Here is a 72,089-nt window from a genome sequence, read left to right on the forward strand (position 1 = left end):
GATGATGTAGTCATAGTGTTCATCTTGGTGTTTTTGCCACAATGTAAAACAATATCTGTGAGTATCTTGTCCCAACTTGACAGCCTCTCAGTGAGTTATCCAGCTGTCGGCAGCACCATGGAAAATCGGCACAAGTGATTTTCTCTCAACACCCCCTCGCATGTGCTACTGCACTGGGGGTTGAGCGCTTGTACGTTATGTGTTTACATTTATGTGAGGCAGTAGGAACCTTCCCCCTGGCCACAATGCCTCTTAGATTATCTGTGTTTGTGTGTGTGTTGGTATGCACACACATACACACACGAGCGCATGTGTGAAGCCGCCCCTCTTGGCAGCTCTATCCTGCTTGACACAGGCCCATAAAAATCCTATTAGCCGCCAACAAGGGGATCGCAAGGGGGCTGTGCACACCAAGACGGCAGCGACACACACAGATATGCACACACACAGAGCTCCAATTGGTCGATACCACAGCGAGCACCTGCAGAACTCAATGAAACCCAGAACTGCTAAAGAAGAGAGAAGAGGCTTACTGATGTATGGCTGTTCTTCAGTGCCTGATAGCAGCACGCCGTTGTTAACACCTTCTTTTCAAGTTCATCGAATTCTCAAATCTTTCGCTGACTTCCCTTTTTTTTTTACTCCCTCTCTCTCTTCCTCCAGATGGTTTCAGGGCCTCTCTGAATGGCCCTCGCTCTCTCCCTGCCTGCGTCTCCTTCCTCTTCGCCTCTCTTCTTCCAGATAACTTCGGGCACGGCCTCCTTCGCCTTCTCTACACACTTTCCTCCGTTCTCCCCGTCACCTCTCTTCTCCTGGAAGTCCTCTCTCTTCCTCCACACAATGTACTCCGCCAACCTCTGTCTCTCTAACGCCTCTGCCCTCTCCCGTGCCACCACTTCCTCTCTCCTCTTCCAGATGATCTCTCTCTCCCCCTCACCCCCTCCCTCGTGGGCTCGCCCGTTCTCCAGGCTGTCCCCTTTTACTGTCCCTCTGTCTAATATATTAATTGTGACCCCTGGCTTTGCGCCTCTCTAACTTTAAGATTACGGATGGCTAGAGGCTAGACATGGTCACCTATTTAGACACGAGTAGAAAACCACAGGGGAAAAAAAAGGTCAGTGCTTAAGACTGGGCCAGCTGAGATGGGCCTGTTCCTTACTGTTGTTTCTGATATGGCTAAAACAAGTGAGGCTGCCTCGGTTCAGGTGTGTTCTCTTAAACCGGGCACCTCAGGATGTTTTTTCTTGGTAGCACCATTAGGTAGTGGTAGTTTTGTGTCTGAGATGTTGTCTGTGTCTGGTCTACTGACACACTTGCAGTAGCACGGTGGTGATGTAACACTAGAGAATGTAGGTCATTGGCTGACGACGACTACCGGTGGGCTTGTTGTGATGGTAATGAGACCCGATTGGTCTGGTTTGAACTCCCAACCCAGGATTCCCTGAATGGTGCTGGAGTTGTACGTGAACGAACTCACCCAGCCGGGAAATGTTCAAATAAATCAGCACTCTGTTGATGTTCTGACCTCTGCAGGCTCAGCTGCTCTTTACTGTGTAACTTTATCAAAGCCTAGTTCAAACCATAAACCCAGATTATAGTCTGTTACCTGAGAGAAGAGCATTGACACAGCCCAATATGATTCAATTAAGCCAAGATGTTTTACTCTAGAATTGTTTCCTTCCTTATCTAAGGCAGGGCCTGTCAAGCAGCAGGTTACCTCCCAGTTCTACAACAAACAGCACAGACACCACATAGCATCTCATATTCTGCATAGTCCAACCCAAAAGGCAAGAAACAGTCTGTTTACATTAACAGTCTCTTGCTACCCAAAGTCTGACAAACACAACAGTCTGCAGCAGTTTGACCTCAGCACGAGGCGAGGCTGCACCTACAGTCCTGCAGGTATCCTACACCCAAGTGCTGTCGAGGCACTAGTTATATTTACAATCCGTTGACCTTTACTCCCTGAACGGTGAGCAAGGTTTACACGCACCTTGCCTACACCTCTTACACAAGGTTGTAAATTTGGCACCAGTGTCTCAGCGATGCAAAGTGAAAACATAGATGTTTCCACAGACTATTTCATAACGCAATTCTGTTTGAAGCACAGCGCACCACCAGCTTGCCGTGGGCGCTGGGAGCACAGCAAAAGGAACAGTCGCCTACACCAGTCTAGCACCACAGAGGGATTGTCTAGCAATTCTAGCTAGTCATCCATCTGGTCATCTGGTCCGAAAAGCACCGTGGGAGATCCAGTCATACGCATGCACTGCCAGAAAGGCTGGGATGATCTCCAGAAAGCTGTGAAGAAGTATGGCTGGAAAAGTCACAAAAGACACCGGTAGTTGCATGCAGAACAAACAAAAAGTCTGTGACACCCCTTAATAAAAAGAAATAGTCTAGTAATTAGTTAGTAGAGAGACAATTAGCGCTTAAAAAGGGAAAAGGTCAAACATCAGGAAATTCCAGGTGTGTTCTCATACAAAGGGATGCTGAAGTACTGAAGCACAGTGCAAGTCAGTTGACTGCAGAGGAGATGACCCTCTACATGAGGACAAGTCCTGAGTCACCTACACACAGACAGTAAAAGGAGCAGACTGTCACAGACACAGCGCACCCAAATAATCTGTGATCAGTGGCCTTGAGACCAAGCAGCTGCACAGAGTGATGTGTGCAAGTGAACTCAGCAGGATAATCAATTTTAAACAGCCATTCCTGAAACTGGCACTGGCTTGACTGATGAAGATGTTGCCGTAGTTGCCGTAGATAAGAGGTGAGATCAGGACAAACAGGGCTGCGCGGATTCGCACAAGACCAACACACAGAATGGGGAGGGGGAGACAGGTGACCTGAAACAACCCTGATTCTCGGAGACTGCCGAGCTCCACATAGACAAAGAACGTCTAGCAAAGAAAAAAAGAATCCTGTCTAAAAGAGAAACTCTTAAACTAATCAGGTCCTTTGCTTCTTATCTACTAAATATACCGAGTTACCCAATGGAAAAGCACCATTTTTTTCAAAGATAAGACAAGAAAAACGAACTTTACATGTTGTTCCGTCTGCAGCTGCCGCCCGTTGCTATGGCAACAGACATTAAAAGAGATGCCTGCGGAGGATAGTCCCGACAACGGCAGAAATCTTCAGACAAAGAGATAACTGCTTTATCAAATCACACGGCAGCAATTAGTTGCTGCATCAAAGACCTTTTTTCCATCCAACAGGAGGAAAAACTACAGACTCTCAGAAAAATCAATAGGTTTCAGGAAATGATCAGAGTTTGACCAGCGTCGCGCCACCAATAAAACCCAATCAATGTTGACATCCCATGTCGGCTTCGTGCGCCAACTGCAGTTAGAGAAAGTAAATCCGTATGTCGGATATTATTTCAAAAAACAAAAATCACTTTTCTAATAACAGTATAAACAACAACTACATCAACACTGACTTTTAAAACACTTATGTTTAGAAAACTTGCATAAAAAACAACCTGAATAATCTGCGCAGCAGCTAACAAAGAAAACAATTGTATAAGATCCTGCCGAGTAGAAGTCACAGAGAGTCTATATATACACAAAAAAACCTACAAATTGTAAGTAAGTATCAAAGCATCAATTTCCTGAAAAGTTCTTTCTCTTTTTTTCATGAATGGAAAAACATAAACTCCTTTTTTGGTTCAAAGAGCATGTATTCACACGAGAACCACATCAATGTTTCAATACAGCAACAGACTGTCCGGTCATTCGTCCTCTCCTTCCTGTTTCTGTCGCTCTCCGTCCGTCCACTCCCTGAAAAACGTGCTTCTCCTCTGACACTCTTCCGCTCGATTAATTCACAAAGTCACTGCCGGCAGCTCCTCTCCATCTATCCGCTCATCCGTTTGGCTTCCTCTTCTTCACTTCCCTCCTCTGTCTCTCTCTCTCTCTCTCTCTTTTAGCTGATGGTGAAATATCAGTGTTGCCAGGATGGACAATGGCACTCCTTCATTGTGCTCTTCTTCTTCCCTCACGTCTGTCTCTCATTCCCACTTTCCTTCCACCTCTGCCTGTTAGAGGGACGAGCACGCTGTCTGTCCTCCCCTCCTCCCAGTCTGGGTGGGTGATGCTGCCTCCCATTCTCTCTCTCTCTCTCTCTCTCTCTCTCTCGCTCTCTCTCTCGCTCTCTCTCTCTCGCTCTCTCTCTCGCTCGCGCGCGCGCACACTCGGCTGCTGCCTCTGCCCTCCCCACCTCTTTTTCTCCCATCCTACCTCCTTCCTGTTTCCTCCCCTTCCCCCCAACCCCTTTCTGCATTTAGCAGTGTACATGTGTATGCACGGCAAGATTCTTTGCTCCTGTACATTAATGCTTCACACTCGGGGGAGTGTGTGTACTTGTGTGCATGTGTAGAGAGGAAGAGTTATCCATTTTGGCCATTCAAGGCTCCACCTCCCTCAATCATGTTTGGTAACCTGAGAAACAGAGTGAAAGGGGGAGAGAAAGAGAGAGAGATAGAGACATACAGCAGAAGACAGTTCACCATCCCCCTTGTGTGCTGCACACAGTGTAACATGAAGTCACTCAATATAATCTTAATGATGGTGGAAAAATTGCAAAAAGAAAGAAAAAAGACACTCATATAATAAATATCGCTATGGTAATACAAGACTGAGGGCGGGTTATTATTACCAGGCAAACACAATAACAGATGAGTGATTCTGTAGAAGCAGAGAGAAAGTGGAGATCCCAGAGATTGGTCAAGACATTCAAGCATATGAGATGAGCAGGCAATGTAGCGGAAATCAGAGGAAACCACCCGTAGAGCGCAACAGGAACCCAGCAGAGTGCAAAGCAAGGAGTCCTCAAATGACACCCACAAACACGAGACTCCCTGCAGTACCGTGTCTGACCACTACACCAGGCATCATGTAGTCAAGCAGTGCACTCAGGTTATGTGAGGGAACAAACCTGAGGAGAACATGAGTCAGTCGAGGTAACGTGTCCCTGTGAAACCACACAGGGATGTGACTGGTGAGGACAGACCCTTCCACCCGTAGAATGCACCCTACCTGTAACCCGTGACACACATGACACACTGTGGCTTAGAGTTGACAGAAAGATATTCTTGCTTTTCTCTAAGAGCTTTATTTATTTTAGTAGGTGAATAATTTATTTCGTTAAGGACGAGGGATCACACTCAGTTGCTGGTATATTAGGTGCATCTCCCATAAAACTAATGTGACAGCCCTGCAAATAATTCTACCTTTATGGAATATATAATTCTCAATTAATGGACATTACGCAACACAATTCAACAGGATCAAAACGTTTCAACCAAAACTGACCATTATAACGATCACAAAGACGGGATTCATTCATGTACGATTACACTGATTGCAGAATTTGTAACTATTTCTTTTAGACTGCTGCAGGGATACAATGTATCATACTGAATTGTTCCTCATAAGTCTTTAAAAATCTATTGAATAATTATCATGTTTTCATGTTGAATGGTGCTTTAAAAAAAACATGGAATGGGTCTGGAAAGACAAAACATTACATATATATATTCAAGTTCACATGTAATAATCATGATGAAGAGAAAATGTAGGCCACACTTGGGACACACATTTTAGGAATTGTTACACCCCTACTAAAAACTGCAGTTCCCAGAAAACATTTTGGCATGGAGACGTTTTTGAAACATAGATGTCTTCAGGTGCTGAAATATGTGGGCCAAACTGAAAATTGAACCAGCGTCAGGTTGTAATATAGTAGTCCTCTGTAGAAATGTTCGGGTATGAATCTATACTCAATAACATTTAAATTTAGGAGGGTTGTGTTCACAATATCTAAGCAACTGATGTAGAGCTTTTTTTTCTAAAATCATGAAGCCCCAAATTAATATTTCAAGGAGGTTTTACCAACTAACTCTCTTTAAACCTCTCATTAATGTCTAAATATCATTATAATAATTGACTTTACACTGTAATGAGGGGAAACAACCCTTTTGCCACTGTGTCATGGTGTGTTTCTGATGAGCTGGTTAGATCATTTAAATGTCTTACCATATATTCCATTGGCCAACTCAAGGCTGCCTGTGAGTCTGTTACCCTAAAAACACCAAAGTGCACGTCATAACACGATGAACACATATACATCACACACAATTCAAGGAGCCAATCACATCTCACTCCAATGCCGCCCATGGCAGCTATACTGGACTCCCAGCATGCTTTGCTCCTGGGAAATCAGCTGTGGAGATGGTCACAGGACCTCCTTGTATATTAATGGCCCAGTTGATCAAGCACACAGAGACGCAGCACGGACGTGGATATAAAACAGAGATGAAGCTAAATCTGAGTGGGAGAAAGTAACAGAAAGTGAGAGAGAGGGAGAAAGATCAGGAGTGATAGGAGAATAGCAATAATCCAGTGTGCATGTTGAAACACACTGTGGAATGAAAGGAAGGGCCGCATGTGTAGGATGTTTGTGTCTCAGCTTGCCCAGTGCGAGTGAGCAAGTGTGCGTTTTGTTTGTGTGAAGGCATGGATGGAATAACCCTGTGTGGAAGCTCCAGCTAGTCTGTAGTGAGAGGATGAAACAGTAAGAGACGTGCTGAGATAGAGCTCCGGATCTAATGCACATGCTGCAGGGCCACATGTTCTGTCTGCTCTTATATTGAATACGGTGTGATTGTCTGTGTGTATGCGTGTCTGTGGGTGTTTGTTATCTGATTTGCACTCACCCTCCTATGTTCACAAGAACAAAAAATAAGCGTAGATGAGTAAACGGGCCAATGGACCGACCCCTTCCCCCCAATGGACTATTGCGAGCCTGAGACGCTTTGGAACATCAGTTCACGTTCGTGGAGACAATATGAAGTCAACGATGAAGACGGTGAGAGCAGAGGGAGCAGTGGGACAGAGCATAACTCAAAAGGGAAAAACTTTTTTTTAAATTTGAAGAGACACGCAAACACACATGCGCATGCAGACAGCAAAATGGCAATCAAATTTTCAAAGATTAGGGGTGGGAGTGAACATTAGATTACCCAGGCATTCAGCAGGAGGCCTTTCTGCTGGTTTCATAGCTCACCACGCACACAGCAAACATGTGAGCTGGCTATTTTGGGTTGTGCCAATCCGCCCCCCCCCCCCCCCCCCCCCCCCCTCCAATCAGCCCCTCTAACCACACTACCACATCTCTATGTCCTTCCATCATTCCCTTCCTGCTGCCACCCACTGCCTCTGTCCACATACAACTTCCCCCTGCTATAACGGTTTATTTGACGTAGACAGTGTTACTTCACTTCTTTACTTTGTGAGTAAAACACAACTCAGATGAGTCACTCTGTAGCATCGACTATCAAAAGTGTTAAATGCAAAAGGTTCTCTGATCAGATATCTCTCGATTTAAGACCTCACTTTTCCGATTTTATGCTAAGTTGCCTGAAATGTTACAAGCTGGAGTGTGTTGGACGTAGGGCTGGGCAATATGGCTGAAAACTGTATCACGATATAAGTGTTTCATATCGGTCAATATCGCTAATTATTGATAATTTTTATGACCTAAGAAACACAAACACGAGCCAACGAGATGGCGCAACCAAACGTGATACTGTTACATGATTGGCTATTAGGCGTGTCACTCCATACGTTGCTAGGTACCAGAGGACGGCTGCCGGCGTAGCTAGCGGCCAGCGTAGCTAGACTCTTTGCTCCGGTTTATTCCAACGAGGAAAAAAAAATTATTGAAACGTTCTATCGAACGCATTTCCTATTGATATTCATTACGTGTCGATCGCGATACATGTCATTATCATTTTATCGCCCAGCCCTAGTTGGAAGATTACTTTGATTTTTGTTCGTGGGTTGGCGTTAACATGAGGTTTTAATTTTATTGGCGAGTTTCTATCCTATTCAATCGATAAGAGGGAACAATAGAGCATAACACAGTGACGACAGCTCTAAGAGGGACAGGCCACGAATGAGAAGAATTGGCCTGGTCCAGATCTGACAATAACCTTTAAAGTGACCTTGTGCAAAACAATTTCAATCTCACACCCAACACAGGAAGGGTGTAGGAAGATATGCAAAAAGAGGTGACTTCTGAAAGATGATGAAGACATAAAGAGATATCTCAGCTCAAAGTGCATGACACAGCAGATTTGTACCGTATATGTCGAAGCCAAGGTAACAAACAGGGCCAGCTAGTACAAAATCCAAATATACCACTGACAGTAATTATATTGTAACTTAAGTTTAGTTTTTTGGGAAATTACACCCTAGCACAGGATTTCGATCAAACTGTGGTTTACAATGAGTACTAAACACTGAGTGTGTTGCACTTGACCCGAGTAGCACAGGAGGAAACAGATCAGAGACCCGCTACCATTGTGTAGAGGTAGAGACGGACAACCACATGCTACGACCTCAAAAACAAACTCCTACGGTTCGTTTCCAGAAAACACGCACACACACAGACACGCACACACGCACGCACACCAGACACAAACACATACAAACATAGCCCCTCACCGGCAAACAGACAGACGGACACAGTAGCAAAAACACAGGAGAAAAAAACACAGACAAACACATTCTCACATGGACAGACAATGACAGCAGCTTAGTACCTCACCACTGTGTTTTATCATTACAACAGTTTCAAGTAGACAAGAAGACTAATTCAAGGCGAATATCACCAACATTCACTGCCCACAAAGTGTCAAAGTGAAGCTGTAACAATCACAGAGTGACATGCACTGCTCTCAGTCAGGAGGACTAGGGCCTTCATCGGTCGCTGATATGGCCTGAGCAGAAATGGAAAGATCCAATTTTAATCGAGTGGATGTTGGATTGTGCCAATGCTGTGATGGAGTGAAGGAGATGTTCCGCTTTGACTGGCAGGTCATGTCAGCGCCTGTCCCTCCGTTTGCGTTGTGTGTTTTTTTCCTCGTGTATCTGTGTGTAGGGGAAAACATTTCCTGTTTGTCTCGCTCGTGATTGATCTAAAATGTTTCGGATCGGCTGTTGATCGGAGCCTCTCTTCCCCTCCGTTTCATTAGCAGAGATAACTTCAGCCATATACCATCGCGTCGGGGACTGACGGCCGGGACAGTGTGGCTGACCCTGATAAGAACGAGTGAGCCCACTGCTTTGAGTCACCTCAATCATCCCACATAGCCTTGGAGTCTGTTTCCATAATAGACTGCCTGTCCTTGGTTGGTGGTGACTCTAACTCCGTCACCGTGACCCTGTTTCAACACATCGGAGGCGTGTTTTGCCGATCGACCTCCGTGGATACAGGAAGAAATTGTTTGACCGTAGGTTTGCTGTAGGATTGTGTACAGATTTATGGCCAGCTGTATCTCACAGATACAGATTAACTATTTACTATAACCCACAGAGATTCAGCTTGACCCCGACACGACCAGGATTCTCGCTTTTTTTGGTTTTAAAAACTCAGTTTATGGCTGCAACTAATAATTATTTGATTGCCAATTATTTTCTCAATTTATAATTAAGTCTATAAAATCTATCGAAATGGCAACAAACTGATTTGCCTATTATATATCCGGCAAATGTTTGACATTTCGACATGAAAAGAGCTACTCCTTTCAGCTCTGATTTCATCACATTGCCAGTTGTCAACTGTTGTCAATGACAACCGTAAAGGTGTCGTTTGGTGACACATTCTCTGTTGATTTGCTGGAGGGGCCACAGGCTTGGGGCCACTCAGGTGACTCCTCGTCTACTGTTAACTCATTGCAGCACATTGACACACTTTACTTTGACAAGGTTGCTCGACTGGCAGCGACCATAAGACGTGAGGCTCATTCACCAAACACGTCTGACAACACGAGACATGAGTCCGGCGTGTGCACGGCCCTGTGTGATCGTGAGCAACATGTGTTTGTTTTTTGTTTTTTTACAGTAAACCGACAGGCTCCACTACACCGAGGCGTCTCGACAGCGACAGAAACACACACACACACACACACACACACACACACACGACTGTACACGGGAAGAACAATGGTTCCCTGAAGGCACCACCAAAGATAATAAGTTGAAATGTTTCCTTCCCCAAACTTTTGGGGATATTTTGTAAAATAACTGCGACGAATTGACGCATGGCACGCACACACCATGCCCCCCCCCCCCCCCCCGACAAAAAAAGTGTGGCCAACTTTATCGGGCAACTTACCAGCTCTCTTCCTCCCTTTCCCTCGACTCGTCCCTCCTGCCCAGCGCACGGTCACCGCTCAGACTTCAGCTGAAGTTCATCCAACGGGACGAAGGCTCGATGGTTTCATCCGCGTCCCACTTTTCATTAACGTCATACGATTTGAGTCTCAACTTCTTCTTCTTCTTCTTCTTTACTCTCCCTTTCCTTCCCTTCCTCCGCCTCCTCCTCCCCCCCTCCACGGTCACGACAGAAGCCACTTCCGCGAACAAATGGCAACGTCATCTGGCCGCAGATCCTGTGTGAGCGCGCGCGCGCGCGTGTGTGTTTGTGTGTGTGTGTGTTTGTGTGTGTGTGTTTGTGTGTGTGTGTGTGTGTGTGTTTGTGTGTGTGTGTGTGTGTGTGTGTGTTTGTGTGTGTGTGTGTGTGTGTGTTGTGTGGTTTGGCCCTGTTTAGCACCTGGCCTATTCGATGCAGATTGCGCAAAAGTAGAAGTTCCATTTCCTAGGGGCCAAAAGCGGAACGCGGCTCACACCCCACCTGAAATGAATAACCGTTGTAACGTTTCGATGTTTTCGACCTCTTTTGTTGCCCATAACAAAAAACAAATCCATTCTGTGTTATCATCACCTTATTATAGACTTCATTATGACAAAAAAACAAAACGTCCTGTCGTGTTTTTACAGGGTGTGTGAAGTACATTGATTTATTATGTTAATACCGATACAATATACGTTTTTCAAATAACGTTGCCTACAGCATTATAAATATTCAGAGACTAGTCCTTCCCTGAACATTCATTACATTACATTACATTACATTCATTTAGCTGAAATCTTCTGTCCAAAGCGACTCACAATAAATGCATTCAACCATGAAGATATTATCCAAAGAGTGCAAGAATCATGCGAGTACAAACATTAATCAAATAGGCAAAAGTGCTCCATTATTATTATTATTATTTTAATGATTCATTGTTTCAGACAACATTCCTTTCTTGTGACAGTCACTAGTTCACTATAGTTTTTGGGCATCATGGTCTAAAAACATTGCTCCGCACCTTTTCAAACATAGCCAGTAAATTATACCAACAGCAACAACAGACAAGGCCTTTAATGAGACACTTGATGTAATTAGTGACACTTATGCTTAAGCTTTTCAGTTGAGCTTTTATGAAATAAACTCATCTCAGTACTATGGAAGCCTGATGAGAAGACATAGGAGTGATTACAAAAAACCCTCACTGTAAGTCAAAGTTATGATGAAATGCTAAACAATTGATGTTAAAAGTATATAATGCTGATTATTATTTATTAATTCCATCATAATTTGTCTTGACTATGTAATTATTCTGACAAGTGTTTTTAATAATTTAGTTTTATTGTTTTTATAAGTAAATATTACTTGCTGATTGAATGTACTGTTCACGCTGAGTGTGAAAGGCATTAATGCACAAGTGTGACCCCTGCAGAAATGAAAACAAAGTACTTAATTATATACATATACTGATCCTCCAACCACATACATTGTCCCATCAATAAAATGTTATGGAAAATAAGCAATGCACTTTTCCCCCTGGTTTCAATTTCATCTATTTTCAGACCATGAACAGACGCAATGTAGTCATGCAAACATGCGCCACCCACAGGCCAGGGAAGGAACGTGGACAGCTTCTAAAGGCGTAGGTGTGCTTCTTGTGTTTCCTGGAGTTGGCTCCTCCAGCCAGCAGGGGCAGTCGAGTCACATTTGTCTGTTTATACTCAGGCTGAAGAAGAACATGGCATCTCATCACATAAGATCGTGGTACGCGAAGGTAGTACAGGGTGACCCTTTGCACATGGACGAGTTGTCAGCACAGCTCGTGTAGCTAATACTTCACGTCAAACGGCATGTTGTACTCCGCAGCGGCTTTGTTTCTTCGAGCAAAACACGGAGCTTCTTACAGTCACTTCCGTGTACAGTGTAAAATGCCTCCCGTTAAGACCCGCCTCCCCTAACCCGGGTTGGCTGTTGTGCAGCCCGTGAAGCAATTTCTTGTTTGTGATTGGACACTTTACGACTTGTCTTTTGAATGACCGCGGACGTAATGAGACACAAGGAGCGCCTGCGCCTCAGGAGTAAGGTATCTCGTCTTCAAGGAGTTTCGTTGTCGAATTATAAAAATTGTATGTTATGTTAGGTTAGGTTAGTTCTTCGTAGCGTGTATGTTAGTCAAGAGAAAACGGCATTATATTCAAAATATGATGTATTATGTATGTACACTTGAACGCTAACGACGCCCGTCAACGTGTAGCCAGTGTCTCCTAGTGTCGTTCAAGTGACCCAGCGAAGATCTGTCCTGACTGCGGTCTATATTCATCCTCCTTTTTTGTGACGATCAGTTATTATGGAGGACAAATTAACGCGAATCCTAATTCTGTCGTCATCAAGTTCTCAGTGTTACGTAATTTAAAGTGTGAAGTCACGTGTAGAAGTAGCATGTTCCTGTGACTGAAGGTTAATCACAACACACCAGCAGGACAGTGACCTAAAGTGGTGTAGATGAACACAGTCTCTGCTCTGCCTCTGTTACAAACGTCTGTCCATTAAACCCTGTGCTCCCTTCCCCCCTTGCCCACCACTTTACTTCACCTCTCATGTAAACACGTTTCATTACGTCCGCCTAGAAGGCTATGTGATTGGTTTCGATCTGTGATTTGGAAACATAGGACCCCACATAGGTCTCAGGCTCTCAGCCATTGAAACGGGTGATTACATTTCAGGAGGGATTCAAATCTGGATCCAGGATTTCTTTTAACGAAGAATTCTTCACCTTTGCAACATTGGGCAAAACTTGACATTTTGAGTAATATCTTCACAAAATACACAACATTTTAGAAACGAGAAGGTTCGATTAGTTGGCAATGTAAGTTTTGGGTGAAACAGCATATGGACTAGGTGGATTGCTCAGTGCTGGTGGAGGTCTAATCTCTCTGAGTGCCCCTTGTTCACTCTTGTCTCAAAATTCCCATTTTAGTGAATTTGTTTCGCACAATCAGCACGTTTTGGCTTCATTTGCCCGTACTTGCGGTGCAATGCATAACGGTCGGTCTGCTTCGACTTCTCAACAGTGCACTTAAATTTCTGTGTAAAATACAGATCATGTGGGTCATTTTGTCAGTAATTTACTTCACCTGCTGGAGGAGACAGAGAGGGTTTCACATCTGCTTCAGACAACTCACTAAGAGACCAGACACTTGCAGTGACACCAGCTTGCTTGTCCTGCATGAAGTCCTATCAGTGTAATCAGTGCTGATGTTAGCCACTGTGGTCCAACCATACAAAGTACAGACTCATTAAACAGATATTTTACCCTTCAACTATACAACTTCATCTCTAAGTCCTGACTGTGCTGTTGTTGATGCACTGTCTGTGCTGCTGAGGTGCACTAACTCTGCTTGCGATGTCTTTCCCCCTTCTTGTCTTTCTTTTCTTATCTTAATTTCTCTTCCAAGATACTTCCTGATTTGAGAAGATCTATGAAGGAGAAGAGGGCCTAAGCTGTTATGAGCGCTTTCAGATAGTTCATATGGATTCTTCATGTTGATGTAAGATCAACAATTGCATTTTCTTATCCTCATAGGGACAGTGTGTCCTTATAAAACTACCATAAATTATATAGATTAAACTGAAATGTATATTAACAATACACCATGCATTGCATTTAATGTTAGGATGCTGTAAAGTTACTACTGATTACAGAGATTTTTTTTTGTTGAACAGAAACTTTATTTATATATCACAGTGTCTTGCATTTTTTGCTCTGTCTCCCAGCTTTGCTCTTCCCAAGCTCAGTAGAGCAGTGGTGCGTGTGAGGAGACTGACAGCTCAACTAAGCAAGGCAACAATGTCCACAAAGCAACCGAGCTCCGGTCTGTTCTTTTCAGCCAATGGGGACGCTCCCACTGCAGCCATTCTCATCATTGGAGATGAGATACTCAAGGTGATTTAGTCTCGATAGAAACTTGTGGTTTGTACAACTTTGAAGCTGTATTTGTGTGATTGATGGTAATCATTTGAGAATCCTTGAAAGTTTGTGGATTTAAGAAAATCTAAATAAATCTGTGCACTTGAAAGTGTGATTATATTCATTCATATATGTAAACACGACACCCTAATTCATCAGTATGCCGCAGCTCTCTGGCCTGCCATGCAGCAATGTCCAGTGCACAGTTTTAAAATGACAATTTAACCATTATTTCTTGACATGATCATGATTTAAACATGAAGGCTTTGGTTTTGTCCAATGTCACGTCTCACCCCCACAATATACCCACTGTGAGTCATTTCAATATCATCAAGCAAGACATTGTAGTCATTCTGAAGTCCTTGAATGTGATGCTCAAGTGAGGCTGGGAACACTGGATTGAAACCAAGTGTCTTTTCTCGTCCTTCATCTCCCAGGGTCACACAGTGGACACCAACAGTGCCTTTCTGACGCAAGCACTACGGAAGCTTGGCGTGTCAGTGCAGCGCATTGCAGTCATACCAGATATACAGGAGGTCATTGCAAAAGAGGTGTCCCTCCTGTCACCTCAGTATACACACCTCATCACCTCGGGAGGCATAGGCCCCACCCATGACGACGTCACCTTTGAGAGCATCGCCATCGCGTTCCAAGAGGAGTTATATCTCCACCCTGAGCTCTCCCAGCTTGTTAAACAATTCTTTGGGGCAGTGGACAAAAACAGTGCCACTATGAAGCTGGCCATGGTGCCTCGCTCAGCAAAGCTCAACTATGGAACTGATCCTCAGACTGGACAACCGCTCCGCTACCCACTGGTAAGTGAGTGCAGTACAGAGCAGGAAGAACTTTGTCGTGTCAAAAGCATGATGAATGTTGTCAAAGAAAATTAAATTAGATCAAATTATACCCAAGGCATGGCGGATCAGTTCCTCCCTCCCGGCTTCTCACAATAGTGGATCATAATTATATTTGGCACGAGTGAAAAGCATACAGATCAGCTTTTTGACTGACTTAAAAACTCTGCACAAACAAAGGACACTAAGGTTAGATTGAAGATATTAAACAACATAAAAGAGAATGATTGTTGTTGTACCAGAAAAAGAAAATTCACACATTATCATAACACCTATAGGTTTAAAAAAACAAGACTGACTCTCTGGCCCATATATTCTTACTGTATTTGTTGTGACTGTCCCTTGTTTCCAGGTCAGTGTGCGTAACGTGTACATCTTTCCTGGGATCCCGTCTCTGATGGAGAGGGCCTTCCGTGGGCTTGAGCACCTCTTTGCTAGTTCAGGGACCACTTTTCACACTCGTGAGGTAACGCCTAGACCAGACTAATCATTTACAAAATGTTGATCTGAATCACTGTGTATTAGCACAAGGAAGCTCATCAAAGATCATTGTGCCAGGTGTTTGTGGATTCAGATGAAGCAGAGATCGCCCCTGTGCTGACCAGACTGCAGGCTGGTTGGAGTAGGAAGGTGGCTCTCGGCTCCTACCCTGACTGGCTTAGTAACTATCACAGAGTCAGGCTGGTCCTGGACTCAGACAGCCAGGAGGAGGTGGACAAAGCCCGGGCGCAGCTGCTCGACGATCTGCCCAAGGGCAGCGTGGTGCCCCTAGTCACTGACCCAGTGTCCATCGCCACCGCCGAGGTCTACACACTGGCCAATAACGGTGAGGGGGAGAAGGGGTTCAGAGGGTGGTGGGAGAGAACAGTTTAAATGTGTAATCTTCATATACAGTGAAAAGTAGACTGAGCAGTGAATAGAATCATGCATCATTAAGTAAGATAAGACAAAAAACAGGCAGATATTTTTACTTTTACTTCCATTTCGATGTCGAATTGAGGGATTATTGATGTTACAGCTCACAACATTTTCATTTTCCCTGTAAAACATTTCGTTTCCCACAGGCACACCATTGGGTGAGAAAGTTAAGTCTGCTCTGAAAACGATAGAGGCTGCACTGGATCAGTATTCGACAGAGGAAGTCTGCGTCGGCTTCAACGGAGGCAAAGACTGCACGGCGCTGCTGCATCTCTACTACGCTGCACTGAAACGGTAATACGGGAGAGACCAGATGAGACAGTTAGAACCTTTAAGGGCAGGGAGGATTTAACCTAAATTTCAAACCCCTAACACTAAGGATAAAACAAATTAACCGAGAGAAAAAGAGTTAAAAGGGAGATTTACATTAAATACACATAAAACCATTTCTGCACAGTAGGGTGTAACGGTAAGAAACAAGCAAAGAAGAAATTAAGAGCAGCAACTCGACTGAGAAAAACCTTGGACCAGACGGACCACTTATTTCACTTTTCTTGATGGACAGATAGTGGGACAAGCAATCATAAGCAGAATGGACACTTATCTCATCTTTTTCTGTCCCGCTTTTGTTTATCTTGTTTCTAATGTCCCATGTCTCTCTTCCTGCCACTCTCAGGCAGTATCCAGATGGTAAAGACAAGTTGAAAGCTCTGTACATCCGTATCGTCTCTCCATTCCCAGAAATGGAGAGATTCCTCCAGGACACAATCAAAAGGTGAGTATTTGGGGAAATAATATACATTTTAAATAACACATTTCAGTGGATTACTTTGTGCAGATTTATTTTTTCTGTTTTATTATTATTTAAAAAAATCTGTTTTCACTAGGTGTTGCCTAGTAATTGTTTATTGTTTATTTTGTTTTCTGGTCTTAATCTTCTCTGTTATAACGCAGCAGCTCATTATTCGGCAACGTGTCTCCCATAGATACGACCTGGATCTGTTCTCCGTGGAGGGCAGTATTCGGCAGGCGCTGAGCGACGTGCAGGAAAGGAGGCCGGAGCTGAAAGCCGTCCTGATGGGGACCAGGAGGAGTGACCCCTACTCACACACACTCACACACATGTGTCCTACCGACCCCGGCTGGCCAGACTACATGAGAGTCAACCCATTACTAGTGAGACTCACGCAAACACACGCAAATACCATACAAGACACGGTTACATAATGTCGCAGCATGTCTCTGTTTACAAAGCACATGGAACAGGTCAAGATATGAAACCAGGTGTTGGCGCACTGTCAAAAAGAAGACCTCAACTAATGCTTCCAAGTGAAAACTAAATTATATATAAAGTGACAGTTGGATATTTAGGTTTAAGTCAGTAGACATTCATTATAATTAAAAAAAAAAAAATGAAAGCAGCTGCAGCTTTCCACTGATACAAATATTTCATTTAATTTCTCTAACCAGGAAGTTTCCCGTGTTACACTTGATTTTATTTATCATTTTTGACTGAGGAACAGATTTACAGATCTACAGTGTGTGAAAATCGTCATATGCTGTTCAACATCCCTGCAGTAGTAATACATTTGAGAGGCTTTAAATTATAATATTTTGTACCTACATTTTAGTCCTTTTATGAATGCACATAGATACTCATACAAGTTCACTTTTAACCCCAACATATTGGTTTCAAACAAAGATGGTTGTCAACACCCCTGTGACATATTCACAACGTTGAATTGCATATTTTTTATAGGTTGGTTACAACCTCTAATGTTGTTGCTCTTCCATCTCCTGAGTCTGACAGAACAAAAGAATTACAGTAATGCAATGTCACCTGCTTCATTTGAATTTTTAATATGTATGTAGAAAAGACAAATAATGTCAGAATGGCAGTGGGTGGATATACTATGACAGCCGTTATGGTAGAATTCAAAAAGGGGAAACAATGTCATGTTTAGCAGTTGACTCGGCTCAAAGTAAGTTACTTTAGCCCTTTATCACATAAGCGTGTCCCAGGACTCGGCAGAGGATGAGTTACCCTTGATTGAACTAATCATGATTAAGTCACAATCCAACTAAATGAGATGCCTTTCACCACTCCACAGGACTGGACGTATCATGACATCTGGTCGTTCTTGAGGACGTTATATGTGCCTTACTGTATCCTCTATGATAAAGGGTAAGAACATATCCATCGCGTCCTCCTTTTTATTTGGCTCTGAGCGACATCGCTCTCTTTTACTACAACTCGTAGTATTAATCTGCCGTGTCGACCCCGCAGGTACACTTCACTGGGCAGCATGGACAACACCTGTCGGAACACAGCCCTCCAAACGGTGGATGTGAGAGGGGTGACGCGGTACAAGCCAGCCTACCTCCTGGAGAACGAAGAAGACGAGCGAAACTCGCGTGCCTGATGTCGTCCCTCCTCTCGCCGTGTCCGTCAACCTGTTGCTGTCAAATGAATCACAACTTACACACATTAAACTCTGTGGTAACCATAACTGTGTGTGTGTGTGTGTGTGTGTGTGTGTGTGTGTGTGTGTGTGTGTGTGTGTGTGTGTGTGTGTGTGTGTGTGTGTGTGTGTGTGTGTGTGTGTGTGTGTGTGTGTGTGTGTGTGTGTGTGTGTGTGTGTGTGTGTGTGTGTGTGTGTGTGTGTGTGTGTGTGTGTGTGTGTGCTGTTGAATAAAACATCAATCTGTGTCATCTTTTTCTATTGTCATGTTACTATTTTAAGATGAGCCTCACATACAAATGGCAGCCTCAGCCTGCAGGGCTTTCCAATATAGCTCTTGATTTATCTCACTCATGAATCCATTTGTCCTTTTTTCCTTTTTCCCTATATCCAATAAGACCAATCTGCCAGAAAGACAGCCTCTATCAAAATGTATTAGTAAATAATGTGAAAAGGTTTTCTGTCAAGGTGAGAAAATCAGGTTTTTAGAAACTCTGTGTGCAGCAGACTACTGAAGGTCATCCAGCAGGCTCCTATTGATTCACGAGTGACTCATCGTGAATATCCATAATTGCAGACCGCAGAGTGTTTAACTGAGCCCTTTTTTTTTCTGGAACAAAAACCCCCCACTCTGGTGTTGTAGTTCTCTTTACACACCTCACGGGCGCGTTGTTCTCACGTTTTCCATTTAGCACACTGATTACAACAAATTACCTCCTCTGTTTCCAGACATGATTGGATCCAGGCTCATCGATCCGCGCTCTCTTCCCCCACTCCCTGCCTGTAGATTAGTCAACGCCGCGCGGCGAGGATCGATACCGGCCGATCTAATAAAGCGGGTCGCTTATGAGGCCACCGCGGGGCTGTACACACTGTTACACCAGCAATTACCACCTCCAGCCCGGCCCCTCGTACCCCCCTAACTTATCTGTCCGGGCTTCACTGCCTGCTTGATTTATTAATAATAACAGTAATAAAAGAGGCAATGAACAGAGGCTTCATAATCACAGAATAAATGTAATGGAGTGTGTTTTGGTGGAGGGATAAACACACCGGGACATTGACTGCAATGATGAGATTTGTGTGGAGGAAAATTATATTCCAATAGACTTACAATGTGTCTGAGTGGACTCCCCTTATGTGACCCAAACTCTGTTCTACTTGTATGGTGCAACGAAATAGATGAACTATTTTGACTTTTAAATAGTTGATGAATTAACAAACTAAAGACCAATTGTTTCAGTTTCTATCTTCTTGATGTCTCATGAGTTTAATGCAATTTGTCTAGTATGAATGTTGCTGCTTTGTAATGATAAGCCACAATGTCAAAATCCTGTGCCTGATATTATGTGTTTCCCCTTTTGTGCTGCCAAAACTGCTCTGAACTGTGGAGACATTGACTCACCTCTGAGTCTGTCCTGTGGGATGAGACATGAGCATCACATCTTACAAGTTATGGAAATTATGAGGCGAGACCTCCAGTGGTTCCTGCCTGGCACCCCACCTCTTGACACATTTCAAGTGTCAAGCTGTTTGCATTTTTTCTTTAAGCTTTTCAAAAGGTTGCATTTATACCACCTAGGCCCAAGGAGTTAAAAATCATCCCATTTGAAAAAAAGAAAGGATTCTTGTATCCTCTTATATTAATCATCTCAGGACCTCTGAGAGTTATCATGTGACCCTCAAGTTGACCCTGAGGATGAGAATCACTGGACTGAACTCCTCAGAAAAGTTGAAAACTGTCTCCACTTTGACTGGCTGCTAAGTAAAATGCTACTCATTCCTTAGAGGCATTGATATGACAGTATAGTATTACCAATAAAGCAATATATATCAGTAACAGGCACCATTTTCATGTATTTGACTTTTTATTCTTTAACAACATTTTCCTTGTTATAATTCCGCACTCAAACTCAGACAAGGTTTTGTACGCTTGTAGTGTAGTTCTTTATAACTGATTTATCCATTATTTCTTTACTGCATTCGCTGTCAATTCAAGGATACCAGGGACATTGTGTGACATCTGTCTAAAGTTTATTACTTTTGTCTTGTTGTTCCACTGTCTTCCACAGTTTCATCTTCATCCTCTTTCAGCTGTCACTCCATCATTCTCACTTGCCGGTCTCATCCTTCATGTCTGTTTCGACTTCGCCACTTTATCCAATCGCTAGTATCCACTGTAAAGCCATCAAACCACTTCCTTCCTCTGTCTTTTCCGTGTACTGTAACCCATGAGTTTTTTGTTCAGTTCTTCTTGTGAATTTTGAATTGATGTTTTGATTTCGACCCGAAGGGCTGAGTCAGAAAAAATATCCGGGGGGAGGATATGGGTATTGATTCCAGGGGCCAAAATTGTCTGTGATAAAACATTTCTTTTTTGGATGTGCATCTTCAGTTGCCAATGAGTTATTAATATTTTTCTATATTTTTATTTTTTTAATATTTTTTTCCACAGCTCTGCTTTTGAAACAGGATTTGATGGAAACCTACAAAACTGCAAACAAAACATCCTTAAAAATTCTGATACAGCAACTTTTGTTTCATCTGACACGAAGGGGAACAACCAGGAACAAAAAGTGTCTTTTGTTCCCCCTTCCTGTGCATATTCACACTTAATTGGTTCTCCAAAGACGGGTTTTGGTTCAGGTGGTGGGAGTAAGATCAGAGCAGCCACTTAAGGTGACGTGAGGATAAGAGTGATCTGAGTCACCTCCTCCGCATTAGGCCCATAATTCCTTGCTGCTCTCTCAATGCGCCCCAGCGTTTCTCTCCAAATCTCCCAGGTGGGACCAAGTTATAACAGAATCCACAGAGCTAACGGCGTGTGTGATATGGACTCAGCACGACTTAAGATCACACTCGGCGTGACTTCCTACAAAAAACATGTGACAAGCTTTGATATTGGAGTGAACTATCCCTTTCAGACGCTATGAAGTGAGCCTGCCTTGGTGAGCGTGAGGCTTTTTCTCTAAAGGAAAATGTTCCTAATCCAATTCCTCCGCAGTTCCTGCAGTGTAAAACGAGACCTGAAGCAGCATGAGACAGCAATTCAGGCGATGTCCTGGGAGGGATGCTTAACACAGAGGATGAATAGACGCTCCACTGTCAGAAGGCATCAGGAGAGAAGGGTCTCTGCAAATTACCAGCCCATCTGCATGTAAAGTCAACCGACCAGAACACGGGAAATAGGATGTATCAAAGTGTTACACATTACAAGTGGACGAAAGTAAGAGCGAAAGAAACGGCCGAGAGAGAGAACGAAGGAGGAGGCTGCTCGGCCTGCTGCCATACAAAGTGTGACTGGCTACAGCTCGTTTGTGTCTGGTTTTGGTGTGTTCAAACAAAAGCGCAGCCTAATAATCCCAAGTTTGTCACAGCTCGCAGTCCGGTACACAGAACCAAGACCCCCTGCTTGCAGCCGCACACATGGGATGCATTTAGAAACGCCTTTCACACAGCGGGCTCACTTTAATGTAAAGAGCCAGGGTCTGTGAAGCTCCGACCAGCAAAACGAAAGCTGATGAGAAAAATTCAGCTCAGCTCAACTCAACTGGATCTCATTTGCGCTCAACAGTCGTAATTTAAACACGGTGCCGGGTTTTTGGAAAGACGCGAGGTACTTTAAAAACACTAGAAAGGCCCAGTTCGTGTCAACTGATTCCTGTTTTCATAGATGTGGACTGAATTTGAAACACTCAGAGGGTCCTTCCACCAGTTTCCTGATACCGTTTCTATGCACAAAAACATGGAAACACTATGAATCTAGTTTTTCCCCCTCCACCTCCGGACATGTTGCTCTTCTTTTCAGTGTCCACTTCAGTTGCAAAATGTTTAAATGAATGGCTGTGAATGAGGAAGTGTGTTATTAGCCTTTCATACTCTCTCCAAAACGCTGGCACATTATCTGATAAATTTGACGACAAGTGCTTTTCCTTGAGATAAACATCGTTCTTTTCTAATCTAGCTCTTCCACATTTAGTACAGTTTGTGTGACACACTGGAAGCGCCTGCATCATGAGCACAAAGCAGAAATAAGGACACCATTTATTGGCTAAATGACACGTGTAAAGGAGGCGGAGAGGAGTTTGACACAAGCAGATCCAGTTAGTTTAGTCTTTACTTACACCTGGGAGGAGATAAAAGCCCTGATTATTACTCACAATCTGGAAATTAAATAGCACACCAATTCATCTAGGCTGGAAAAGGATTCAATGATAATCCTCAGAGGTTTTTTTATACAAAAAAAACTCACAGCATGAATATCATTTAGGATGTGTTTTTAAATGCTTTTAAGAGGACTCTTATTGTAAATGATGCAGCAAACCACCTTGTATATAGTGTGAAGTTCACATTTCTCCAAAGACGAGTGAAGTCTACATTTATTCAAATGTGTTATTTCAATAGACCAATCTATTTCAAATTATTTTCTTTCTATTATTTTGGTTGGTTCTGTACATATGTGGAATAAAGTGTGGTAGAACTGATATATCAGTTCTGATATATCAGTTCTGAGGGCCGTTGAAAATGCTCTTAAATCCTTCCGCTGGGAACACAAGTGAAGCAAAACCTCTCAGAATAGGGAGGATATTCTTGGGATGAATTTCGAAAGAAGATGGTCTTCTTGTTATGTCCCACTTCACAGACTTAGCATCTTAAGTCCGTTTTTTACCCTCCAATGGGTAAAGGGTCAAATATTCACCCTGGGAAATATATACTGTATCTCATTAAGAACTTTTTTTTTTTTTTTAAAGTAGACGCAATATGTGCAAGAGATGTCAAGTGACACTATGCTGATTGGTGGAGACGTTACCATCGTCCTTCATCCTGATTCCGCTAAGATCCCTATATAACAAAACACACAGAGCTGCGACGCCACCACGAGAAGTCAATAACACTGCACAACAACAAAACACGTTTCCTCACAGAGATTCTGCTCCTCCTCACTCGAAGATACAACTTTTACAACATACTGTGATGGCAAAAGTAGTTAAGAAGCCCTTTGCTAACTCCATTAACATAATACAACATCTTAACAAGGCCATTTATATATATATATATATATATATATATATATATATATATATATATATATATATATATATATATATATATATATATATATATATATATATATATATATATATTTAACCCACACCCACCCTTTTGGTTAAAAAGTACTCAATCAAGGCTTGTAAGGACAGAGTACAGAAAGCATGCTTGGCCTTCACAAACCAGAGGAAAGTGAATATTTAGATACTGTGACTTCAATTAAACAAAACATTTTTTTAAAAAGCCAAGCAATAAATTCAAAAAGGACCTCATGGCACCTTGAGGCATTTATTTTTTACAGTATTCTGAAGGACACTTCCTACAACGTGGGGACTGTCTCATCTCTGCTCTGCTCTCCCTTGTTCCTACAATATCTGAAATACTCACCAGTCAGGATTCACAACAAGAATATTGCTGGTTGTTGGGGGGACGACGACAAACATCCTTCCAAAATTCAAAGGAAGCTTGGCATGTGACATCTACCAAGCAGTGACTTGACACAACACGACATTTTACTCTCACATTTTAAGAAATACGTCCTTATTTAAAATGTAACGATACAGGGCACAAAATAGATATGAAAGAGATGTGAATTGTTTCTCAAATGATGTTTCCATTTATAGCCATTGTTTTGTATTTCTCGAGATGTAATCAACACTGGCTATCCGATCCTTACATATTCAGCCGAGGTGCAATTAAATATAGTACCGACCTGTGATTAAAGAACTTGCTGTGTTGAAATTTGATGCAGCATAATTACAGTGCAATTTGTGGACAAGAGATCTGCGGCGTGGATATGCAATATGGAGTATTTTCTTTGACAGAAAGTTAAAAAACTAATTTCCTTTTGCCAGAAATTGTTTATGATCACAGTCGTCCCATAAGGCCTTGGAGGGAAACCTTTGGCAAGGGATTTTAATTATTTCTAAACTTAGATGATCTGGCAATATCGGTCCATAATTATGAAGTTTATGTGGAAGGTTGACTTAAGAATTTTTTACAAACATGAACACTCTAAACTACGAAGAAATTGAAGAAAATGTGAGAAATCTTTGGTATAGTTGTTCGGGCGAGAATCAAAAGGTAAAACGTTCGAAAAGTTCTCTGACAGATTCACATAAAGAATCTGGTGGTCTGTGCATGATTTTGCTGGAATAAACAGCCTACACACACACGCACACAGATTGAAGATGGGAGTGGACTGCGGCTGCTTTTCCTTTTAAAATAAAAGTATCCCTCTTTTCCCAATGATTTCAGTGCGCTTACTTCCATCAATCACAGCAAAGAAAAAGAAAACAGAATGAAAACATGGGCTTTGGAAATGTATACGTGAAGGTCAAAATCAAAGCCGGCTAATAACAACATGCCTCAACAGTTACAAACATGTCATCAGAAGAGATCATAAACCATGAAATAGGAGCATTTGCTCTATTATCCAGGAAATTGCCTTTCTGGCTTCACAAGAGGCTCAACATTACAGCCCATATAAATGGAAATGCTTTAACAGCTAATTTTGATGTAGACTTCTACATTTAAAAACACAAAACAAACATCACACATCTCTCCTCTGGTTCTGTATTCAACCCCCATCGTCTGTTTAGTGAAAACAAATACAGTAAGTACTTTAAGGTCCGTGTATTGGCAATGGTGCTTCGGGGTCTATTAATACCGGGAGTCTATTGGGTATCTGAGTCTTATCAGGCGGCCCATAGATAAAAACTCAGCTCAATATTCCTCTAGGTTACTCACATTACAATGGCCTGTTACACCACAAGGTCATTTCAAGTCCCCGTAGTCTCCTTATCTCCATACTCCTGTGTATTACACTGATGTGTGTGTTCCACAAATAAAGTTATGTGTGTGTGCGCGCGTGCGTTTGTTGTCACTGTCAAAAGTATGATCGAAACATTGTTTTTTTTAATGCAATCATATTTATTTTGTCTTGCCACGTAAAAAAAAAAGGCTCAGATTGCGGAGGGCTCTTCACAGAAGAAGCTACATTCTTCACTAAAATGTGAAAGGCAGAACAAGTTACAAACACAATAAGAAATAAAAATCATATTCCTAGTAGTACATGATTGTAAAAATTCTACATCACTGGATTTATCTAACACATTTCAAACATTGGTATTTTTCATCACCCATTTCGGAAAGTAACATAAAACAATGGCATGTTGTGATCTGAGAAAAGAAATGTATATATATATATATATATATATATATGTATATATATATATATATACACACACATATATTAAGTGCTAACAATGTAGTTTTTTAAGATAGAATAAACTACATTTAACCGATTTTCTGAACTCAAGTCACTCAAATATTGTGGGGAAATAATTATGTAATTTTATAAACATATAAGCTTAATTTAATATAATTTTAATAATACATAGATGTATTATCGATAATCAATAAAATCAGGTAAATTAATGTTAAATTAATTATGATATTTTTTCCTAATCAATAAGTCATTTAGATCTATTTCTTTGCAAAAAGTATTTTGGCAAAAAAGAAATTCCACCATCAAATCATTTCACTTGGGAAACTACACTGTAGCAGATTATATCGACAATAAACCAGTAAATCTATATATATCCAGAATATAAATCATTGTTCTTGTATGCGAAAAAAAAAGGAATCATTTTCAGACTTTTGCAATTAAATATCAGATCAGTTCTTACTAAAAGGTTGAATTATACAGTTAATACATCTCATTGTGCAGAATATATTAACTATAGAGTAAACCTAGAATCTATAATCATGCGTAAAAAAAATTAACAAAAAGGAACAAAAAGGCTTGGTAAGGTCAACAGGAGCATCCACCAAAACGCCTCCTCACGGCCTGCAGTGTGTTCAGTGAGGACAGACTCGCCGTTTACCCATAACCCCCTGTTCTTCACTTTGTTCTGAAGCAGAGAGAGGGCTGGGGAGGCCGAGCAACAGTGAGGAACAAGCTTAGTCCCAGGTGCCATTATCAGCATATCTCACTAGAATCTAGTGTCCAGTTTCTGGGTTTATGGCCAACCCAGTCCAGTTCCAGTTTAACCAGTTTACTCCCAGTAGGGGGCGCAGGAACCTTGTCTGTCTATTCCATAATATTCTCTATTTCTTCTTTTTTTAAAAAAAGCACTTTTCAAGAAATCTTATTAGTTCTAAAAGTTTAACATGTTTAACATTCTCAGATGCAAATTAGACAGCTTTAAAAAAATGATTCAGTTATTTGTGTCTGCTCATGTACAGCATGACAGAAAAAAAAAAAAAGGGTCACCAGCTAACTGATTTTGACCTCCAACCTGAGCTACTCAGTGCAGTAGTATGCGTTTATTTGGCCAATTTTCAACTGGAGACAAAAAAAGGCGTAAAGGCGTACAACAAACTATGTAGAAAAAGAGAAACAGGAGGAGAGACAGAAATGAAAAAGTGAGAAAACTTTGTTGGAACAAGTCCGGACAGACTCATCGTTCTTCTGGCAGAAGCAGAGCAGGATATGTCTTATGACAAGGCCTAATTCTTTGCCTAATATTCTGCGCTACTACTATCACAACGAGTGTGAGAGGGAAATAATGAGAAATGAATCACAGTGATTCGGTGCGTCTGTCCCTGAGTCACTGTGGCCCCGTTTTGAAGACGACACCCAATTCTTCCTGGTATTTCACAGGTAAAACAGTCACAAGGTACAATTTGTCATTCGCAAAAGCTTAGCATACATTGCATTGTGTCACTGTCTGAACGTAGATTGCATTGTGTACTTGATCATTTGAGTAATAACTCCCAATCCCGCAGTGAACGGGAGCGAGCGAGGTCGGTGGTGAGGACGGACGAGGAAGTCAGGTCGTCGGCAGGAGAAGGGTGAGGACGAGGAGGAGGAGTGGAAGTGCAGCTGTCCTCGGTGAGCACGCTCTACTTTGAGGTGCAGTTTCTGAAAAAGAAATAGAAACTTGCATGAAAGTGTATATATGATATACAGTATGTGTCCAAAAGTAACCAGACGGATGTTTATTTTGATATGTGGCTGTTTTTCAACTCTTGGGCTCGGCCAAATTGAGGAACCCCTTAATGCTACAGCATACAGTGATAATTTAGAAAACCTAATGGCAACAGTCTGGGGAAGGCTCTTGGTTTTTCTACGTTTGGGTGGAATAAATTGCCTGGCCCGCACAGAGCCCTGACCTCAATCCAATCCAACACACTGACTGCGTTCCGGTTGTTATTGCCCAACATCGGTAGCCGACCACACTGATGGTCTTTTGGCTGAATGGGATCAAAGATCCCTGCAGTCAGGCTCCGAAGTCTTCCCAGTAGAGTGAAGGTTGTTATAGCAAGCAGAGCATTAATGTCCATGGCTTTGGCACGATGAGTTAAAGAAACATGTGGCTGTAACGAGTGGCTGTCCACATTCTTTATTTGGTTTGTGTTTTTGATTTGACTTATTCCTGTTACTGATTTAGCAACATTTTCTTTATGGTATGTACTGGTTTCTTCTTCTTTATGCACATAAAGTGCCACATTCTTGCACTTGCAACCACTGCTATAATTAAATAAAGCACATGTGAACTTGAACTTGAGAGAAAAAGACAAGAGTCACAGAGATGAGACTTGCATACTAAAATCTAAAATACATAACCATGCAGAGATTGTACAGAATAAATTGCATTTAAAATGTTGCATCTCACCTTGTATTTGTTTTGAACCCTCTGATGCTGTAATCGGAGAGAGAAGAGAGGGAGAGAGGAGAGATTTAGATAAAGTTGAGGCAAAGAAACAAGTTGCTGATCAGTCATTTTTGCATGCTTAACTTTCCCAATAAAGCTGCTTTGTGGAACAAAAGGAGGAAGAAACAGACAAATGACCAGGGGAAGGTATTTACCATTACTCAAAGCCTAACGCCATGAAAAATGAGTACTGACTGGCTGTGCAATCCTAAATATGTCCCCTATGCAAATTCTCTTAAAGGTCGGATAAAAAAAGAGCTTGAGAAGCATGGCAACAGGAAAATATAGTGTTATGTAAATTAGAAGGAGCAAGAATGATCGAGATTATAAAGAGGGGATAGAGGAAATGAAAAAGAAAGGGGGGAGAAGAACGAGAAAATTCAAAATGACAGAGCGAAACCAAGAAGTGGACAGAAGATGAAAGGAAGAGTGGTGGAGGCTCAAGTGAGAAAGTACGGGGGAAAAAAGAAGGTTGGAAAGATTGAAACAAGGTCAGACAGAGAGAGAGGGAGGGAGAGAAAGAGACGGGACAGGGGGGTGTTTGTGTCTGGGCGTCACTTTCTCAGCAGGGGGTGGACTAAAAGGAATTAATGGAGGGAAGGATGGAGGAATGGTAGGATGGAGGAGTGGGAGAGCTGGAGAGAAAGAGATGGAAAGAACAGAGAAACACAGGTATAGTGGAGACAAAAAAGCGGAAATGCTTAAAACTCGTCGGGAAAGACAGCCGCCATCGGTGAGAGAGGAGAGAGGGGTGAGGAAACAGGAGTGAGGCTTCACAATTGTAGCTGTTATTAAATCGATCAACAGTCTTGAGCCCACCTCTGACACCGCAACCTCAAAGGCTCACACACACACACACACACACACACACACACACACACACACACACACACACACACACACACACACACACACACACACACACACACACACACACACACACACACACACACACACACACACACACACACACACACACACACACACGGAAAACTACCACCTATCCACCTCCCATAGTGATCGACTGAGATTATGAGAGAGGAAATGGGACACTCATCTTTTACAGTAGAGTCACACAGAGAGGAAGGATTTATTACATGAAGGCTTAGCAGAGAAACACAGCGTTTGTCTGGAATATCTGTCTTGTACCTACAGGTCCCCGCAGCAACATGTCGCTCCGAAAGACATGAGCCACTAAATTACTCCCAGGTTTTGTACAGCTAACGACCATCTAGGGGTTAACGAAGCATTAAATAGCATGCTGAGTCTGGGCCTCTCTGTGGGCCGGTCTGTGTGCGTGTGTGAGAGTGTTTGAGTGTGTGTGTTTGTGGGAAAATATCAAAGCAAACACTCAAGAATAAAACTCAAACACTTGCGTTATAGAGCCTGGTCATACTTGTATAAAATAAAACAAGGAATTACGTCCATGATCTCAAGTTAATTTTTAATCAAAATTTTAATTTCTGCTATTGAACCATATTTTAATGCAATTCAATGACGAAAGAGCATTTATTAATTAGCTGTTCTTTCAAGTTCAAATTGTGTCGATAAAACAGGAGCTTTAAAAGTGTATAGTTTTAGCATTGTAGTGCAAAATTTGTAAAATGGATTAACAAAACATTCCAAAAAATAATTATGAAAACAACAATAATAACAAAAAAAGTTCAGATTTGAAGGCGTTTTTCCTGACTACGTGGACATTTCGGATGAAGCAAATGTTTCATGGTCGTAAAAAAATACACAATCACAAATAAATCAGACTTATAATGCGTTGGTTAAGGGAAAACTGCACTGTACTCGCTCTTAGCGTGTGTGTGTGTGTGTGTAACACCGCGCGCCGCAGTTCGAAAATCTAAAATCTTCTAATGATAAATGCCTTGTGCTTACCCGGCTGTGTGTGATATGCGTGTTTTGATCCGTCTTTGATCACATCATTTGTGAAAACTAAATACCGAGGACACGCGTCTTTGTCCACATCTTAATTTTGGTCATGGCGAGCTCCGCCACAAAATGGCGTCCGTGATGGCGTGACTGCAAGAACAGTGCCTTCTCTGCACTGCAGTCAGAAACATGCAGCCTGTGTAACTGTACATGCTCAACTGTGTGTGTGTGTGTGTGTGTGTGTGTGTGTGTGTGTGTGTGTGTGTGTGTGTGTGTGTGTGTGTGTGTGTGTACACACGCACGTGTGTGTGTGTGTGTGTGTGTGTGTCTCCAGTCAGCAGAACGCCCTACTGCAGAGACAGACACTGTTCCACCATCCCACCTCTCCTTTCAAGCCGCCATTTCACACACACACACACACACACACACACACACACACACACACACACACACACACAGGAGCAAATGCTAACCAACCCGGACTTTAATCACTCGACTAAAATTTGCAAAAAGAGAAAAAAAAGCCTGAATGACGGTGCAAATCGACAAACGTGACTTAAGACAAATTTTGATTGTTGAGTTCGGGATCTGAAGGAGCTTAGCTGGGAAAACAGTTCATGTGTATATGAGTGTGTGTTCAAGTTTTGTCCTTGTGTGTACCGAGTTCAGAGGGTACAAAGGTATTTGGGCGAGAGAGGAGGGGGTAAAGGAGGGCAGCGATGGAAGAAATTTCGGAGGAATAAAGTGGGGAAAATGGTGAAGCTCTGCAAACCGAAATGAGTGCAATGGACTACTCACAGCAGGGGAACAACAGGAAATAAAAGGGAAGAGAGATGGAGGGAAAAACAGAATCAATTAGAGAGAGGAGAGTTGGTCTATAATGGTTTCTCGCAGTAGGACGGCTGAAAAAGAGAGAGACAGAGTGACAAGGAGAACGGGAGAGATGAACAACAGGAGGAGTTGTAGGGAGAAGCTGAAGTAAAAAAGAAAGGTAAGTATGGAGTAAAAGGCGAAGCGAGCAGGTCAAAGACGCAATAGACGGCTGCAGGGTGCCGGAGATTTCACATGACACAAGTCTGCTGATGCGTATTCAGAGCCTTGTTTTCTGACGCAACACAGGCTCAAGCACCTTTCAGCGAAACCCCGTCTCTGGTATGATTCATGACAGCTCTGAGTTCAAATAAACATCACATGCCCGTTCGCATCACACATCAGAAAAACATAACCCAAACCTAAAAAACAAAACATGCTTTACAATACTCCAAGCAACAACCAGGATGGGACGCACACGCACACGCACACACACACACACACACACACACACAATGTCATTAGGAGCAGTGTGCGTCACAGAATCTGTCCTGCCTGCTTTGTTGTGTTCTTGGGTTAAATTAAGGCGATAAACACACACATTCACACACTGGAGAGGAGGCCGAGGGACCGGCGAGCGGTAACTGACCTTGGAGCAATGACAGTGTACCTGACGGGCCCGCTCACTGTCACCACACTGTCCTTCAGACCAGTGTGAAGCAGGTTTGTGTGTGTGTGTGTGTGTGTGTGTGTGTGTGTGTGTGTGTGTGTGTGTGCGTGTGCACTCACTTATAATTAATTCAAACACCCACAACAGGGCATCCCCACATGGAACTACCTTTTAATCACACAGGCTGCTTTCTCTGAGGAAAAAAAAAGTTTTGGGAGAGCAAAAGTGAGGGAGGTGCACAGTTTGAAGTTTAGATAAGAGACAAGATATAGCTTAAGGACGAGAGCCTCCCTCTCTCTCACACACACGCACACACAGACAGAGTATACAGGCATGGTGAGTCCTGCTGCTGCCAAACCTGTCTGATAAAAGGGAACCTGAGCAGGAAGGAACCACAGAGTATGTGAGGTGTTACCACGGGGAACAACACAACGACAGGTGTGGGGAAACTGCCGCTAATGGACAGTCAAAGAGAGGAGAAAGAGTGAGAGAGAGAGAGAGAGCGCCTCCAACTCTCCTCCACTCCATCACCTCTCTCATCCATGTCATTCGCTCTCCTCTCTCCTGCCGCATGTGTTCTCGTCCCAGCGTACTCGCCGCACAGCGTGTGCATGACAGAGATGGAGTGGAGAAACAAGGACAGGAGCGTCGCTGAACAACTGTAAAACAGATATGGAGATGCAACAAAGAGATAGAGAAGACACAAGGAAGGTGATGGGGTGGGGGGATGGGAGGTGAGGCGGAGTCAATGGGGGTGGGCTGGGCGTAAAGGAAGTGTATAAGACTGCCGTGGATGGGACCGAGATTAGTTTTGCTCCAGTAGCGAAAGATCATAAAAATGAGGAAGGGAGGTTAGAGCTGAGGAGACAGAGAGAAGGGGAGGATTAGTGCCACTTCAGGAATGACAAGAGTAGAGAGAAAGAACAGGAGGCTTGTGAGGGGGGAGACAGGGAAAGACAAGGAAAGGGAGAACCCCAAATTTAGGTGGGATTAGTTTTGGTTAAGGGACAGGATGACAGAAGAAAGAGGAAAAATGGCAAAAGGAAACAGTAGATGGGAAGAAAGTGCATTCCTGTAGGTACAAGTCCTTTTAATGTAAAGGGGTTTAACTTTAAAGTCAAGTGTGTGTGCGTGTGTGTGTGTGTGTGTGTGTGTGTGTGTGTGTGTGTGTGTGTTAGTGAGTGAGTGTGTGTGTGTGTCCCGGCATACATAATCCAGGTGATTTCAAATATTTTGATTAATTCTGGCTCAGATACGCTGATCTGGGAATACTGTCAGAAGGTCAAGACTACATTAGCATTTTCTCACTGCACAACTATCTGTGGTATTTCTAATTAATGACAGCAGGATAATTAACATATTTAAAAAAAAGTCATCAGCCTTCACTCTGGTAATAACGGAGCAAATTACTCTCTGTCTCGCTCTGGAACAGCCATGGCATTTCGGAATTCATAGGAGACGCATGGGACTTTTCTTATTCCAGTTTTTAATATTATTTTTTCCAATCACGCCAAACTGACTAAAATTCAATCAAGGTGGCAGGATTGGGAGAAATTCACTATATGGCATGTAGGAATTTAGTGATTACTTCTCACACGCACGTGTAGAGGCAACATCCATACTAATACATTTTCGTTTTCAAACTAATACGATCGTCAACATGATCATTTTAGATCTTTATCAGCGCTAAACCCCACCAATGCCAACATACCTAAAAAAAACACCCATCACATGACTTTTCACGTACACTGGGCATCTGTGGCCTGGGGGGTGGAAACAGGAAGCAGATAATTGACTCTGCAGTTGATTGCTTAGTAATAGAAAATACTACAAAGCAGAAGAAAGAAGTGATGGTGAAAAGTAAGATGAAGGGTTTCGTTTCTTGAACAGATGACGAGGTGGAACTGTCACTGACAGTAAGTGTTTACAATGCTTTGCCTTCGTCGCTGGTAGTGATGAGACGTGATGAGAACCAATCAGGAAGTGAATGCGGGTGACTTCGTCATCACTTTTTTTGCCCGTATATACTGCAATGCAGCCTCTGAGTTTTCCAACTAAAGGGGGAGAAACAGCGTTTCCAAACTTCTCTGTTTTAGGTGTTTGAAAAACTCCGAAGTAGAGTGGACAGTTTTGAAGAGTGTGTTTTAAAATGAAAACAATCTCCATCCACACAAGCTTTTTAGTGTCATATTTGTAATAATCCCCGTCCATACTAACACGCCTGTAAACATTAATCACATGACCACTCACACACACTGGGCATGTGCCCACCGGTAAACAGGGAGCAGATTGTCTGCTCTGCAGCTGGTTGCTTACTTACAGAAAAAACTACAGATGAGAAACAACAATGATGAAAAGTAAGACGGAAGCATACATTTTCTTGGGCTGACGACTCTTACTGTCATTAAGTGTTTACAACATTTTGACTGCGTCATAGATTCCGAAACGTAGTAGTGTGGAATGAGCCAGAGACACACAGGCTTGCGTACAAAGTGTGTTAGTTCAGGTTGAGACAGCACGACAAGCACCCTGCAGATTGCACTGGTGTGGGAACTGGGACAGAAGTCTCAGACATGCACACACACAAACGTGTACAAATTAAACCGCCAGAGGAAACACGCAAAGAACCATAAACTCATGCAGGAGGCCCACAGGCAAAAAACTGGTCTCACACACACACACACACACACACACACACACACACACACACACACACACACACACACACACACACACACACACACACACACACACACACACACACACACACACACACACACACACACACACACACACACACACACACACACACACACACACACACACACACACACACACACACACACACCAACAACTGTACAGGGATTCCCACAGTGACTGGGCAACATTCCCAACCGGAACAGGCAGCTCACTGGACTGGAAGACTAACGTTACTCCAGGCGGGCTCTGGATTAGATCAACTCTGGGAATTTCACACTGGGACAGAGACATGGAGACTGGGAGAATGAGGAGGACAAGAAGGTTAAAAAAAAAAGAAGAAAGAAACGAGAGAAAACTGAGGTAGGGATGGCAAGAGAAGTGAGGAGTTGAGTTTATATAGTTCTTTAAAAGTAAGGATCTTACAAGGGGGAAGCAAAAAAAAAAAGTAATGGCAGTGGAGTAAGTAGCATCATGCTGGACTGCCCTTGATAGCCGAGATGTGAGAGGTAGAGAGGAGAGTTTCTTGGTGTACAGAGGGGAGGCATGAAAGGGGGAGCAGATGAAAAGAGGAGTGGTACTCACTGGGCTCACAGCACACGGTGACACGCAACTTCATACATGGCAGGAGAAGCCCTTCATCTGTGGGTAGAGCTGGAAAGAACAAGACGAGAAAGATGTAAATAAGCAGGTTAAAGCCAATAAACATCTTATACTCAAAATGCTAAATTGTAAAATTATAGAAACATGCATATGCTGGATGAAGACCTCCCATCAAATCTACTGTCTGAAAACTCTCCTGCTACTTTTTGTAGAATTCTTGTGATAAGCAGAACAGGAAGGTCGTTTTCCCTTTAAAAAAAGCTAAACAACATATTAATACCTCATGATATCAGGGTAAGGAATTACACCGCCTCACTGTGTCACATACAGTAGACTACCACATATCACACTTATCGACGCAACTAAATAAAAACAGTAAAATACACAGTTGAGAGTGCGGCAATAAAAGTAGGCAACTGCTCAGTTATCAATTCTGATCATGGCTCACATGGGAAAACAGGCAAACATCAACTATATTACCTGTCACTTTGGCATTGCTTTTGGAAAACAAATCTGTCTGGAAACTGCAGTTAAAGGCCTTTATATTTGAATAATTCACAAACAGCTGCTAACTCAACAGGGACCTACCACACAAGCTGAGTATATGAAAGCAAACAGTCTGTCTCCCTTTCTATCTACAATTCCAACGAATATGATACAGCGTGTAATGACAGTGGGACTACGGCGTTAGTAGATATCAGCAGTGGCCAAAAGAAAAAATCATCAACCCTTTGTCAAGATGTCCAGTATATTGCATTAAAGGGACCCCCCCCCCCCCACAGCAAATGAATGAAAAACAACTGTATGCAGAAAGAGCAAAAAGCAAATTAAAAATTGATTGAAACACCCAGGTACTTGACGACTCTCTCCTTCCCTCATTCATTTACTATTCCCCATATAATTGACAAATAGTAGTTTATGGTATAGCGAGCACATAATTGAGATTTAAAAAAAACATTCAGCCTATTAATCATTGTCATTTGTTGTCATCACAGACAGGTGTATTGTCGCTGGAGTTGTGGGAGCAGAAAGTGGGGTACATGCCATTTACAGTGCTTTTGTTATTCCACTGTGGCATCTTTAAAGGGCACGACAAGGTGGATTTATGAACTCTGAATTCAGCCTCTCAAATAGCTCTATTTCACTGGTGGCAAAACCACCCATTGGTTTGTGAGCTGCCATTTTGAAGCTTGAAGGTTTGTTGGAAACAGAAGTAACCACATTTAGAGGAGCAGGGGGTGGAGCCTGACTACGAGCTTGCCCACCGCACATCCACCTACATCTTGCGCCGAGTGGACGGTACGAGTTGTCAATCACCTGTATCCACGCTCAAATCCATAACGTGCTTTATCGTCTATTTTACTCTAAATGGGAGCATTATTTACAAAACCGACATCATGCTGCATCGGAGACGACTTGAGATTTAGACCGTAAACTCTTCAGGAAGATGTTTACTGACGTTATAAATATAGAAATTCTTTCCCCCTGCTGGTCATCCGACAGGTTTCAGGCATTTCTGTATTGGCTTCACTATGTCCATTTTTATATACAGTCTATGACTTTAATACAAAGAAGTATTGACTATACACCCGACATGGACATTGGACTGATTACTGGTATCTTAATCAGTTTTTATTGTCCGCTTTCATTGTGATTCGTACACCTTGCTGTTTTTCCTCTTTCTGTGTTTTCTTATCTGGATTGCACCGCTGTTTTTCCTTTGTTTGTTTTCATCCGCATTACTGTCTTAGGCATTTTCAATGCAATGCTTTTCTTTTTATCCACTCATATGCAATACAACACAGTATATTAAGAGATATTCTTTTAATTTGCTTGTGTTTCAGAGCTGTGAGCTCTCTTTGCTGCCGTCACAATCCCCTTAAATGTCAAGGTCAAGAGGATGTCAAGGTGTTTCCTGTTTGTGGGGATCCAGACGTGGAGAACCAATGGTGGCTGGTCGGCAGAGGGTCAGAGTTGCACTGACCCAGAGACAGTGGCCTGTCAGTGTCATGATCTGTGGGAGCCGGGGAGACGAGCTGAGCCCAGCTCAGACTTAGCTAACTAATGCCATTAGTGTTCCTAATACTATTGTACCGTTCTCCCAGGCTAATGCCATTATACTGTCTCCAGTGCTGCGGGCCCTTTCAGCACACAAACCCCAAGGCCAGACATTTGGACCAACTTTACGCCTTATCTTTGATGTGGACAAAACACACACAATCGCTCTGAGCCTGATGCGGCCCAACCAGGGGGGCGAGACCCATTGTTGCTTTTTTGTGAACTGGCCTGAGCAACCACAATAGGCCTGTGTGTGTGTTTGTGTGTGTGTGTGTGCGTGTGTGCATATACACACGTGTGTGTTAGCGTGTGTGTGTGTAACTCTCTCATGCCCTCACAATGCTCCATTGTCCTTCAGACCGCAACAGTAATTTATGTAAAGATTCTTTCTCTCCTTTAGTCTCATCCATCCCTTTTCTCTGTTGCTTTTGTTACTCTCGCTTTTCTTTCTCCAGTGTGGATTCCACTCATCTAGCCCCCCCTCCTTCCTGTACTGTCAGACTGTGTCCATCTTTTGCTCTTTCTCTCCTTCTGTCACTCCTCCACGCTTCTCTTCCTCTGTCTGCTTCTCTGCCTGCCTTTTTCCCCCACTTCACTGTCGTCATGTATTGATCTCCATTTCTTCCTCCTACACTTTGTGGTCCCTCTGTCTCTTTGTTGTCACCCTTCCATAGTAGGCATTCACTTGACTCTTTCATTCTCTGCCTTGTTTCATGTCCTCCCCCTCTTGGTTGGACTGACTCCCCCTCTTGGTTGGACTGACACCAGGAGTTGTAAAAAGTGAAAAAAAGAAAATGTAAACTGATTTTACAGCCAGTAAGCCATCTTCTCTCTCTCTCTCTCTCCCCCTCCCTCCCTTTTCTCCCTCCAGTGGGTTGAAATAAATGAGTGAGGAGAGAGGAACACAGAAGAAAGAGGAAACCATCGCTAAAAAGTGTGTAACAGCTTAAATGTTTCAGAAAACACTGTGTTAATATCGCTGAGTGTGAATTTATGGAAAATATTGATGTTATATGTGCTGTTTGTTAATACTCAAGGCCTCCTACAACACTCTGGCTAAAGATGCTGCATCCCTTAAAAAAATGGTGTGTTTGCACAGACCAAGGAAGTGAAACATCAAAAATTATTTTCTCTTTGTAGGCTGTTTCGCTTGGAGTGTGGAGCCTATTGTTTCACCAAAAAGACAACTTTTTTTTTATCAATGTTTGAATTACACAGACTCTGTGACCAGGTTGAACTTCAATTATTTTTTTATTTTGGCTGTAGCGCCGAAATGATGAGCAGATAAATTGTTTAGGACGCTTTTTTTAAAAGCTTGATTTGTCTTGTAAAACATCACCTAGTTCCACCTTCGTGATTGTAAAAATTTGCTTCTTTGTCACGTGATAGAATATTGAAAATATTTGAATATTTGACTGACTGGTGAAGTTGTCATCTTTGGCATTAGGGAAATTACGATTGTCATTTCAATTATTCCTTCAGATTCCCTTAGTCTGATGATGGGTCGATTATCAGATGTAATTTGCAGCCCTAGCCGCCAAAAGTGTGTCACATGGAAGTCTGGGAATCAAAAACCTGCCAGCTGTCAGATACTTCATGTACTTATTACTTTTCTGTTTATTTTCTTGCACTTACAGCTGTAGTAGTAGTGGTGCCCTGGGAGAAACTCAAACCCCAGCGAGAAGGGTGTGAACCTTTGGATCTTCTCAGAGAAGCGAACTGGTCCAAATGGAGCATAGGGAGTGTTACACTCCCACCTCTTGATGGCTCCTCTGGTCTCCACACAGCCCTGGAACGATGCCTCTCCCACCAGGTAGAGGGCCAGCGTCTCCGGTTGCCTGGGGCCCAGGGTTTCCTTATTGGTGAAGTGGGGGCAGTAGACGTCCAGGTAATCGTTCAGGTTCACCTGGATGGACAGATCTCCTGCCGTTAACCTGGAAGATAGAGTGACAAACGGCATTAATATTTCAGGTTACGGTTACATCCAGTTATACGTGACAGAAGGGAAAAGACAGTCGTGATTAAACATAGATTGACAGAGAAAGTAATTCTTTTGTGCCTGGAGGAATGTGGATAGTTCCAGCAGATCATCAATATTACATAGAACAATTACATAAGGTGATAAAGCAAAGCTCTACACGTCTTAAAAAAATGTTTTGGGATTTGATACCCAAAGATACAAGTCCATTTTATTTACAGACCAGCGAGGGAGCAGCGTTTAGCGACAGATTGAAATCCTTGTATGCTAATCAAGATCACTGAGGGGAATTCAGTGTGAAATAAACCCTACTCCCTCTGCTTTCCACTCTGCCACTTCACAGATACACAACGGGCGTGTACAGACTGAAGCGGACGTGCATGTGCATGCACAACCATGTCTTCAGTCAAGGTTGACTGGCTTCAGGCATAACAACAGCTCTGGACAAGACCGCATCATTAGAACAGAAGGGCTGCATAATGCATGCTCCTTTAGACTACGGCTTCTGACTTCCTGTCAGCTACAGTATAAAGAGTTTCCCGTGTACAAACTAATATGGAGAAAGAGGGCATGAGAGAAGTACTCAGGAAAGTACATGTAAAGGACAAAGTAGGTGCAGAGATAGTAAATTGATTACAACAGCATGACAACACAAAACAGGAGACGAGAAATGAGTAGAGAAATTTGGGAGAAATGGAGGGGAAAAAATGTGAGTAATGGAGTGAAATGAGACAGGGCTCAGAGAAAGATGGAGGAAGACTGATGCAGATAGTTGTTCATACATGTTGAAGAAGAAAGGTGGAACAAAAAAAGAATGAAGAAGCCAATGGAGGAGAGAAACTGGATGAACAGGTGGAAACATGTGGAGTAAAAATAAAGGAAAGTGAAGTGTTTTAATTAGCGACCCCAGAGAGTCTGAGTGAGAGACGCCGAGAGGAGAACAACGGCATGGAAGGAGAGAAGAGGAAAGAAAACCGACTTTAATTGGTCTGCTCCTCGCATGGAGAACAGGAGGAAATGAGTGAGGGGCCGAATGTGGCTTGGAAGGTGCAGGTCTGTCAGTGGGAGTCTTTATAGTGGGGTGACAGAGCGGAGGAGAGAGGAAGGGAGTGCTGGGAATCAGTGAAGGGGAACATGGGAGGGAAAAAGAGCGTGGAATGGGGAGGAGGTGGCAGTGGCAGTGGCGGTTGGCAAAGTGGTCTCAAGCCAAGTAGGCGGACAGAGAAGAGACCAAAAGAATCAATGAGTGGAAGAATTGAGAGAAAGAGGAGGAGACAGAACTGATGAAAACCGAAATGAAACAGACAGACTGACAGGAGTATGAGATGCTCCAGCAAATGTGCAAAGGGTATCAAAGATGGATGAAGCAATGAGAGGAAAAATGAAACCGTCGGAGAAGAGGGGGCAAGAAAAAAAAGAGAGCCTGAAATAAAAATCCACATTATCTGTTAACTTTGAATGTTGGTTCCGAGTGAGATAATGGAGCAGAAAAGAAAAAAAGAAAAAGAAAAAAAAAGGTGAGTGCGTGTGATGTGGTTGTAGGTGAGACCCCGGAGGCAGCTCTCACCAATGCTGCTTCCTGCTCAATTGCTAGCGTGCAGAATTGGTGATCTATCAACCGGACAGGACGCAATCGATCAGGGTCCTTGCACACACACACACACACACACACACACACACACACACACACACACACACACACACACACACACACACACACACACACACACACACACACACACACACACACACACACACACACACACACACACACACACACACACACACACACACACACACACACACACACACACACACACACACACACACACACGCACACACGCACACACGCACACGCTTCCCTGATCAATATCCTTCCTGTGAATGTGTGTGGCCACCACCGACACCTCTATTACCTGTGTGTACTAATTACAGCCAGACAAAGTCACTAAATTGTTGGTTAGGAGAACACAAAAGCATATAAGCCAGTGTAAACACACACACACACACACACACACACACACACACACACACACACACACACACACACACACACACACACACACACACACACACACACACACACACACACACACACACACACACACACACACACACACACACACACACGTATTTAAGCACACATGAGTGCGAATGCATACACAGAAATATTTACTTAGGTACATCAATTGTGGGAAGTGTGTGTGTGTGTGTGTGTGTGTGCGTGTGTGTTGGAGGGAGTGTGTGCGTGCATGTGTATGTAATACTAGATGTGTGCTGTGTCAACACGCTGCACCACTGCTAACACGTCATGTCATGTCATTCACCTCAAGCTTCTTCTTCACTGCTCAGGTCCTGTTTCCACCACCCAACCCCCAATCTGCATTCCTCCTCACCTCCTTCTTCTCCTCTATCTCCTCCCTCTTCTCTCCCCACTTAGGTTAACGCACACTCATCCCCATCCATTTCTTCAGAGGCTGCATCTCGTCTATGCTCTCCCTCCGATTTCTGACTCCTCTCTCTATCCTCCCCAACCCCTCTTTCCTCCCCACAAGCCTCCGCCATCAGCCGACGCCATATGCACACCAGCAATTACAGAGACGGTGTGCCCTACTGATGTCAAACTGTCAGCCCCCTTTCTCTCCACTTCCCCTTCTTTCTTCCTTTTTCCTCTCTCTGGCCCTGGTAGGCTTGGGTACGCCCTAATTACACTCAACATCCTCCCTTTCCTGCCAGCGAAATGCAGCAGGGTGGTGACAGGACAGGGGCATCGTGGGAGCACCAAAGAGCTATGAGTGTCAAAGAACATTGGGTTGGTGCAGCGGGAGAATCGTCTGGACGCGGACGAGAGGACTGGTTGGGTCCAGTGCCGCAAAAGCAAAGGGAGAGGGCAAAGACACAGCAGCACACACATGCACATGCCCACACACACACACACATACTCATGTGCATTTAAACATATGTGGGCATGAATACACACACAAACACATGATGTTCACACACACCAGGACTTGAAAGTACTTCAGGAGAATAAAACATGCTCCATTGCTCGTGCCAGAGGGCGATCAGTGACACCCTTCTGAGTTCTGGTGCAAGCTCTTGGTTGATAAAGAAACATCTCACCGAGGAGCCAAATCAAGAATAACACGCTGGGCTCTTCAGTAGAAAACTTGAAAAGGCCAGCATTTACCCCTTTTTATAATTACAGGAAATCACATTCAAAATTCAAAGATTGAACATAACCGATACCCTCCCAATGTGTGTCCATGTAAATGTACATGCATACAGCGGCGTATTTAAGTGTGCATGCGCAGTTATAATGAAATTCAGGGGCTTAACTGTGGCAGAGACCTTTGATCCTTTAATATGAGAGAATAATTAAAGGAGCAACAATCCTACAACACGGCCTTGGGAATACAGAACAGATTCTCCATCATGCACAGCAGCTGCATACTACGCATACTGAACACACTGGGGCCCTTAACGCAAAAGCTGCACATAAACATTGGGGATAAAATATTCTACTACAATCCAAAGGCTAACATCATGCTTACACTGTACTATACATCCCAAATGAATTCAGAAAATGTATATTGTGGGCACAGTGGTTTTAATAAGCATTCTCATGCTCGTGATGGTATGCAAAGCACCCCACAGTTAGAGGCTGTTGGTTCCTTGTAGGGACGACAGGAGGCCGAAAGGCTTCGTAGACTCTCAGTTTGTCTGTGGTCAATAACAGCATGGTGATGGTTAACTCTGGTCACCATGGTGACTGGGCACAGCACGCTGTGGTCCTTCTGCCTTGGATCGGGCATAGCATGACACAGCTCCAGCCTCCTTGGTGACATGGGAGGATGTTTGGTGCTCCATGGGAGGATGACTTTGTGAAATGTCATTGTGTATTTCAGGTTTTTGTATGAGTGGGGTTTACTCACACAAAATTTCCTGTGAGTCATTAATCTCAGTAATTAAAACAATGTCACTACAGAGTTTGTTTATTCCAGTCACCCCAGAATTCAGCATCCTAAAGTTTAGACTGAAATCAGTTTATCTCATTAGAATTTCTGGAACCAATGAATTCATTTCCATCTATGAAGTGTACAATGGTTTGAACCCAGATCGGTTTATATATATATATATATATATATATATATATATATATATATATATATATATTTTTTTTTTACCAGGCACAGAGGTGATGTGAACTATTTTCCTAAACGTAATGCAAATGGTTAAAGGGATTATTTTACAGTGTTGTATGTCAGTGAGTAAAAATGGCTGTAGACTTTTTTGATTCTGCACCAAAATAAAACATGTGTTTCGCCTGGTGTCAGGAAGAAACTTAATAAAAACTTCCAGGAAATAAAATGAAACTTTCTCAAATTAGAGCACACAAACATTTTCATGGTTCAAAAAAGAAAAAATGATCTTAGCAGGTGAATAAAGCCGGACTTTGAAAGCTTTTTATGGGAAAACAGCAGTGTCGAATAATTGATGAAAAGTATGACAGAAGTTCCTGACAAAAAGACTCTGAAGACAGATCACAATTAAAAGAGGGAACGAGGCAGACGGTATTCTTTCCCCAAGCTTTCAGTGCCCCCCCCTGCTCCACAGGTTAGAGGAAAACAGGAATATGAATCATACAACTTTAGTCCTACATCCATGTTGACGTCGCAGAACAAGAAGGGAAGAGACTTCATGAACTCATGGCTCAAACCTTTGTTCACCATTTCCTCTTGTCTACAAAATCTTTCTCCGCATGGATAGAAAAAAAGGGCAGGATCAGGACAACCCCCCACCCGTCTCCCCTACATTAGCTGTGCCCCATTCCACGCCCACACAAAGGCATGCTGCGTCCAGAGTCCAAACACCCGTGTTGTGTCTAACCTGGTGCTTACTCCCCTCAATGCACACAAACAAGGACTTCACCCCCCACCCATGACCATCTGGGGCCCCCCCATCACCGCACAAGCCCAGCTGGCCAAAAAATCCCTTTACCCCCCCCCCCAAACAAACCGACACCCTCAAAACTCTGCTGATTCCCCTCTTTGTGTAATCAAACTGTGGCCAGGACGGTGATCAACCACTCCTCTCAGGGAGCAGAGAGCGACTTAAGGGGAGCAAGCTGTTGCCCTTATCTCCTCTTTCCTGCTTGGTATGCCCATGTGAGCATTCGGGTATGTGTTTGCTTCCTCCAAGGAAGTGCACCTCCGCTCTGCACCAGACCCTTTCCTTTCTTTTCCACGACTCACAATCTCCAAACGTGGATGTTATGTGACCTTCCCTCCTACTTTCCCCTAACATCTCCACCTACAGTCAGTGGATTTTTTTTCTGGTTTATGAAAGTTCAGAGCACACACATTTTATTAATATGCATCAGGGTCTGAGTGGCTTACCATCCCTGCTACACAATTTCCTGGGGAAAACCCTTTGCCATCAGACAAATCGAATGTCCAAATGCTCCTCATAAGGACAGAAGGAGCACAAGTGTACACACATACGCACGCACGCACACTGCAGTGCATCACACTGCATATCAGCATGAATTCTGTGGATGAGTGTTGGCCTCTATAGCTGTGGGTGTATGTGTATAACTTAGATGGAGTGATTGGTTGCACCTTTCTTGCCTGCAGGGTCCATTACATGACCAAAATGAAGTTCAGACCACTGCTTGAATCAGCAGGCTTTCTCATGCATCTCCATTGCCTATCAATTTAAATACAGATAAAACACACAGGTATACACACAAAACACACACACCTGCTGCCTTAGACCCGAGAGGACTCATCATCAGGTAAAGACAGAGCCTATTTTCTGCCTGTTATGGCATATAGGTCCTCCGTTGGTTGGTGTGTGTGTGTCCATTCTGTGTGACTCAGCAGCACAATGTATATGTATGGATGTATAGCTACGGCCATCGGAGCAGCGGGAAATTGCATGACTCTGGCCCACAGGATCCTTCAGTATGGAAATGAATCCATCGGAACCATTTTGATATGGCTGCAGGTCTGTAGAAGCCATCATCCCCCTCTGTGGCAGAGCTCTGTCATGCATACTTGCAGCTCTTCATGTGTGGTCTGGTCTGATCCTTAAATACGCTTTCCAGTGACTTTTTCTGGAAGGTATGACATAACTGTCCACAATATAAACGGACAAGAGTGCAGTCTTGTTGTCTACGGCTCATTTGTATTTTGGCTGTTTGACCAGAAACACTGCGTGATTGCCTCACTATGCCCGCTAGCATGGCGGCAGCTATAAGTGTTGCCTGACTTGACTCCCTCACCTGCTCAGCATGGAGGTGGCCACACACGTGTATGAGGAGTGCGAGAGGAAAAAGGGCACAAGAGGAAGAGCTTCAGCTCCCATGCAGAGAAGAGTGACGGGGAAAGTATGTACGGCAAAAGAAATGTGCATGGGCGAAAAACGCAGTGTGCGTACACCGAGGGTTGTGCAAGGGGGTAAATAAGGTCAGACGTGCCGTTGCCAAGACAACAACCAATCCTGTGCCGGGATTGGTGCCAAGCCAAAACCCCACCCATCCATCCTTCACTACATTCGTCTTTTTTCTTGAATCCCTCTGTCGGACAGCCTAAACCTCAGAGTAATGAGTGCTCTCCATTTTACTGCAGTCTAAATTGAGCTGCAGTGTAAATACAGGGCTGATTTGTACAGGTGCCAGGCTGGAAAACATAAACTTGAATGTAGCTACAGTACCTCACTGCCGACACGCTGACAGGATGAAAGGAGCGGAGGGGACGACAGTGACAGGTATGATGGGTGGACACAAAAAGCCATGATTCAAACTACCAAAGTGTATTTGCAACAAAGTGGCAGTGGAGCTTATTTACTATGTCAACATTATTCGCCTCATCCTTATGTACCAACTTTGCCGTTTGGACCCTTCATCTTTGCAGACAGTGGCATTGCGATAAGTGTATGTGTAAACATATTGATGTTAAGTTTGAATTATGCAACACAAAATGTTGGTCGTATTGGTTACATGCCAATGGGACAGGTTGTGTACGGCCAGGGCAATCTTTTTTCTAACAATTAAATAAAAATGTAATAATAAAGGTAAGTATTTGTCAAATAAACATACTGTAGCTGTAAGAAAAATGGACCTGTTGGTTTGAAGCTGGAAAAATAACGTGCCACAACTCTGATAATTGATTAATCATTCAAGTAGATTTTTTTTTAACAAAAAAAATGCCAAACATTCTCTGGTCCAGATTTCCAGCTTTAGATTTTATACATCATACAGTTCAGCAGATAAGCAGATTCATTGATAATGAAAATAATAATTAGTTGCAACACACAAAAAATAGATTTTTTTTTTGATGATGGGCAAAAATGACTTGACCACACACAAGTTTCCTTTAAGACTCAGTTGGAGGTCAACTAAATACAATAGTGTTATAGAAGTGTTTGTAACTATGACACAAAGTGCATGTGTCACGAGATGTTGGTGTTAACTGTTTGAACACATTATAGTTTTATTTGTGACTTAATAAAAATAATATGACACTTTATGTTTCCTTTCTTAAAGTGTTCCGACATCTTCCCAATATACCACTCCGTACTTTCATCCATTACATGAACTATGCTGAACTACACTAGTCTGTGTCTGAGGACTGCCCGCGCCTGTATTAGTGGGTAATGTAGGACACACCAGAAACACCCCTCAAAAAAAAGAAGACATATTTACTCAGATACACTCTTCTCAATGGTGAAAAGGGCACTCTCGAAGCAAATACACTCAAACAATAAATCAGACTTAGCTTTGAGAATCCATTAATTACTAAGTGGGTCACACTTCAGATGCCGTAGACACTCTCTCTTTCTCATTCTCCTACTCTGTTTCTGTCTCTTTCTCACTCTCTCCATGATATGAAGGTCAATGCTGGATAGGAAGCTCGGTCTGTGCATCCTGGGTGAGCATTTTCTCACACTTTCCCTCTCTGTCTGATTATTTGGTCGTTGTTAGCCAAGGAATGGCAAGTTGGAGGAGTGGAGCTGTCCTTCAGTCCATCACTCAGTGACTCTCTCTCTCTCTCTCTCACACACACACACACACACACACACACACACACACACACACACACACACACACACACACACACACACACACACACACACACACACACACACACACACACACACACACACACACACACACACACACACACACACACACACACACACACACACACACACGGTTACGACATGTCAAGGAAACCTGCTCTAATACAGCCAAAAGCCCTGAATTATTTAAACAGCGGGAAGGAGAGGAAAGGAGAATATGGAGGGGAAAGACTGGAGAGGCAATAGAGTTAAAGAGTAAATAGAGTAAAGCTGGTCCTTTTCAGCCCCTCCGACGCCCACTGAACTTATTTAAAAACTTCTATACTTGGTTTATTCCCATCTGCTTTCTTTCACCCCATCTTCAGCAGGTCTCATTTCCTCCCCATGTCTCGGTGCCTGCTCCTCCTCTGTCCCCTCTTCCATCCATTGCTACTTCCACCACCATTTCACCCGTTTCACCTTCCCTCCCTCCCTCCCTCCCTCACTCCCACCCGTGCCATCTTTCTCTCTGTTTATCTAAGCACTTTCACGGTCACTGCTTTGGAATCCCAGGAGTCTGAACTGCCCCCTTCGCCTCTCTCTCACAGTCTCTCTGCCTCTCCATCTTTCTCCGTCACAACGGTTAAGATTCATATCGCTCTGCATCGGGGGTATGGATGGTTCCCCCTATTCACCCTCAAGGCAGCCAGCTTTGTCCTGTTCTAGTCACGCACAGTTGCCCACCCGCCCGCCCCACCCTCACACACATCAACACATTCACACCAGTGGTGGGCAACTTGCATTGATGTCTAATACCCATCAGCAGAATCCAGGAAGAAAAGTATTGAAATGTTTAAACAAAATCTATCCATTTGGCTTCAAGGCTACAAAACATTTGCACTTTAGAATTTCTACACACAGTTTATTCAGCTCCTGTGAATCATCTTAACCACATGAAATGAATTCATGCTGTCGACATTTAGGTTACATAAATGGATGGCATGGTCCACCTCACGGCCGGATGCCCCTGAATTTCTTAGAAATGCCATTTAAGTTTCACGATACTGATAAAGGGTTTAGACACAATAAGAGGGAAGGGGGGGGGGGGATTTGGGAGCAGAGAGGAAGGAAGTGGCGAGGGTCAAGAGGTGCAGGCTCCAGTCTCACATAGCGCCAACAACAGCCTGACACTCGACTGGGATTAACTGATTTATTTGGGATTAAAGATGACTGGTCTCTACTTTGAGTAATGAATCACAATGACCCAACAATTACAAGATTAACACGCAGGAGGTACAGTATGTGTGAGTGCTATTTCTTCATGGTACAAAAAAAAACATCCACTGTAAATCAGTTGTAAAGTAAAGCTCCAAATACAACAGAACTCCTCCACTTGTTAAGCTTTTCAGTATCTTCCGTTTAATGAAGGTCAACACTGCTCAGAATAATTGACTGTTCTGAAAGGAGCCAGGGAACCTCTTTAAATGCAAAAAAAAAAAATGTAGTGAGAAAGGTATTTGCTGACTTCAATGACTACGCTTTTATCACTGGCTGTATTTTAGAAAAGCACAGATTAACTCCACAATCATAAACATGGAGCATCTGCTCCAGAGTTTGGAGAAGTGTGCTGCGTAGAAGAACTCCATTTCCAGCTGAATGGGAGAGCAATGAGATTCATGAGCTCTCCTGCTACAAGGCCATAGCTATTGAGATTTGGGACAAGGCTATTTCACCTTTCCCATTCAGCACAAAATACCACCACTATACCTGACACTCTCAGACTGTGAATTACAACCGTCTGATCATTTCTGATAAATATAACAAAACACACGTTTGGACAGGGACAGAAAAACGTCCAATCCAAAATGACACAAAATGGATTCTAAAAAAAGCAGAAACATATGCACCAAAAAAGTGAACACAAACCTAAGAGGCTTAATTGATCCCACCAGGGGCGGAACTAGACTCTCATTACAGGGCCTATCCTATGACATCAATATACACAAATTATCACTTGTTGTGCCAAGCAAGCCTATGTCTACAAAACCATATAGTCAGTGAAGCCACTTTGTTCAACAACTGAAGAAGAGAAAAAGTTAAAAAACAGGTACGTTCAATGGTGAAGAATCCTTCAAATAATTCCTGGATCCCTCACAAAATGTAGTCAACTGTTACTATGCCCAAGACTCATCTTTGATAAAATTAAATTACTTTTGAGTAATCAAAAAAAAAAGAAAAATGGAACCAATCACATTACCTCCTTGGCGGAGGTAAAACTTTGATTGGAGCAAACTGTTGTGAAAAGAGCAGGAAAGGCAGAAAGAAAGAGCACAGACGCAAAAAATAGCAGTCAAAATAAGAGAGACAGGAGACAGAGATCAAGCTGTACCCCCTGAAAATCATGTGGTACTGGTTATTGCTACAAAAATAACACACGTGTGTGTGTGTGTGTGTGTGTGTGTGGGGGGGGGCTCCTCCTGGAGTCTGAGCAGCTGTGTGAGTGTGTGTGCAGCCAGGGCGATGGTACTACTGATAGTACGTGTGTATGTGGGTCTCTGAACCACACCTGTATAAGAGCCTGCGTCACAGTGTGTTTGTGTGTGTATGTGTGTGCGTATGGGGTCCCCTGCGAGTGTGTTGGTACAAAGGGAGGGGCGGAGGGGAGGGTTTTACTCCTCACGCCTGGTCGTGACAGTGATAGTAATACCTGCTGACATCCTTTCTTCCCCCTCTCCCTCTCTCCCTCTCTCCCCTCATCCCTCAATCCCTGGGGGCCATCCCGAGCTGTTTTGGGAGTTGAAATCTGTTGACTCTTTCCCTACCATCCTCTCCTCAACGCATTCTCCATCCCTCACTCCCTCCACTGCAGGTCTAATGTTTTTAGCATCTCTGGGGGCTGACTAGAAAAAGAATTGTGAGAGAGTGTGTATATTCATATGTGGTGTGTGCGCGTGTGTGTGCCAACGCAAAAAGAAACAGAGAAGAGGAATGTGTGTGTTTCACATCATTGGGGGGCTGGAAAGTAGGCTGCTGCCATACTTCTGGGAGGCAATGCCAAAATAATATTAGCTTTTGTTCCACCATGGAAAAATCATACAGCAGATTCAAAATATCTAAACATTTGTCAAATGATCCATCCCTAGAAATCACAAAGCCCAGGATAAAAGGAGTGTTAAGGAACTAGATATATTGCTGACTACTTGAAGCTCTGATTTTCTTTTGTACAGCTTATGAGAAGGTCATTCTGAATTATTTATTTGTAAAAAGTGACATACACAACACACACACTCACAACACACAGTTTCCTTCAGCGAGTGGATTTGTGTGATTGAATTCAAAAGCAGACTACGCCTGTATCCTTCATTATGCCTTTCCTATTCAGGATTATGAAGGTAAAGCATGAACATTTATTATATTTTTTCAGGCCGCAAAAAATTTCCACTTAAAACCATGTTTCTTCAGTTTTTACAAGATACTTTGTCCATGAACAATAAAGTAAAAAGAACAGTTAAGCCTTCTAGCAGATTTCTTGAGTCTTTACTTTGATCCAGTGACATACAACATCACGTGAAAGTAAAAGACATGGATATTAAACATTTCACAATCATATAAGCCCCAATGGACATTCACGCTTTTGTGGCTCTCATCCTTCTGATCTACCTGGCTACAACCACTGCACACAAGAAGCTTAATCAAAGTCTGACAGGAATTACATTTCTAAAGATGAATGTGAGGTTTTGCTTCAAATTGAACCAAGCAGATGTTCAAATGGAGTACCAAAAACACGATGAGCAAAGAAGGATTCGTGCACAGGATTCCTAACAGTGTCCTCTCGAAACAAAAAGTAAATTCATCATAAAATGATCATACAAAAGTGGGGCAATTGATATGAAAGTGCAGAAACCGTTGTAATGTGAACATTATCTGTGAGAAGACAAGGGCAATTTAAAAAAACAACTTCTGAAGCGACTGTCCTTAAGCACTTTTCAGGTCTTGAGGTATGATGCAAACACGTCTCAGTGTCCTCCCAGCAGCGAGGACCTTGTACCGTACAATAATCCAGGTTCTTGCTCCTTCCTTTTCCTCTGTCTGGGTCAATACTAATTCAATATCTGTCATAGGAAATTCCCTGGTTGCCTCTTGGCAAGATTTCTGACAGTGGAAGAGCATTGTGTGAGCTTTTATGTACGTGCGAGTATCTGTCTGTCTGTGCCTGCACACGAGTCTGAGTGTGGGTGAAAATCTACAATGCACAAATTGGCTCAACACCAAGCAGATTGTGTTGTTTTGGTCAAGCTCAATTTGACAGCGTTTCCCACATTTGGAGTTTGCATGTTCTCACGCACACACAATTTAATTACCGTTTTGTATGTCAAAGACATACACAGTTGGCCTGACACCTAGAACAATGCCAGCTCATTGTGTGCCATGGATGAATGAATGGATGAATAAATGAATGAATGCGCTCCCAGTCAGTGCTCACCAAACAGCCCTGAACCGCCATAACCAGGCTCTTCCCACACATACAGCGCAGCAGCCATTTTGTGCCAAAGCCTGGCTGCGCAGTGCCAAACGAGCTGCAGACGACATTGAGCCTCATTTCATTCCACAGCTGTTCCACCCCACTTGGAGACATTCATACAATACAACTTATTACAGCTTAATGCAACCTAATATTGATGTATGTGTGTACACAGAGAAACGGGACAGCGTGGTGAGAGAAATTGGGAAAGAGATGGGTCCATATGCAGTCTAGCGATAATGCGAGAAGCCGGCGATAATATCTGGGTGTTAAATTGGTATCGATTTACTAAATATCCTGACCAGGAGGAGAGAGCGGCCGTCCTTTCATGCTTGTACACCATGTCTGCTGCTGCAGCTCCGAGCTGCACTGTGACTATCTGATCCATTTTAATACAGACGTCCCCACAGCTAGGCCCCTGCCCAAACCTCATTTCCAACACAGTGCGCTTACGTCTTCCTGTGTTTGTGTGTGTGTGTGTGTGTGTGTGTGTGTGTATCTCAGCTTTCACTTCAATTGCAAAGCTTTTTATTATGTTGTTTTAATATTACGCTACAAAGTGAAATAGAGGATTACTGATTTCAAACAAAGCAGGAAGCAGTGTCAGTTAGTCGTAACCTTAACATAAGTCTCCAAATGAGGCCACGTGACATTTTAGAGCAAAAGGCATAGTTTGCACAATACTCTATCAGCATGCCCCACCTTCAAAAAACCAAGCATCCAAAGGCAATAACACGCTGTTTCCCTTGAACACTTTAGTCACACCTTAATTCAACTAACAAGAGGAAACAAAACAATGACCTATTTAGACGAGTGGACGGCACAGCGCTTCTTAAAGGTTCCCACAGCCGCAAACCGCTGGCCAGAAGGAGGAGGACTTTCATTACTTTCTGTGAGTGGAAAGGAATTCCCCTAAAAAAGAAGTAGTAACACATAAATCATGTGTGAGATCAAATTAATATAAACCTTGAGCACTTGAATAGAGCTGGGTATCCTGGCACTTTTCTAGGTTTTGTTTTTCTAGAACTGAACTTTATCACTCCATCTCTTCACAAGGAAACAAAGACTTCCCTTTTACACACACACACACACACACACACACACACACACACACACACACACACACACACACACACACACACACACACACACACACACACACACACACACACACACACACACACACACACACACACACACACACACACACACACACACACACACACACACACACACCTCTCTGACGCAGCTATTGTTCCACTGAAACGAACTTCGGCAGACAACAATGCCACCAAATGTCAATTCACAGTCATACAAATCACTAAAATCACTGCCTGGCATTGTTTTCCAACAGGGATGAAGAAGCTGAAGTGTACACAAAGTTAAGTCATCCACAGTTTACCTCCAGATAATACACTCAGTACCACACACAAACAGAGAAGGCACATTTACAAAGACAGATAAGGTGCACAAACACACTCACAAACACATCTCTGGATCTACACAGACCACAGCAGAGCAGCTCGTGAGACAATAAGCACTGACACAGAGAGACAGAGAAGGGAGAGCGACACTGATACAGCCTGATGACAGATGAGGAGAGAGAGACATGGAGAGATAGGTGTGGGGGGTGGGGGTGGGGGGGGGGGGGGGGGGGGGTGCTTTGTTAGCAGGACAGGGAATAAAGTGGTAATTACCTCACTGTGGGTTTGTTGATTATAGTTCAGCCAGGTTCTCCATGTTAATCATTTACCAGGGGAAGACAGAGATTAGTACAGAAACAGACACACAGACGAGAGAGATAGCAGCCACAGCAAGGAATATATTCATTTGCATGCACACACACGACAGGCGACACAGAAGACACAGACAGACCTGCGGGTGAAGAAATAATAAGAAAAAATTTAAAACAGAAATCAGTCTTAAAGTGCAATCATCTCCCCTGACAAGCAGTGTCTGTTTTCACTTTACTGTATACTGGATGTGTCTGCTTGCACAAGCCCACAGATCGGACGTGTGTCTGTGTGTGTGTGTGTGTGTGTGTGTGTGTGTGTGTGTGTGTGTGTGTGTGTGTGTGTGTGTGTGTGTTTTTTGCGCGTGAAGGTATGGTATGCGGAATGTGATTCACTCTGGTATTTAAACGAGATCATTCACGAGAGCACACAGAAGGGAAATGATGCAGAAACAGAGCAGAAATTACACGGAAGACTTATGAGGGCTGCTTTCAATAAAGATACAGAAAACTAAAACAAATATTCATCTCCTCACGCACCGTTTAAACATGCTCCACTGGATTCGAGCTCAACCTCAGTTTTTGTCAGAGCAGGAGACGGAGATAAAGACAGAGAGAGATAGAGAAGTGTGGGGGGGGGGGGCTGGCCTGATGTTGTTTTAAATGCTTTAAGGTCCGTGTCCAGACTTGCAGACTCAAACATCAAGAGGATACAGGTTAAGAGAAATTGGTTATAATATTCCCATTGTGCACGTACATTTCAAAATACCGTTGTCTCCAACAATCAAAACCCTACTAATCCACTGCTCTGCAGGAGAGAAAGTAAGGAAGTGGGAGAGGAGAAAGCAAGGAGCCGGAGAGAGTCAAGTTTGAGCAGTGATCCAGAGGAACTGTTGCAACAAGCCTACCTCCTGCCATGACGGATAAAGGGGGAAAACAAAGACAGAGGTGTGAGCCAAGAACAAGGGTAAATCAGAGGACAAAGAAACGGAGTAGCTGATTTAAGGTTCAGGTATGGGTGATGATATTTATTCTTGTTGGAAATATATAAGCAACTCATATACAGAGGTAAAATACTCTCTCAAGCCATCTCTTGCAACAACAAAAAAGAGAAGGTAATTCAATTCTTAAGGTTTTGGTGCTCTGAGTAAACTTCCTGACAGATTCTCAGCAAATTTATGAGGATGAATGAAGCACAAGGAGCAGGTCGCTGTTGTATCAGCGAGTAGGCTGGTCCACTTATTCGGTCCAGTCGGTTTTAAAGCTAGCTATAGCACACACGAGGGGGCTGAACATACCGGTAAACCAAATCTGAGGTTATAATATTTTACTAACCTTTAACTGCTCGAGGAAGTAAAGAAGAATTCCTTGTCTAATAAGGATCTATTGCTGCGAGAAAGAGAGAGACGCGGCTATAAAATCGAAAGCGATCATAAACTCTGTTCATAAAATCATAAAAGAGGGCAATCGAACCACTTGAGTCCCACAACGAGAGAGGGCCATGGTATCTGATTCCACAATGCTCAGCGCTGACCCTGCAGTCGGTCCATCACATCCATTTCAGAGCTCCATTTTTCAATCTGGAGGGTGCTAAATGTGGGCCAGTTAAAGTGTTTCGCTGAGCCTTTGTTACAACCATATTAGCCATCAAAGAACAGAAGCAACGAGACCCTTCAGTCTCCACTTCGCTGCCCCTGCTTCATTAAAACCATAAATCTAGATGTCGAAGGGAGGTGACGGCCAGAGAATGTCTCCTGCCATCCGTATTAAAAAGAGCCTGTTTGCTCACCAGCTACAGTTGTGTTATATACGAGCTCAGCCTTTAAATCTTTAGCCCTTTTTCTGCAGTCAGATATACGTGAATTAATGAAGGTTTGACTAAACTGGTCCACACAGTTTCTTGGCTTTTAGCTGTCAAAGCAAAGCTCTGATGTAAGGAATTGTCGTTTTTCGGCTACTTGACCCACATTTACAAAGACGGTTGAACGAATGGAAAGGTGCACAAAGGCCAAAACAACGATGTTCCGCAAAAATGTTGCATTAAACTCATGATGTGATTTTTAATATGTACATTAAATGCATTTTGGAAACACAGCATTGATGCTTCTAAAGTTGTGGTGTTAGCACACAGTTGCCTCTTTAAAGATGCAGCAGACCCCGTGTGTCATTAGTATACATTTCAGGTCATGTTTCTGGCCAACCTCGTGCATGCAAGTCAAAAATTCACTCTCAATATTTGCTTCTTTTGTTTTTCTCTATCAACGCCTGAGGGGAATATCTGGATCTTTAGCTGGTAAAAAAACAACAACAACAACTGGTTATTCAGTTTTAATGTCTGCAGTTTGATACTGGCCAGGTAGCTTGCAGTGGGTTTGAGCTATTTTGCCATAATCCGAAAGATGATAAAACTACAGAATCGCCGTGGGTTTGTCCCTTTAGCTGCTCTCAGACATGCACTGAAGTCTGGACATTTTCCAGAACTTTATCTGCCAACCCCCCTTAGTAAAATTTTCCATGTGAGAATACTGCAGAAAAACTATCCGTAAGATTCGCAGAGGAGAGCGAGTGGGTGCCCTACCCAGACGCCAACCATCGCCTGAATGTTCCGGGAATGTTCCCGCTCCTGTGAAGGCTTCTTACTCGGAATATCTCCTGCTGTTCTTCATATGTGAAACGGAAAAATGTCTGGACCCAGTTTTCTTGAGTTCATGTCTGGAAACTGCTAAATATTCATATATGTGACTATGCAGTCATCAGATTGTTAGTATAGAATTCATAATTAGAGCAGCTGTCAAGACATTAGTCTAAAACGTTTTGGTTTATTCAATAGTTAATAAACCACTACAACTCTGTGGACAAACAAACAAAAAGCCAAATGTGGTTATTTTGCCATCGAGAGTACAGTCCTGGACCCCGCAGTGCAGCCTCATGCCAACAAAGGCAAAGGTCCATGTGCTCCTTTACCCTCGCCAGGCTCCGTTTACAGGCCTCATGACGGCCGGGCTGGCTGGCAGGCAGCTAATAGAAAATATGGTATGGGAAATTGACCGAAGCTCAACTAATCACACCGCCAATATCCATCACTGGGCAGGAGGGAGTCGTGAGAGATAAAGTGATGAAGGAGGAGTGGGGAGAGCAGACAAAAAAACTGAAAAGGATAGTGGGATGTAACGAGGGAGGTAATGAACGAGTGAGGAGAGGAGAGAAGGAGAGGAGAGGAGAGGAGAGGAAGTGAGTCGGAGAGGTAAACCCAGGGGATTGTGGACCGGTTGCAGCATCACGGCTCCACTGATAGCTTTGTGATTGGGTGGTGTTGCTGATGAGAGTGATTCTCTGCCACAGTGGGTTGCCCTCTGCCGTGATGCTGATGGCATTGTGATTGTGTGGTGTTGCAGCCGACTGTGTGGCCCTGCCACAGGCTGTGTGACCACTCATCCCTGAATCTCTGGGGGACAAGAAGGTGCTTCCTAATCCTCCCCACCGCATTTCTGTAAGATCCCAATTACAGGACTGGGTTTTACCCACCTGGACACACTGAATATAACCTCAGCCGACTCAGGATACAGGATAAGTCCCGCAGGCCTGACAAAAGGAGACCATCGGGGGAAATTATAAGACCTGGGGCCTCATGGAATCTGTCACGTTGTGTGCATCCAATACAAAAAGAAAAATACGAGACAAAACTGTGACTTTCATCTGAAAAGGAGTGTTCGGGAAATCAGGCCTGATGGCGAGAGTCTCTTAATATGCGGGTCAGAGAGCAGCGGTCGGCTGACGTATTTATTTTGAAATATGAGTCTGATAGTTTTCTGGCTTATAGGGCAGGGTTGTTGTTTTTTTCATAGGTGATCATACCTGCTCTGCACACCTCTGCAATTAAGCACATAGGGGCGTGATCTGCCGCATAGCAGGGATTCTTTAAAGCAACCAGGGCCTGACTCACTCGGGAGGAATTGTTGTGCAATCGCGTGGCAAGGGGGGGGGGGGGGGGGTGTGTGTGTCTCTCACCTGGTGTTCGTAGAGTTCCAGTACACGACGTGTCGTTTGGCCACAGCGGCAGAGATGATGTTCAGGAGCAAAATCGTGGCTTTCCAAGTGGCCAGAGCTCCCGGTGTCGACATCAGGGGGGACATCCCGACCGGGGAGGGGAGGGGGGAGGAGGGGGGGCCCGCGGAGAGAGGCTCTGCACCGGGGCGGGGCGGGGCGGGGAGCGGCTCAGGTGAGCAGGAGCCGACAGGGGAACTCGGTTGACAACTTTCCTCTGCAGCTTCACCGAACTCATGAACCGGCACAGAACGTTCACGTCACCTGCTGCTGCTGCTGCTGCTTCGCATCGTGTGTGAAAGTGATTGAAGTCGCTCCAAAGAAAAACAGAAGAAAAAAAAGAGAAAGAAGGTGAAGTCGTCACAGGCTGCAGCCGCGAAGGTGTGCGCGTCCACAGGGAGAGGTTCTTGAGAGTTTGTCCAGACTCTGCATGTTGCCTCTGCGCTGAGATCTCACTGAAAAGTAACAGGCTATTTGAAAAGAAGAGTAAAGAAGAGGAGACTAGACCTGATTGTAAAGGTCGGGGTGTGCAGTACAGTACTGGGTCAGAATACAAATTGGAACTGCCAGCTGGTTTGGCGGCGACAGATTGCTGAGCGCGCGCGCAGGGCGTGTCCGCTTGGGCAGAGGGCGGGGCCGGGGGAAACTTTGGACCAATCGGGTGACACGGGTGTGGCGATGTGTGTAGTTAGTGTGGTGCAGAGTCAAATCTTTGGGAGGTGCGCCGACTGGTGTGGGGAGACAGGCCTGTCACCGGTCCAGTATTTCAGGAAAGCCCGGGACCCTCTGTCCCCTCTCCAGCCCCCGAGGTGACTGATCCGCAGCTCAAAGGTTCGACATGAACGAACGTATTTCATTCAAGAGGCTCCGACGCACAACCTTCCTTCCTCACCCCCTCCCACATTTACACTGAAAAAAGGATGAATGAATTAAGTTTGTTCGGTTAAGTGAACAAGTCAAGAAGTGAACAAGTTAAGATAATTGGAAACTTTATTTCGAAAAACTTAATTCCTTTGTGTGTTACCAATTGAAGTTTTGGGGTTTTTTTAAGTTTAGGTTAGCAGTTTTCTTCTTTCAGTGTAGCTCCAGCCTCACATCTTTACAGTTACACTGTAGCTCCAAGAAGGGAAACATTACATGATCAAACTGTGTTTTGTTTTTTTCAGGAACCCGACTCACAAGATAATTAAACAGTAGGGAGCCACACTACCTCTTTGACTATAATCTGCAAGATCCACATTTAGTTCAGCCACTCTTGGCTGCAGGAGGCGTGTGTGTGTATGTGTGTGTGTGTTGATAAGTATTAATTCTGTGGTGGTTGTTGTTGTCAGCAGCCCCAGGGGAGGGTGTAGTGACAGTAATCACTACGCCTCCATGGGCGAAAGCCACTGGTGGTCCTCTCTAATTATCTGATTCTCTTAAGTGTGTGTGTGTGTGTGTGTGTGTGTGTGTGTGTGTGTGTGTGTGTGTGTGTGTGTGTGTGTGTGTGTGTGTGTGTGTAGGCGCATGCTTGTGTGTTTGTGTGAGCCTTTGAGGTTGCGGTGAGTAACTCTGCATTTGTAGCAGCACTATCACTCATTCAGACAAAGTTACACTGATAGCTTTGTATTATTAACTGCTGCAAATGCACATCTGGTTATTTCCTCTCTGAAGGACCCCTCCTCCTCCTCTCGCTTTCTCTATCTTTTATCCTGCTTATGTATGTATGTATGTATGTATGTATGTATGTGTGTGTGTGTACGTGTGTGTGCATGCATGCATGTGTGTGCGGTTCATAGTCCACGTGTGTGCGGTAAGAGGACTCATTAGCTCACTTCCTGGAGGTCCCGATCATTAATTTCCCATGATGCCTCGGTGCTCCTGTGTGGCTAATTTGTCCCTGGTGAGCCAGAGCTCCCTCAGCAAACGTGGAGTAACTCCCTCTGCAGGGAACTCGCGCTCTCTCTCTCTCATTTTGACTGATCTATGGGACCAGACAGTTGCTAACAAAGTTTGTAAGAGTGCCAGAGGTTGATAATGCTTTGTGAAAATGCATTTTATTCTTCTCCCCCTCTTTCGCCAAAAAAACCCCCATCTCTAACTTTCAGTTTGGAGTTGTGTTGAGAACAGTTTCAGTGTTCAGTTGCCCTGGAGCCAACTCTTCTGTCGCATCACACTATACAAGATTGACCAGCTTCCTCCCTTGACTCGTATAATACTTGAGTGAAAAGTGTTTTCATTTACCTCATGGGACCACCCACTGAGATCTACAGTTAAGGTGCATTCAATTAAGAGCCGCGTTCATTGTGTAGCTGATGAATTTGCACTTGCTAATGGTCGTTTTAACTGAGTAAAAGAAAACCTCAGCACCAACTTTACTGCTTTTCTTCTTCTGCTGTGAACCCTTCTCTCTGCTGTCCCTTCTTTTCTCCTTAATATTTGTTTCAACGACCCATGTGTCAGCTATTCATCAGTATCAACACTCTTTCCAATAACTTTTCCCTCTTTGTTCCTCAATCTATATCCATCATCCTTACCAATCTTCACTCTCATTGATCTTCTCATTAATGGTCAACTAAATATATATATTGGGGGGGGGGGGTCTCCTGGCACAGTTTATCTCAGTAAACACTCTCCGTTATAGCTCCCACAGAGTCTGTCACATCAGAGTAAATCTATATAGAATCACACCCTTATCTACACAATATATTTCTCTATAGCTTTGAATATTTGTGACTACTTTATAGTTTAGGTTACGGGGGAAACATATCTTCAGGTATTAAGAGTTTAATATGTTATACAGTAGTTGTTTGATGAGTTATAATTTAATACAGCTTTCACTTCCTTCATTGAGACTGTGTGGGTGTAATCTCTCCTGAAATAACCCAAACTGTTGTAACCTTGGCAGAAGATTGCATGTTCATGAAAGAGCGCATAACTCGTACTGTAGGAAGAAAAAAACTCTCAGATCCATTGAAAACTACTCCATATTGATTAAATCCAATTTTCTGTAACATGGTGAAAGGTAGAATTCATTTCGGTCACAGCTGTACATTGGTGCTGTGGGATCGAGGGTGAAGTAAAAGAAAGTGGTCTGCTCTCTTCGTGTGCACAGATAGGTGACAAATTAAAGGAACAGACTGAATAAATTGTTGGGGCCACCAAAAGCTCCCAGGACTGCGCCGGTGATCATTTGCATCCTGTTGCACGAGCTTGTGACTCATTATTCAATGTCTTAAAGCAAAGGAATGCTAAGAATTTCCCTTTCTGATGTTTCCCCTGCTGCATCTCCTCGTCTCTCCGCCTCTCCTCTCCATCACTTCCTCTCTCTCCCTTGCTTTTGTACAGTAGTGTTAGTAGCCTCTTAATCCTGTTATCTCCACACATACAGGCTGACACCAAGCCACTCGCCAGAGCTGTAATCAACTACCCTACACACATACAACCAGCGCAAACACACTCCGCTCCTCCCTCCCTCTCTTTCACAAATACACACACACACACACACACACTGGACTGGCCCCGTTCTCCATCTACTCTGTAATCCTGCTATTTGTGGTCTCTTGCTATTTTGATCGGCCATATGCCTGCATGTTTCAGAAACATCTTGGCCTGTCCATCATTCATCATCCGGGGCGCTGCTTCCTCCCATAACATATCTCGTCTTCGCCCGTCACTCTTCCCCTCTCACTCACTTTTACTCTTCGCCACGTCTTCTTCGTCCGTCTGTTTACAGCCATACATTTCTCTCTTGGGCAGCTGTGACATTAAGATTTGTCTCAATCTAATTAGATCAGGCAGGATTAGCATGTTTTTTTCTTCCTCTCAATGATGTTTTCATGAGCACAGTAAGCCCTTTTTCACAAGTTTTATCTTTTTTTCATCTTTGGCATTGTGTACTGTCTGGCGCTGCATTTCTCCGCCGTCTTTCTTCTGCACACCTTCTACGCTTAATTTTTTTCTTTTCTGCAGTGCCATGGGGTCGTCACTTTACTTGTATGAGTTTTTCATTCTCACCTTTTCCCTTTGTAAAAGTACTCTGTGTGCAGCTCTTTTCTTGTGTGCACCTCCGCTCTTTTCCTCCCCCTCTCTTGCGGCATCTCACTTCCGTAATTACAGCTCTGGACTCAAGCCGTGATGGTAAATGCTTTTCTATTCCCCTCTCTCCATCACTCTCCCTCAATCTCCATCGTTCTCTTTATCTCACCAAGCAAATTACATCTTGGTTACTATAGAGATGTGTTTATTGAATGCTTTTTGACACATTTTCTTGCCTCCCCTTAAGCCCCCTTTGGCTTCCCTGCCCTTTTTTTTCCTCACCTGTCTTTCCCTGTTTTCTCTTTTCCTGCACCCTTGTGTATTGATGGTCATCTTCCTTCGTTTCATTTCTCTCTTTTGTCATCTGGGGAGCCACTTGCACTTTTTGGTGAATAATAGTTGCTTTTTGTAAAGAAAGATGAGAATTGTGTATGCTGGACGGATTTTCAATGCAGCAATTGGGGCTATTGTTGTTGCCATGTATTACACATAAGCAGATAAAGACGGCAGGGTCTCTTATTGTACTCATATGGCATGTGCTATCCATTATTATTGACTGTGTAAGTGGCCCCAACTGAATACACCACTCAGTGATGCCAGCAATCAGATTGTGTCTCCTCTTTCTCCTCATCTTCACAGATACAGCGTCCATTGTGCTTTTCTTTCTGTCTCCACGGTTTTTCTCTCTCTTTTTGCCTATTTGTTCCCTTGTTCAAAACAGTTCAACCTGTTCTCTTTTTGTTTCCTTGAGTCCAACACTCTATGTTCAATGGGCTTGTGAATCAAAGGTTTTTTTTAACTACTGGAAATGTAGAAAAGCTGTGCTTGCACAATCTCTGTTCTCATTAGCCGTCAAACAGCACTACTTACAGCACTATTTAGCTTTTTCTAATAATACAAGTTAATGGTAAATGTTGAAAAATAGTTAGACAATAGCACGAGTACAAAGGAGGAGTCAAGTTGGTGAAATGCCAATGATATTCAGCAAAAGATTGCTTAGTCACCACAAGCTTCTGGTCCTACCAGACCAAGCGAGACAGTATCGGCGAAACTATTTGAATGTGAGAGAGCGATTGTGGTATATTTGCTTTCAAAAGTTACAAAGTCTAACATCAAATCATCATTTTGCCAGTTTTGGACATAATCACGGATCAGAGTCAGAATTGGTTTGACTGGCCGAGTATAATGAGAAGTAAAACGAACCTGATTCTGGTTATCAGAAGCTTTCAGCATATTCCCTCACAGTGCACAGAGCAAATTTATAGTAGGATGAAAAAAAACATAGACACTATGACTATTAGGTTGAGGCAAGCCCTGTGTGTCACATGATAAAGTTTTCCAAACTCCATACGCTGATAAAGGCTCTACATGCTGTGGTTAAAAGTTCAGAAAAAAAAATAATACTTCAGTTAAGATTTATGTTTTTGTCAGTCTACCATTTCCACTTCAGAGAGAACCTCTCTGAACAAACATATCGTATTTATATGAGTATACGGAAAACAGAACATTAAACCAGTTTTTTTTCTGCTGACATGAAAAGTTAACTTTTTGGAGACGCGTGATTCTCATAAGACAGTGATTAAAAAACATGTTTGAGTACACTATATAGGGCTGCAGTCAGGCTGACACTGTGCTATAGTAAGGGTTAGATACAGAGGCGATATATGTATTTTATTGATAAAGCGAATACAGTATACAAAGTCTGATTAGACTAACAATAGGCCTTTAGTATGTTTAACTTTTCATAGTAGGAAATGCAGCGGTGTTACTTAAAACATCAGCTCTGTCCGAGTTGACAGTGTGACAGTGAGTCAGCATGCAAGACCAGGATGTTGAAACTGAAGTGGCTAAATGGAATTCAGCCATCATACATTCCGTTATTCAGACTTGTGCTTTTCCTTCCGTAATATGTCAAAATATCTTCTGTGAAAATTCCTTATTGACAGTAAATTGAATATTGTTGCACAATGACTCTTTTATGTTAATATGAGGGATGAATAAGTGTTGTGAGAAGAGACTTTTCCATATCCAGCTCTTCATCATCATCACAGTATATGCCTCTCATCCTCTGTTCCTCTTTCCTCCCATTCACCTACTTTCTGCCTCTCCTGTCCTCCCTCCCCTCGAGCAGCGTTTGCGGATGATTAGTAGAGTCAGATGGAAGCAAGATGAGGACACGAGGCCCCTTCTGCATATTCATCTGTCCTTCTGTTCCCCTCCATTCATCGGGGCCGATCGCTGCAGTCACTTTCTCTCTCCGCTCTCCGTCCCGCTTTCTCTCCATCCTGTCGGTGTGCCAGCAGCCATCCTCTGCCCTGAACACCTCCACAATTTATCCTCTCCTCTCCCTTTCTGTCCCCTGCTGTACTGTATCTCCCTCCGCTCCGCCACTCCACCCCTGATGGACTAAGTGAACTCCCTGTAGTAAAATTAACTTTGAGATGAACGAGGCTACGGTCTTTTGCACATGCAGGATGATATTCTGCCAAAAATGCAGTGAAGGTTATGTCTTGATGTATTTACTGCCGAGACACTCCACTGTTGTGACTTGCAGTTTCCTCGGTTCATGCTCTGGTGTCTGGAAACAAATCTGTTTAGTATCCAAAAAACACATTTCCATTTAAACATAGTCAAAGAGGAGGCAGCGGGGCAAACTTGAAGAGTCTGTCCCATTGCAACACATTCAGGCTTGAACCCCATCAAAGTGCCTGCTGCTTAGTCTGAATGAGAGAAGAGATTAGATTGTAAATGAATTTGCATCTTTTTTTTTTGCCTTTTGTCGTTTGACAGGAGAGGCCGACGCACAGACTTGTCATTTTGTGTGTTTTATAAACGTATGCTTTTGATATCAATATAGAGAAGCCAAAATGATGACAGTGACACCTTGATGTAAACTCGTAATGATACATTTAAGTGGTTCCATGCTTGTGGTAGAATCAAAGCTGTCAGACATAAAGCTGCGCAAACAAACCTACATTTGTCTTTTTTCCTAAAATCTCCCTATTCACTGACTTCTTGCTTTTAAAGCGCAGCTCAGTTTTCTTCATTAAGTGCACATATGGGAGTCTTTGTGTCTGTAATCTCTGACTGTCAGTGTGTGTTTTTGTGGTGGATCTGATGGGGATATTGGCAGATATGCTTATGTTGTACTAAAAGCAAGTTAATTGTTCCCTGAGGAATCATTCGAACAGGCCGGACCACTTGAAATGGTAGGCTGAAGATAAAAAATGCTGCCCCCCCCCCCGTCAATGACTTTTTTTCCCCTCAACAATTTTTCCTGTGAACTATTTCTGTGTGTGTGTGTGTGTGTGTGAGAGAGAGAGAGAGAGAGAGAGAGAGAGAGAGAGAGAGACTTCTTGTGTGACTGTGGATCAGTGTGTCATTGAAACGCCTCTCTTCCGCTGTTCTTCCGTCACAACTTTTGACAGCTCTACAATGGATACCTGCAAACATTTAATTAAGTGGCAACTGCGCAGATGTTTTCCAATAATCCCACTTCATGCTCTGTAATTAACTCTATACATACTTAAACTTAATTTCTCTTGGAGAATGCACGCTGTAACACAACAAACAATATTCCATGATCCATGACAAACCCGATGATTGCCCCAATCAGACGGATTTACCTCCGATGCGCACACAGGAAACTGAATGAGCAAGAGGATGAGGATTCTGTTCGTAAGCTTTGTAGCGTCGCGCGTGTCGATACGGTGGCTGCTGCTCTTGCGATTTGAATTATTAATTGCTAGTTATTGTCTTATTGCTTGAGGATGTGGATTCTCAGACTGTATCTGTCTGCTGGGCCGTTCTTCCCCACATCAGAAGATGGGTGAAAGTGATATCTTCTAATGATTACCCTCTCGTTCCCTCCTCACCCCCTCTCCCTCGCTGTCTTTCAGTAAATGAGGGAAAGTGATATGGTTCTCTAATGACCAGTGTGAATAATCGCCATCTAAATAAAGGCTCCGTTTGGTGCTAGAAACCTCCCAGACTGTCTCTGTCTCACTCACGGCCTATCAGCTGATGAACATACTTTTCCAGCCTGGTTGATTCCAGATCGCTGATACTTTTTCTTTTTATACTTATTATCACTGCGTTTCCATCTTTCATCGCTGAACTTCTAGAGTTAAAGTATTTTTCCCTCTTCCTCAAACAGACCTCATTCCATTACAAGCTGCCGGGTGTGTGTGCATATGTATATTTTTCTCTCCGCAGATCAGAGAGGAGCTTAAACTGACATCCATTTTGGCTGCACGTTTAACTTTTATGTCCTCAGCCGGGCCGAGCGCTGAGAGGAACCGGAAGACATGAAACAGCAGGAGAGAGCCGTGGAGAAGAGCAATAGAAAAACCTTGGTGTCTGGCCGCACGTTTATTTTGTGCTTACTAAAGTTCTTCTTCTCGCACATTCGCTCTCTCTGCGTGCGGGTGAGGAGAAGCTGAGTTATTAAAACGCCAACCTTTCCAACAAGAGGCAATAAATCAAACTAAATATCCAGTGGGAGAGAGAGGGAGAAAGAGAGGAAAGACAGAAAAGGAGAGAGAGAGAATGTTGAAATGAAAAATAGGGAATGTATAAGTCGAGGAGGGGGATTTGATGAGCAGAAGGCTTGGGAAAGAGGGAGAGGAGACGCAATAAGAGAGCCGTATTATAAATTGATGTAGGGGATGAGAAGAGGAGAACGTAGTGAGTAAAATAATGAGTCTCATCCGGCCAGTCTGAAGCCTGACCTCGCCTCATCCACTTTGATTACAGACAGACAGGCCGGCCAATCAGGGTTAATTCCCCATCACTGCAAATCAGTAAGTCGCTGAGCGACTCATTCTCAAGGCCACTATAAATATTTTTCCCGTTGGTGGCAAATGTGACTTCAACTCAAAGTAATTTGAGGAATGGACGCAAAAGTGTTGACAAATAGATGTTATAAAGACAGTGGGATAATCATCATCGCACAACCTCTGCATAACCTTTACATAATCTGGAAGAGTCTTCCAGTATTCATGCATATTTACGTTTGTCACTTGTCAAGTGTTCACATACAAACTCAAAACTAGTTTAGAATGAGTGTCTCTTAAACTTGGGGCTTCCAGGAACAAACGATAGAAATTCAGGCTCTTTATGCAGACTGCAACACCGCTTGCTGCATAAAGAGATCAACTTCCTCGCCAAAATAAAACTCAAATATCAAAAGTCTGACACATTCTCAACCCATAACAAAAATCCAATATTGACTTGAGGAAGGAAGTGACCTTGTCATAGAGAGAGAAAAAATATGTCAGACCACTGCACAGCTCAGAGGAAAACCATTAAAAGCTGCCTCTTCCTTTTCTTCTTCTTTTTACTGTTAATGCATATAAATCCATATTTAACATTTTATGACATTTAAAGACTTATCAATGGGTCAAGAATTTAATTGACAGTTCATGTAATTTGTTCAGTCACTGTTGTTTAGTTTTTCTTTGTTGTTAATCCCAAATCAAATTATCTATTACACTTTGTGGCAATAATTTCCTCAGTGATGATCGCTGCAATAAAGCGTCTCTGAGTTCGAGAAGAGAGTCGGAGCAGAGAAGACGGAGGACAGAGGAGGCAGCATGAGCGTGACATTGAGAGGGCTTCGAGGTTAAGTGGTTAAATGGTTTAGACCCTCTTAAGTGGCTGTTTTTTCTCTTCTCCTTCATCCCCTGCTCCTTTCCTCGATACCCCATTTGTCTTTAAATGCCTAATATGAAAAGAAAGACATCAATCATAACTCTCTCTCTCTCACACACACACAGGCACACTCATTATTCCCTTCCACATGCTGTATATTTTGTAGTTTTCACATGGACGCTGTGCTTGTGTGTGCACTTTCAGAGATTCAGGAGACTTCCAGGGTAATAGAAAGATTCGGGGAGTGTGAAAGAGAGATGGAGCAATCGCACTGTTGTTTTCTCTCTTCCATCTCTTCTCCCACTGGACCACGAGATGGGCTCAATGTCCCTACGTGCATTTAAAGAAGAAAGCAATTGTTATTTGCCAAATCCGAGAGTAATTATGTAATTTTAAACCAGCTTCCTCGGAGGGCATTGTTTTAAAAGTACTGAAGTCTCTTTTTTTTGTGTGTGAATCTGACTTTATAATGTATGAAAATAGAACTTTAGGAATCACCCTGCTGAGAGCTAATTTAAGGCACTGCTGTAAAAAGCGATCACAACAGTGTATCATGAATGGAGCAAAACTATGTTGGAATTTGGAAACGACTCGTAAAGTCAGAGATTTGACAGCTTGTCTCCTTTGATAACATAAAAAGGCTTCGCTGCCTACAACTCGTAGCTGATACAGTGGGTATGATTATTGTGATTATTAAATTATCTGACGACATACTGTCTTAAATTACACTTCAGTCAAAAGGAACATCATCTACTTTAGTGACAAATCGATGAATATCACTTAGAATTATCCCTCCTACTCTGATTAACTGACTTAATATCGAGTGTCTGTGGCCATCAATCTTTTTGAAATAAACTCTTGTAGGAACATTCACTGCTTATACCATTCAGTTGGTTTTCAGTGAACCTTTTTTTGCCCTTGTATGTTAAGATTTCACGGTCTGAGGCGGGAGTTGACCCTGAGCAACGCACTTGAAAAGACAGTGGCATCATCCCACTGTTGTTAGCACAGGGGGAAAAAAACTGAGTGCATGGAAACAAGATGATGAATAATGGAAAAGCAAACAGATCATTTGGAGAGAACATTAAAGCTTGAGAGTGCACGGTCAGGCTATTGTTTGCTATTCTGTCAATCCTGGGGGTTGTATTTTCTGCCCTTTCAAAAGCAAACTCACATAGTTTGATTCAGTATTTTACAGGTCAAAATCTCAATACTTGACAGTCTTTGAAGTGACATTTTACCATGTGTGTATCTGTTCTTATTTCTTTAGCAAACATACCATTGCCTCTTCTTGCTCAAGAATCTGAAACAGATGTGGAAAAGCACCATACATAAATAAATGGTTTTACATCAAAGAATGGACACGCACACACGCAAGCAAACACGCACGAACACACACACACACACACACACACACACACACACACACACACGCACCGCTACTAATTGAATCACGTATTACATTTCCTGGAGGATTAGTTTAGCCTGGGAGGCTGGTGAATGCATGGGCTGTGTAAGACAGTTGGTGTTTGTGCGTCTGGGTGTGTTCTGTGCATTCATTGGCATGGCGAAACCCACATATCAATTATTCATCTTGTGTGCTTCTCAATCAAATACTCAGGAATCCATTCCTCCCTCTCCCTCACCTGCAGGGATTACAGGAGGTGCAGTGATGGGACACACTACTGCGGTTTCACAGTGAATTTGCATGCTGCCGTTGTGCCGGCCAGGAGGAATTATGAATGTGCCACAGTGGTTACTGATGAACAGGTGATGCTCATGGCACAGTTCTTACTGAGAGTCAGTCGTTCGCTGACTGTAGACAACGGAAGAAATGTCTAACCCTGTAGGAGGGGGAATATGAATCGTAAAATAAAATACCCTGAAAGGGCAAGGCAACTGACAAGGAAACATAGAGCAAAGATGCAAGTGTTGTTACAGTAGGTGATTTGGGGTCCACCCTTCACAACATGCTTTTAGTTTTACAAATATACTGTATCTGTTGCAGGAAACAATGTCTGAAAATTCCCAATGCATTTACATTTTAGCTTGTGTTACATCACAGAGGCACAGGTTTTGCACTACATTACATTAATAATCTGTGTGTAGGTATTTTGTGTGGAAAAGGTCAACTTGCTGCATTGTCATGCCACAGCTGGTCTGGAGTCACCTCCACATGACGGGCAGGTGGACAGCTTGTTAGTTGGCTCCAACAGTAAGCGCAATGTGACCTTTCACGCGCATTTCGAGCTGCAAACCGTCGGTGGTCGTCCACTCTGGCCGCTGTCTCCTTCTGTGACCCTGCAGCAAGAAGCTCATACAAAGTCCAGGTTTGGGTCAGAGGTCAGGAACTAGACAATAACTATTCACACGGGGATCCCCAAAGACAAGACACAAGGTCGCCGAATCACATTTTTACAGTATTTATATTTGGTTACGCAATGTTGACTGCTATTAGCACACCACTGCTCTTTGTTAAACAAATGATGCTATATACGGTCAAACACTACAGCTTCCAACGTGACTCCGGCTCTCTCGTGTAGTGTTGGAATTCAGATGCCTTCTTGAGTCATGACAGCATTGAACATGGTGTGTGCATGAGAGTGTGTGTGAGACTCTGTCCCTTTTCTCTGGAATAATGAGGTGTTCATACATACAAATCCCCCCATCATCTTGTCAGTGTGCTGTCTGCTTTCCGGGACAATGCAATGAGAGCACAGGAAGTATCTGTTTTTTTGTTATTTCAGCACCTTGGATGCTTGACCCTCTCTTTGCAGAGTGATGTGTGTGCAGAGTTTGACAATACAATGATGTTTTCGTATCCATCAGCTGAAGAAGGACAGTTTCTCTGTCCTCACCTTAAGTCTCACGTTTAACACCAGTGAGTATGTGAGTTGTTCAGCAAGTCGTGGTCCGGTGTGCAACTTATGCAAGTCTAACGTGGAGACTTGAAACCATGAGTGCACATGAATGAGAAGGGACTTTTTAGTGAAACTAGTGAAATTTGCATCAGACATGCTATTAGTATGCGTATGTCTTAAAACATGAAGGGAGGTGATCCTAATAGCACAGGCATATATTTTCATTTAAAGTTATGTATATCATATGTGACAAACATATGGAGAAATTGAAGAAACACATTATTCTTTTAGTAAATTGTGATGTCACCCAGGTGCCTTACAGGTTTTGGAAACTCATCATGAACTGAAACAACTGGCCTGTCACCTCCTTCGCATGTTTTTTCCTCATGTTTTTTTATCTACTGTCAACCCTCTAATTCATGTTATGGCAAAACATTTGAACAAACTGGTATATAAACACAGACACCTCAATTGAAATAAGAGGGGCTGAAAAAAACAGGAAAAATTCTTTGATAACAAAAATAAGTTGAATAAATGATTATTGTTATGAATACTGCAGGTTTTCATCTCTACAGGTTTTAATCCATGTGGAAATAATTAGGTAAATACTGGAACCGACAGCTCAGTGAAAGTAAGCAATAGTGTAATCATGTACATAAGTCAATAAATACTTGACTTGATTTAAGTTCATCATTGCAAGTGTTGCATTGTGACTACACGGTGTATATGTATTATTTACTATTTTCCTGCTGTGTGTATACTGAAAACACAAGTGCCTGAAGAACAGGCACGGACCACCCTCAGCTCCCATCCAAACTTATCCCTCATTATTCCCCGCGGCCTCATGAGGTGAGCCAGGATGCGGACGACAACAATGAGAAGCAGAGCTGCCCCTTGGTTTGAGTGGAGAATGAAGGATGAGCCAGAAGAGGACACAAGTGGTGCTGAGTCTTTGAGTAAAAAGAGAGACAAACGGAGAGAAAGCAAGATAGGAGGAGGTAAGTGCTTTGCAGTGCTGTATATACCGTATGTAGGAGGAGTATAGAGCCGGAGCAGCAAGAGGAGGCATTGACTGGCTTGGATGAGACAATAAAAATAGTGCTGACATAGTACAGTTAAAGTGTGTGTGTGTGTGTGTGTGTGTGTGTGTGTGTGTGTGTGTGTGTGTGTGTGTTTGTCAGCATGTAACAGGGAAGTGGGAGAGGGAGGGTGGAAATAAAATCCTTCCTGGAGCGGTGATTAAAAAAGAAGGAATGATGTGAAAACAAAGAACAGACATCAAAGTAAAGAGAGAGAGAAAGAGAGTTCAGGTTGCTTCGATTATGATTCCAGATGTTAAATTGCACCTAACTGCTGATAGGATGGGGGGGAGGAGTGGAGATGGCGGGGGCAGTGAGGAGAACTGTGCAAGGAAATATGGTTGCCACGCAAGAGCAAGAGCAGTGGAGAAGAGAGGTGTAGAAGGAGGAAGAAAAGAGGGATGGAGGGTTGAGATGATGGATGTGCTGCTCTCATTTTGTGCCCCCTAACGAAGACTCTAATTAGTGTTTGTGTAATTCCACACTGTCTCCTCCGCCTGCTCATCTTAATTAACTACATTCATCTTCCCCTCCCTCCATCCATCCCTTTTCTCTCACCCTCCCTCCCTCCCTCCCTCCCTCTACCCTCCTAAAATAACACACTGACTGTCTGAACCCCACCTGGACCAGACCTGCTTTTACTCACTCACTATCTCAACCCCTCCCTTCCTCCCTGCCACCCGCTTTTACTCCTCCTTTCTCTCCATCCTTTCCTTTTGTTTGCATTCTTCTGTTATGTGATGTCTCTCTCCATCTGCCTTCTCCCTCCCCGACTCACCTTGAAAAAAACTCTGCAGTCCTGTTATTGTCTCCCTTGCAGCCGACTGTGTCAGTGCTTGGCCACAACAAAAGCCTGCCCACCCCTGAGTCTCCAGCGCTCTGTATTGTGACGGCCCCATTTACTCACCCCGGCCATTAATTTCATCAGTGGGCTCAAGAAGTAGCAGCGACACCACTAGCAATACATTGCTACTGCAAATGAATCATACATTAAAGCCGAGCGACACCACCCCTACCCACTCACACACCTGACCGCCACCACCAAAAACAAGCCTATACATTCTGCAATAACTCTAAAAACAGTTTGAGGATGACACGAGGCAAACGAAACAAGGAAACAGGACAACGTGCAACACGAAGGAGGTGGAGAGATGGAGGGGACTGTGTGAAATGCATTTATGGATGGAGATGATGGGGCTGTTTTGTTATTGTAGCGCGCAGGGGATGGATCCAACTACATGCCATCA

General features: G+C 43.3%; 3 protein-coding genes across 13 annotated transcripts in view; 1 reads left to right on the plus strand and 2 right to left on the minus strand.

Moving 5' to 3' along the window:
• Positions 1-10,401, minus strand: part of shc1 (SHC (Src homology 2 domain containing) transforming protein 1) — a 20,568-nt gene extending 10,167 nt beyond the window's left edge. The window contains exons 1-2 of one of the 4 annotated variants that reach the window (XM_047335461.1): positions 10,186-10,401; positions 8,704-8,788 (exon numbers count right to left, since the gene is read on the minus strand). The gene's annotated coding sequence lies outside the window, so the exon portion shown is untranslated. Of the gene's footprint in view, positions 904-4,941; positions 5,043-6,041; positions 6,088-8,703; positions 8,789-10,185 lie in introns of those variants that run through there. The other 3 variants (XM_035630884.2, XM_035630870.2, XM_035630861.2) reach the window with 3 other exon arrangements.
• Positions 10,402-11,944: 1,543 nt separating this feature from the next.
• On the plus strand, positions 11,945-18,452 carry flad1 (flavin adenine dinucleotide synthetase 1). Of its 7 annotated transcripts, none has more exons than XM_035637837.2 (11): positions 11,945-11,977; positions 13,659-13,751; positions 13,978-14,146; positions 14,608-14,985; positions 15,377-15,490; positions 15,583-15,850; positions 16,089-16,236; positions 16,619-16,717; positions 16,929-17,118; positions 18,054-18,127; positions 18,230-18,452. In XM_035637837.2, exons 2-11 carry the CDS (start codon positions 13,744-13,746, stop codon positions 18,363-18,365), a joined length of 1,584 nt encoding a protein of 527 aa, XP_035493730.2. In that variant the 5' UTR covers positions 11,945-11,977; positions 13,659-13,743; the 3' UTR covers positions 18,366-18,452. The 7 variants fall into 7 exon arrangements, with proteins under 7 accessions (XP_035493730.2, XP_035493780.2, XP_035493758.2 ...); XM_035637865.2 differs by lacking the exon at positions 11,945-11,977 and adding an exon at positions 11,994-12,286 and having other exon boundaries at positions 13,949-14,146; XM_035637830.2 differs by lacking the exon at positions 11,945-11,977 and adding an exon at positions 11,994-12,286.
• An 8,258-nt stretch (positions 18,453-26,710) lies between these two features.
• si:dkey-246i14.3 (ephrin A4) lies at positions 26,711-57,829 on the minus strand. 2 transcript variants are annotated; one of them, XM_035638325.2, is made up of 5 exons: positions 57,198-57,829; positions 38,529-38,827; positions 34,818-34,886; positions 28,136-28,162; positions 26,711-27,381 (listed from the first exon to the last, which is right to left on the minus strand). In XM_035638325.2, exons 1-5 carry the CDS (start codon positions 57,320-57,322, stop codon positions 27,290-27,292), a joined length of 612 nt encoding a protein of 203 aa, XP_035494218.2. In that variant the 5' UTR covers positions 57,323-57,829; the 3' UTR covers positions 26,711-27,289. The 2 variants fall into 2 exon arrangements, with proteins under 2 accessions (XP_035494218.2, XP_035494210.2); XM_035638317.2 differs by lacking the exon at positions 57,198-57,829 and adding an exon at positions 52,259-52,378.
• Positions 57,830-72,089: the final 14,260 nt, after the last annotated feature.

This window comes from Scophthalmus maximus, chromosome 1 (genome assembly GCF_022379125.1).
Source record: "Scophthalmus maximus strain ysfricsl-2021 chromosome 1, ASM2237912v1, whole genome shotgun sequence".
Classification (NCBI taxonomy): Eukaryota; Metazoa; Chordata; class Actinopteri; order Pleuronectiformes; family Scophthalmidae; genus Scophthalmus; species Scophthalmus maximus.

Bases quoted from the DNA above. Each gene is read 5' to 3' on its own strand.
- si:dkey-246i14.3 (XM_035638325.2), bottom strand. From the start codon at position 57,322: ATGTCCCCCCTGATGTCGACACCGGGAGCTCTGGCCACTTGGAAAGCC. The intron at 28,163-34,817 runs GTGAGTACCACT...CTCCGATTACAG, and splicing joins CACCGTGTGCTGTGAGCCCA to CATCAGAGGGTTCAAAACAA. The intron at 27,382-28,135 runs GTGAGATGCAAC...TTTCTTTTTCAG, and splicing joins GGGTTCAAAACAAATACAAG to AAACTGCACCTCAAAGTAGA.
- flad1 (XM_035637837.2), top strand. The intron at 14,147-14,607 runs GTGATTTAGTCT...TTCATCTCCCAG, and splicing joins TTGGAGATGAGATACTCAAG to GGTCACACAGTGGACACCAA. The intron at 16,237-16,618 runs GTAATACGGGAG...TGCCACTCTCAG, and splicing joins TACTACGCTGCACTGAAACG to GCAGTATCCAGATGGTAAAG.